We start from the raw sequence: 71,092 nt of genomic DNA, 5'->3' as shown, positions 1-71,092 counted from the left end.
TTAAATTGCAGTAATAATACATTAGACCTTGCTCTTCAGAGACTAGCAGAGCGGCAGAAGCATCAAAATCAGGTCCAAAGAATTATGCCCACATTACAGGCTTCCTGAGCTGCTCAGCCCTCTTTAAAGCTTAGTTGACTCTCCAAATACCTTTAAAAAGACATACAATTTAACACGGACTGAGTGGGTATTTTTGTTTAGTGGTAGCATAAAATTTGGTCCTTAATGGCAGCAGCTGTCTTCATCCATTTCAAACTCAGGTAACATTAAGTGTATCAAGACAATATATAAAGAATACAATGAAGGAGAAAAAAGCCAAAACTGACAAACACCTTAAGGAGTCTTCAAGTTCACTTGCACCCTTTCACGTGGGTCTCCCTCTCAGTCCCTTCTTTGTGGAGAGAAGGGTACGACATAACTGTTTTCTCAAAAGATGATAAACATTAGCATCAAATGGACAAAATGGTTATAAAGTAACTTTAAAAATCTGACCCCAAGGAATCCAGGACACATACAGATAATTCAGAGGTATACTTCTGATTTGGGGCAAATTCTCGACTAAAGAAATGATCATCTCAGGTAAATGTTATAAAAGATGAAACTTGGCTGGGCGCAGTGGCTCATGCCTGTAATCCCAGCACTTTGGGAGGCTGAGGCAGGCGGATCACCAGGTCAGGAGTTCAAGACCAGCCTGGCCAATATGGTGAAACCCCGTCTCTACTAAAAATACAAAAATTAGCCGGGCATGGTGGCACACACATGTGGTCCCAGCTAGTTGGGAAGCTGAGGCAGGAGAATCACTTGAACCTGGGAGGCGGAGGTTGCAGTGAGCCAAGATTGTGCCATTGCACTCCAGCCTGGGAGACAGAGGGAGACTCTGTCTCAAATTTAAAAAAAAAAAAAAAAAAAAAGATGAAATTCAAGTCCAGTTTTTTGGTGAGTTTTTTTTTTAAGTCTCCTCACTACCACCTTCAGCTATCAATCATTTCTGATAGCTCAAGCAGAAAGTCATCTTCATCCTTCCAGAATCCAGGTCAATCTCAGCTTCCAATTTGCCTCCTGAAATTTACCGTATTAGTTTCTCAAAATCATCCTCAACAGAGAATGGGGGCTTTCCTGTTGAGGCAGAGCTGAGTCGGCAAGTTTTCGTGCTCATTTGGGATGAGGAAGGGCCAGACCTCTCCGGGGTGAGGGATCTGAGAGGACTTGGTTGGAGGCAGCACAAGACCGTCTCTGATTTTCTGCATCAGGCAGAGTGATGCATTTGTCGTCAGACATGAGTGGGACAACAGCCACAGCTGCTTTTTTGGCTGAGATTTCCTGTAGGACACTGCTAGAGCTGAGTGGCTTCACAGTGGCAGTGACAGCAGGGTACATCTCCACTGTCTTACATTTTGGGCCGATTTAGGGGATAACACAACTCGAACCACAGATGACTTCACATTCACTTTGGGGTTAGCTTTACCTCCTTTTTCCAAGGTCTGTGCTGCACATTTCACATTCAATACTGAGTCTTCAATCCCTGAGGTTTCTACCTCCACCTTCTGGGGTGACTTTGTGGGAAGCCACTTGGTCAGGTGCTGTGCAGTTCCTGGTACAGCAGTGAGCACTAGTTTCTCTGCCACTTGTAGCAAGAGGCTATATCTCCCCAAAGAGGTGTCAAGACTGATTTTTCCCTCTCCTGCTGTTTCTGCATCTGCTTCTCTCTCATCTTTCTGACTTGAATTTAGTGATGTCAACTCCTGTGGTCTCACCTGAAGCCTCTTTAGCTTCTGTTCTAATACTGCTCTGAGAATCAACTTCATTTCCTTCCTGAAGTTTCTTCTCTTCTTTCATCCCTGTCATTTTGGTGACTGGCAGCAGCAGCCTTGCCCCTGGAGTGGCCACATGTAGAGATGGGGAGCTGGTGCTGCTCTCAGAGCTCTGCTGCACCCTCAGTGCCTCTCCAGTTTAATTTCCTGCAGCATCTTGATGTGAACCTCCTGCCTAGACTTTGTTTCACCTGCAGGCTCCCCTGATTGTCCTTTGCTGACAACAATGGGCTGCAAAACTACTATTCTTTAATTTCACTATCGGTCTTTAGCTTGATGCAAGTTGCATCCTTTTTGCTCTTTTGTCTCTCTGCTTCCTGCTGCCGATGGGTTTTTTTTTTTCAGCCAGGACCTCAGAGAAGGTTTTGATATGGATAGTGGAGGAGCTTCTTGTTCCTGAAGTAGAATCATCAGTTTTTAAAGGTCCTTCTGACTTGAGTTTAGTTTGCAATTCTCCACGTTTCTGACTGGCTTTTTCAAGAATTTCTTCTAATGTCTTCACTTGGATTTCACCAACTTTATTAACTTTCTCTGTTGCTTACTTATTATTTGGACCAGTTGACACACCTAATCGCTCCTTCAGAGACTTGGAAACTTGAGCTCTCTTTGGTGTTTTTTCAATGTTAGTTTCTGGAGCTTCAACTTTCTTCCCCCCAGCCTCTGTGCCAGGCTACACTTTAATGGAGGATCACTGTCACTGCCTGCTGAAAATTTTCATTTCCCCAGTCTCTCAGTAAGAATCAGTCTAACTAAAGGTTCTTTTCCTTGTTTCCTGGAGAGAGTTACTGTCCTCACCACAGTCCTGACACTTTCTTTTCCAGAACCTGGAATGGGCTCAGGGTAGAGTAAAAGACTGGAAACTCCTGAAGAACCCTCACCTGCCTTCTTAGATTTTTCCTTCATTTTCTTTGACTTAATTTCCTCCAGAGTTTATATTCCAAAATTTAAATATTCACTTTGCTTTAAACTGACCACAGGTTTATGGGCAGAAGTCACTTGTAATCCATTGTGAACTTCAGAAGATGGCTGCAGGGTAGGTGTTTTGGTTTCATCACCTTCCTCAGAAAACTGATCATCATCATCTTCATCATCATATCTGCAGTTTTAATTACAACTGGTGGATGTGTGGGGCTAGGAACATTTTTGGAACTTTCTACTGTTATACGTAAAATTTTTTGGGCCACAAAAGAAGTAGCACTCAAATATAAATTTCCTCAGCAAGGCAATTTACTTCTAGAGAAGGGTGCAGCTCAGATGGAACAATGGCGAGCGCACACCTGGACAAGGGAGGGAAAGAGGTACTTATTCCTGACAGAGGTCATCCCTACTGCTATGACATTCCCTTATTGGCTAGATTAGACCGCACAGTCTCGACTAATCCCAATTGGCTGTTTCAAAGAGAGCATGGGTACGAGCTAGAGTGGTAGGGTCGGTAGTTTGGCAGGAAGGACAGTTACAGGCAGGTGAGAGCAGGTAGCCAGGGGTGACCTAGATCAAAGCAGGTGACCAGAGCAGGTGACCAGGACAGGTGACCAGGATGAGTCAGGACGGAGCAGGGGGCCAGGGGAACAGATCTGAACTACTGATTAGAGCAGATGGAAAAGCTTGTTTACTGAAACTACAAGGAAGTTAAACTTTAAAATGGAGGACAAAGAACTGAACATACTGACATACTGATTCTTTGAAGAGAAACTTGGAGTTTACTATGTCTAACACTGCTTTCATAACACTCTGCAGCTGAGGGGAAGGGTTGCACTGGACAGACAATTTGTTCTGCTGAACTGAAAGTTGGCTAGCCTCCACTTCCTCTTCTGGTGACTCAGCCACAGTGGGCAACACAGTTTTGCTTGGAGGTAGGAAAAGACCATCAACATATTGTCCTCTATTGTGATGAAAAGTGCAGTTTAATTTTCGACATCCTGTTGGCTGATTTTCTCAATAACAAGGAATTTCACTGCCTTTTTTTAAAATCAATCTCCATGTGCCGAAACCTGCACATCTGTCATAAACAGCGCCATTCTTGCCACAATGTGCAGTTTCATTTCCTAGTGCAGCTTCACAGTGACGGAATGGGCAGCTGTCACCTTTGGTACATGTAGAAGAGAAAAAAGAAATAGCAGGCTTCTCATTGATTAGGCGTGCTGGGTAGATTCTTAGATCAGAAGTGGCTTCTTGAAACAAGCCACTGTTTCAAAGCAAGGACCAGGCTCCAGGTCCTCGTGAAATGGGTTTAATCTTCCAAATGACAACTCAGTCACAGAAATTGTCTTTAAACTATCATCATTAGCTGGTTGCTCTCGACAGAAATGCCTGCGTCTTCATTGAGTTCCAATCTATTACATACTTAATACTAGTCAATTTTACGGGAATTTTTTGGGCAGGGAATATGCCCAAATCAGAGAACAAAAACTTTACCGAACCGATGACACTATCCCCGACGCCCACTTGCTGCCACGTCTTTCTTCTCACTTGGCCACTGCTGTCCATCATCCTCCCAGCAGCAGCAGCAGCACCAACAGGAAACCAAGACTGCCACCGTCAAAGATCCGTGTTTGCATTTTCTGAGTGTCCATGAGCACATCTTCCAGTTCTTAGCTCTAAATCTTCTCTCCCTTTTCCTCCCTTTCAGGATCTTAAACAAAACAGTGTGGGCTGTGGTTTGGGGAAGATGCTGGCAGCAAGGCCTCATTATGACTTTCGCAGGTCACAGGTATGATGGCCTTCATAGGCCACTTCTCCATAAAAACATAATAAACTTTATTTGGCAACTGCATTGGTAAGATAGTTTATATATTCCTGGCTAGATTCATTGCCATGTACTCACTTTAAGAAAGGATTTTTTTAATTATAACATTATCATGGACTCCTATTGTGGCCCTGAATCCCTGCACCTGCCTTGCCTCAGGGAATAAGCACTTCTGGTGGAGCTGAGTTGTCCTGAGATATAGACAGGGTCTTCCTGGGTGAGGAAATGACACCAGAAAAGAGGGACAAGCTGAGGTGAGAGCAGAACAGGTGGCAATAACCTTACCCTGATGAGAGGAATGATGGGGACAGGACATGAATGATACCCCAGGTTCTATTTAAAACTCCTCTGCTGTGCTGGGTCCCTGCACAGCACACTCACTCCCCTCAACCCTCATTGCCTGAAAAGGGGAAGGGGAGGATGGACCCCATTTCCACTGCAGGGACAGGACTAGGGGAAACTGAACAATTTAAGGAGTTGCTGCTAAACTCAGTCATCATATTTTTATGATTCAAATAATAACATAATGCCATTATGTATGATATTTTCATGCAACATCTTTCAAAATAAAAACTGAGGCCAACATTCATGATGAGCAAAAATCAAAGTTTAAAACCCAGACAGGAGGAACCACCCTGTTTTGCAGGCCTACCCTGTTTAGCTGGCTCTGGTCTCAGCCCTGCTGCACACCTGAGGGAGACCCAGAGACAGTGTCGAGGAGCCTGGCATGGCCAGCAGGGCTAACCATGTACAGAAGGACTGGAGTGAAAGCAGGACCCCAGCTCAGAACCCAGAGCCTGAGGACCACAGATAGAGTCATGTAAGGTGGATGGGGGCAGAGAAACAGTCTTCAGAGAGAGGACCAAGGCTTGGAGGACAGACAAACGAAACAACTTTTTTGCAGTCTTCAACCCATGACAATGAGTTCTTTCACGAACAGGTGAGTGCGTTTGTGTACGTGTGTCCATAAGGGGGTGACATGTGATGAGACCCTCTAAAGCCCCATTTTTATGGAAGAAAAATTGAAACTTTAGTTTTTAAATTAATTTATTGAAATGAAAATTAAAAGCAAGTTTCAACAATTGTCTTGCAGTTTGTAGTTAAAGAACTTAAGAAAGAAAACTTGTGGCTTATAGAAATTAGCAATTGGTTTCTCACCATACTCTGTGACATGGTTTCTCACCACATCTATGTCTGTGTGCTTGTCTCTATGTTTGTGTGTGTCTGGATGTGTGTGTGTGTTTCTGTATTTGTCCTTTGAGCCAAAGGCCTTGTGGAAAGTTAAAATAAAACACAGAAACTGCTGCCATGTATTGATTCCTAGAAAGCAAAAACAGAGATGTCACTTAGATTTCAGCACTCTCTAACAAAATAAAATCTTTTTTTTTTTTTTTTAAGACAGGGTTTCACCATGTTGGTCAGCCTGACTCCCGACCTCAGGTGATCACAGAAACTTCTCACTGGTTTTCTGGGTTTGCCCACAAACATGAAGCATCCACAAAAGCTAGTGCTGGGAATGAAATGAAAATGACCTCCTTATTAACGCTGTCATTCAAGACATTTAGTGATGCAAAAAAGTGCTGCTGATTCTGGATCATTTCCCCACCACACAGGATTGTTAAAATCTTAGCTCAAATGCAAGGAAATGTGAAGGTCTGACTTTGTGAATGGCCTTCCGTTGTGGAAGTATGGGCAGCAGCCTGACACCCTCCACCACTACCTTTGTCTCCTACAAATTATTGGCACTGTAGACTCTGACTAGTCTAAGCAAGCTTTAGAAGAAACAAATCACATCACACTTCATTGCAATTGATATTGAATTTTTAATGAATTGTTAGTTATGGTAAAATGTACATCTCATAAAAATGTGCCATTTTAAGTGTATGGTTCAGGAGTGTTCTGAATATTCACATGGTTTTGCAACCCACTCTAGAATATAATTGTCCTGCACATCTGAAACTCTGGACCCATTCAACACAACAGCCCTTTCTCCTCTGCACCCAAGCACCAACAACCACTATGTTCCTTTCAGTGTCTCTGACTTTGTTGTTTTTTTTTTAGTGTGTGTGTGTGTGTGTGTGCTTTTTTTTTTTTTTTTTTTTTTTGGGACTACAGGCGTGCACCACCACACCAGGCTAATTTTTTGTAGCTTTAGTAGAGACGGGGTTTCACTATATTGGCAAGGATGGTCTCGATCTCCTGACCTCGTGATTTTCGCCCGCCTCGGCATCCCAAAGTGCTGGGATTACAAGCATGAGCCACCACACCCGGTGTGTCTCTGACTTTGACTCCATCAATGTCCGTGTGCGTGGGTCATGCAGCATTTGTTTTTCTGTGACTCCTTGGTTTATTCAGCGTCATGTCCTCAAGTTTCATCCATGTTGCAGGGGGTGTCAGAATTTCCCGAGGTGATGTTCACTTTCAGCTTTGTGGGTTTTTTTTTTTCTTTTGGTATATTTCTAATTTTTCTACCATGGAAGGATTAAAGCAGAGTTTTAGAATAGTGAATAAATACTAGAGAAAGCTCTAAACAGTATCTACGTATAACTTGAAAGAAATACAATGTAACTATTGGGTTTTGTTTTAGAAAATTCCTTCCTCCATGGTGGCTTCATACTCATGATCCACACTTGTCTATAGTCCAAGGTTTCTCATCAGTTCTGCTAACAAATTTGGATTGCTTGGAAGTGCATTTTAACTTCTTTTCATTTAAGCTGAATAGAATCTTGCTCAAATGATATTTTCTGAACTCTACCCAACTATAATGCTTTTTAATGAACACTTTTACAATTTTTTTATTTTGAAGAAGAAGAAAAACAAGAGGACTTTTCTCTGCAGATTGCCTCTATAGGTGGGTGTCTTCTGGATAACTATTTTTTCTCTAGAAAGAAAATGTGTGTTTGTGTGTGCCTATTTGAGTGTGTTTGTGTGTGTCTTAATATGTGTGTTTGTGTATATGTTTCTGTGTTTGTGTGATTATGTTGGTGTCTTTGTGTATTTGTGTGTGTGTCTGCATGTGTGTGTATGTGTGATTGTGTGATTGAATCTGTGTGTTTGTGTGTGTCTGTGTGTGTGTTTCCATGTTTCTGTTATTATGTCTACGTGTCATTGCCTGTCTTTCTGTGTTTGTGTTGTCTGAATGTATATTGTGTGTGTGATTGTGTCTGTGTCTGTATGCTTATCTCTGTGTTTGTGTGTGTCTGGATGTGTATGTGTTTCTGTACTTGTGTAATTGTTTGTGTTTGTGAGCGTGGACTGGGGAGCTCTGTGGATAGGTAAGGATTTCCCTAACCGTTCTTTTTCCTCCTTGCCCTATTCATTTATCATCCAGTGAGGATTTTATGAGTGGAGTGAAACACAGAGTCCCTGGATGGTTTTCTATGATGACAAGATTGTTAGACTAACCATTCAAATAAATTAACCAATGTTAGAAAAGGTTTGTTCACCAGGGGCTTTGCATTATTAGTGAGAAATAGAGTTTGCTTGATCTCAATCAATGGTTTTAAAAAGTGCATAAGAAGAAAACAAATTGCCATAAACACTTCATCATTGGCCAGAGTTTTATCTGACGGGTTAAGAAGACCTTGCTTCAATTCATCTGCAGCATTTCCAGTGGTACTGTCATCTATAAACTCTTGAAGAAATACTTTGTATGCAGTCTTAGATGCTTCTGCATCTATTGTCTTAGAAAGCATCTCCTCCAGAAGGGGGCAGCCATAGCCTAGGAGTGAAGCACCAGCAAACAGGCTCAGTATGGAAGGTGTGAAAGGTTTGGGGCAGACCTACTACCTTCCTCCTTTTCTTACATCCAAAGAGACATACACTCAGAAAGATGATGGTGCAGGATCTAGGGTTCTCAATGCTGGGAGAAAACCTCAGCCTCTGGGATTTTCTACGAACCCTTCAACTTCTACGTCTCCCCTCCCCAGTCCAGAATAGCTAAACCTCATGCAACCTCAGTTAATGAGAAGGCTTGAGAAATGAAATACCGTGATTTGGTGGAGCATATCAAATATTATTTGGTCTTTCTTCTTTGTTCAAAGTATTCAAAGTCATGCACTGCTTCACTATTATCATTCGCAACATCATATAAGATTCCCAAGTACTTTAGGTGAAAGGGTCTAGAACATTGTCCATTAGCTCTGTTGAGGCTAACTGCAATAACAAAGAGTAAAACAGAACCTATTGTTCACGAAGAGATCTGACGTGGCAGCCCCTGTAGGTTATGGATACATTGTTAGAAACACATTCCTGGTCTGTAGGACTGGGAGATAGATGGAGATAGCAGATCCCAACTCTTTTTTTTTTTTTCCCCTTGCTCTGTCACCCAGGCTAGAGTGCAGTGGCACAATCTCAGCTCACTGTAACCTCTGCTTTCTAGGTTCAGGTGATTCTCAGGCCCTACCCTCCCAAGTAGTTGGGATCACAGGCATGTGCCACCACACCCGGCTAATTTTTGTATTTTTAATAGAGACGGAGTTTTGCCATGTTGGCCAGGCTGGTCTCGAACTCCTGACCTCAGGTGATCTGCTCAGCTCAGCCTTCCAAAGTGCTAGGATTACAGGCATGAGCGACCAAGCCTGGCCTGAAGCCAACTCTTCTGAGGCTAAATTAACAAAACTCCTCCATCCTCACCAATTTCTTCCACTAAGGGCTATTAACAATGACATGCAGACCAGTTACACTGTCCAAACCATTTGTAACTAGATAACCAACTTTTACTCCTTCTGTCCATTCTCTGGGTGAATTTTAGATAACTTTGGGAAGCCGAGGCAGTTGGATCACCTGAGGTCAGGAGTTCGAGACCAGCCTGGACAACATGGTGAAACCCCATCTCTACTAAATATACCAAAGTTAGCCAGTCGTGGTGGCAGGTGCCTGTAATCCCAGCTACTTGGGAGACTGAGACCGGAGCATCACTTTAACCCAGGAGGCAGAGGTTGTAGTGAGCCAAGATCATGCCACTGCACTCTAGCCCCGGTGACAGAATGGGACTCCACCTCAAAATAAATAAATAAATAAATAAATAAATAAATCATTGTATAAAATTACCTTATACACATTCCTTATATGTCTAAAAGGTATATATGAAACAGAGATGAATTTCATATTTAGAGTTGGGTTCCATTGCCAAGATAGCTCATCATGTACATGCAAATGTTCCAAAATCTGAAATCAGAAACACGAAACACCTCCAGTCCCAAGCATTTGGGACAAGGGATACTCAACTTGAACCAACTGCATGGAGTTGTCACGAGGATTAAATGACAGCATTCATGGAAAGGGCTTGGGACAGTGCTGGGCACAGAGTAAGCGCCCAATAAATATTACCCATTATAACTCACAGAGGTGGGGGTGTGGATTCACTGACTTCTTTTTCTTTTTCATAGTAATGCACATAGATACCCAGAAAGGAGCAGAAGCCCTCTAGCTGAGTTGGGGTGTAGGGTGTGGTGGGGGTGTGGCTGCAATGTTGGTTTGACCCCTCCCAGGCAGAGTCACCACAGGGCATTCCAGCTCCCTGAACCAGGTGACCACCAGTCTCCATGCTGCCATAGGCACCTGGTCCTCTCCCCTGGTTTCTTCTGTGCCGCACCCCCATGTTCCCCAATGTCTCATTCATACTGGGGTGCTCCCTGGGTTTTGTACCTTCTTTGTCCTCTAGGGCAGTGGTTCTCAACCAGGGGCCATATCCCTCCAAGGGAACATTTGGCAATGTTTGGACACAGTTTTGGTTGTCACAACTAGGGGGTTTCTACTGGCATCTTTTAAGTGCCTTCTGCCCACCGGATGCCAGTAGAAGCCCCCCCAGTTGCGACAACCAAAGCCCCCTAGTTGCCTTAACATCCGGCAACATACAGGACAGCCTCCCACAGCAAGGAGTCCTCTGGCCCCAATGTCAAAGGCGCAGCTGTTGAGAAGCTCTGCTCCAGGGCCCCCGATCCTTGTTTTGTATTGGTGTAAATAAAATCTGAAGTCTTTCAGCTTGCAGGGGTTGACCCCAGGTGGACGAGGCATCTCAGCTGTCCAGCAGGGACACTCAGCTCTGGGGGACTGGAACAGGCCCAGCATCTTGTATTATTTAGTTCTTCTATTGAAGTTCAGCAGCTGGGTAAGCACTGGATTATTGTGAACCATGTGGCTGTTTAGAAGTTTTGTTTTTTTCCCTGAAACAAAAAAGAGTTGAGAGATGAAGGTTGGTGGGAGAGGACGATCTGGTGGAAACCGTCATTGAAATTGATGTAGCCCACCTGGATGACCACTGTCGGACTCCAACCAGCACACGAGCCGCGTTCTGTGGCTGCATTAATGAGCATCTGGACGATGGGTTTTAAACTTCTCAACTTTTGTGGTTTTGGTCGCTAGGGACCAGAGCTCTAGTTACGAGTTATTCTCTAAACCCTGTGAGGTTTCTCATGTGATTTTTGGTGTATGATTGAGTGTGTGCACATGGGTGAACTGTGCTTTCTGTTCTTCCTATCTTGTCCACTTTGTGCATCAGTTTCACAGGTCACCTTCTCTGTTTCTGACACCTCTCCCTCTGGTGGAATTACCTGTTGCTATATCTGGTCAAAAGACAAAAATTACATGTAGGCCTGGTGCGGTGGCTCATGTCTGTAATTCTAGCACTTTGGGAGGTCAAGGTGGACAGATCACCTGAGGCCAGGAGTTCGAGACCAGCCTGGCCAACATAGTGAAATCCCATCTCTACTAAAAATACAAAAAAGTTATCCTGGTGTGGTGGCAAATGCCTGTAATTCCAGCTACTAGGGAGGCTAAGGCACAACAACTGCTTGAACCTGGAAGGCAGAGGTTACAGTGAGCCAGGATTGCACCACTGCACTCCAGCCTGGGCGATGGAGTGAGACTCTGTCTCGAACAAACAAACAAAAATTACAACATGTTTAGTTAGTTAAAGATCCCAACTGGGGCTGAGCGCAGTGGTTCACGCCTGTAATTCCAGCACTTTGGGAGACTGAGACAGGTGGATCACTTGAGGACAGGATTTCAAGACCAGCCTCTCTACTAAAAATACAAAAATTAGCTGGGTGTGGTGGTATGCACCTGTAGTCCCAGGTACTCTGGAGGCTGGGGCGGTAGGATCTTTTGAACCCAGGAGGCAGAGTTTGCAGTGAGCCAAGATCGTGCCACTGCACTCCAGCCTGAGCAACAGATCCAGACTCCAACTCAAAAAAAAAAAAAAGATCCCAATTGGACCACACAAGGTGGCTCACACCAAGCTAGGAGGCAGAGGTGGAAGGATCACTCGAGACCTGCCTGGACAATATAGTGAGACCTTTTTCTCCACAAAAGAAAAGAAAAAAAAAAGAGAGGAAATACCTAATGGCTTTTATTTGCAGATCTAGAATCATGCAATGCCTTATTCTACAAAATAGAATGAATGTTCCAAGGAGCTGAGCAGAGGAGTTTAACTTTAAAGAACAGAAAGAGCTGAGGAAAGCAGAAACAGAGAACAAAATCCAGATGGGTTGTCTCGGAGTACTTTCCCTGTAAAGCGTTTAAAAAAAATTTTTTTTTAACTAGAGGTGGGGTCTCACTATGTTTCCCAGGCTGGTGTGTGGTGACTCTTCACAGGCGTACACCCACTACTGATGAGCACGGGAAGTTTGACCTCCTTGTAAAGGCTAAAGCAGAGGACGCTTCCTTATTATGCCGGCTCAAACTGGCCTTTTTGATGATTCAGTTGTTATGGCTCTTTCTCCTGATTTCTCGGAAGGTCAGATAAGCAGTTTGGCTTGGTGGTGTGGAACCTGAGCATGAATAACTCCATTTTGGTTTGGTCTGTTGGGCCTGGGGCAGGAGCTCAGTGTAAACCAGTGGCCTCCTATGATTTTATTTAGCAACCTGTACACACACGCCCACACATTGTGCACCCCACCCTTAGCTCTTACTGAAGTCTGTCTCTGAATAAAATCCCCATATATATTTTTTAATATAAAATATGTATTGAGGGCACATTGGGGGAACACAGAGTCTCACTCTGTCACCCAGGCTGGAGTGCAATGGCATGATCTCAGCTCACTGCAACCTCTGCCTCCCGGGTTCAAGCAATTCTTCTGCCTCAGCCTTCCACGCAGCTGGGACTACAGGCACATGTCACCACACCTGGCTAATTTTTTGATTTTAGTAGAGATGGGGTCTCACCATGTTGCCTAGATGGTCTCAACCACCTGACTTCAGGTGACTAGCCCACCTCGGCCTCCCAAAGTGCTAGGATTACAGGCATGAGCCACTGCATCCGGCCAAATCGCCATGTAATTAATATAACTAACATCATCATCCCTCAGTGGAATAAGATTCCAAAGGACAGGGACCGCATGTTGTTTACTTATCCTTGAGCCCTTGACCCCTTGACCCCAGCAGTGGGTCTGACCTGAGATAAGGCTTCAGGAAGTGCTTTGTGGGCTGAACTGAAATTCAAAGAACAGAACAACATGCAGCAATTTGTCAGGGAAAATGGCATTTGGGGCCCCTGAATATACGCTGAAGAAACGTGTTGCTGCAAGCTTTAGTAGGGTGTTGGGAACTGCCTGAGAGTGTCCCTCTCTCTTTTCCAAACCAATCACAGCTAAGATTATTTCCTCAATGTCAAAAGGCTTGACTATTTCAAGAGGCGTTTGTTGTGGTTGCTGTTGTTGTTGTTGAGATGAAGTCTCTCTCTGTTGCCCAGGCTGGAGTGTGGTGGTGCGATCTTGGCTCACTCCAACCTCCACCCTCCACCTCCCGGGTTCAAACAATTCTGCTTCAGCCTCCTGACTAGCTGTGATTACAGGTGCTCACCACCATGCTCAGCTAATTTTTGTATTTTTAGTAGAGATGGGGTTTTGCCATGTTGGCCACGCTGGTCAAGTAATCTGCTCACCTCGGCCTCCCAAAGTGCTAGGATTACAGGTGTGAGCCACCACACCCGGCCCAGGCTAGAGATATAATAAATTGGGGGTTGTATTAGTTTCCTATGGTTGCTGTAACTAATTATCACACACTGAGTGGCTTGTAACAACAGCCACTTGTTGTTCTGGAGGCTGTCGTCTTGCAGTTCTGGAGGCTAGAAGCCCAAAGCTGGCAGGGCTATGTTCCCTCTGAAGGTCCTAGGGAAGAATCCTCCTTTGCCTCTTTCTAGCTCCTGGTGCTCAGGATCCTTGGTGTTTCTTGGCTTAGAGCAGCGTAACTCCAATGTCTGCCCCATCTCCACGTGGCCATCTTTGTCTGTGTCTCTGTGTTTTCTCTTAAAAGGACACCAGTCATTGGAGCAGGGCTCACTCTAATCCCATCTGACCTCGTGGTAAAATCTGATCACATCTGAAAGACCCTGTTCCAAATAAGATTCCACTCGCAGGTACTGGGGGTGAGGACTTGACTATATCTTCTGGGCGGGGGGTGGGGACAGAACTCTGTACACATGGCCGTCCATGTGTAGGTGATATTGACAGCCAAGAGACTGCTTGGCACCAGCCGGAAGAGCATGGATTAAGAACAGAGGGAACCAAGGGTTGAGCCGTGGGGCTCTCCAACATCTGGGAGCTGGGAAGAGGATGCAGCAAAGGAAACGGGAGGAACAGCAAGTGTGAGAGGAGGAAAGCCAGGAGGATGTGGGATCTAGAGGTTCTAGAGGAATGCTCTTCATTTTTTTTTTTTTTTTTTTTTTTGAGACGGAGTCTCTCACTGTCACCTCGGCTGGAGTGCAGTGGCATGATCTCGGCTCACTGCAACCTCCACCTCCTGGATTTAAATGATTCCCCTGCATCAGCCTCCCAAGTAGCTGGGATTACCATTACGCCCAGCTAATTTTTTGTATTTTTAATAGAGACAGGGTTTCACCATGTGGACCAGGCTAGTCTCAGACTCCTGACCCGGTGATTCAGCCACCTTGGCCTCCCAAACTGCTGGGATTACAGGCGTGAGCCACTGCACCTGGCCGGAATGCTCTTCAAAAGGAGTTCCTGACAGTGCCTGTCCAGGAGCTGTTTGTTACTGCCCCACAGGAAACACCTGACAGAATCCGAGAGCAGGCGGACGCTGCCAGGCCACCCAAGCAGGTGCTTTGTTTTCTTTTTCTTTTTTTGAGTCAAGGTCTCCCTGTGTCTCCCAGGCTGGAGTGCAGTGGTGCAATCACAGCTCACTGCAGCCCTGATCTCCTGGGCTCAAGCCATCCACCCACCTCAGCCTCTTGAATAGCTGGGACTACAGGTACACACCACCATGCCCGGCTAATTTTTGTATTTTTTTTTTTTGTAGAGATGGGGTTTCACCATGTTTCCCAGGCTGGTCTTGAACTCCTGAGCTCAAGCCATCTGCCTGCCTTGGCCTCTCTAAGTGCTGGGATTACAGGCGTGCGCCACCACTCCTGGCAAATATGCCTATCTTTCTAGCCATTCGTTTTTATTTTCTTTTGCAAAAGTATTGGTTTGTAACCAGTGGGAAATGATCTGCTGGCCTCTGTCTCCCAAAGTGCTGGGATTACAGGTGTAAGTAACTGCTCCCAGTCTGAAAATCCAATTTTATAATAGCAAGTTCAGGCTGGGCACAGTGGCTTCTGCCTGTAACCCCAGCACTTTGGGAGGCTGAGGCAGGAGGATCACTCGAGCCCAGGAGTTTGAGACCAGCCTGGTCAACATGGTAAGAGTCTGTCTCTACCAAAAAAAAAAGATTTGTCTTGGGAGGCTGAGGTGAGAGGATCACTTGGGCCAGGGAGGTTGAGCCTGCAATGATGACAAAGGAAGACCCTGAAAACAAACAAACCAAAAAAAAAAAAAAACCCTGGGCGTGGTGGCTCCCGCCTGTAATCCGGAGACTTTAGGAGGTTGAGGCAGATGGATCACCTGAACTAAGGAGTTCGATCCTTAAGAGCAGGTGATTCAAGAAGTAGCAACATGGCCAGGCGAGGTGGCTCACGCCTGTAATCCCAGCACTTTGGGAGGCCAAGGCAAGTGGATCACTTAAGGCCAGGAGTTTGAGACCAGCCTGACCAACATGGTGAAACCCCATCTCTACTAAAAATACAAAAAAATTAGCCAGGTGTGGTGGTGGTTCCCTGTAATTTCAGCTACTCGGGAGGCTGAGACAGGAGAATTGCTTGAACCTGGGAGGCAGAAGTTGCAGTGAGCTGCTCCAGGCTCCTGTCAAGTCACCCCTACTGAGCCTGGTGTCCACACCGCCTCTCCGAGAGCTCCCCCAGGCTGAAGGCTTCCGATTTGGTCTGAGAAGCAGGGTCTCCAGTCTCATCTCCTGGTGCTCTAGTCCTGCCTTTCTCTGGACATGATCGTGAAAGTCTCTCATTTCAGATGCAGCATGTCTCCAGATCTGGTTGGTTGGTTTGTTGGTTTGTTTGTTGTTTCACTCTGTCTTCCAGGCTGAAGTGCAGTGGCGCGATCTTGGCTCACTGCAGCCTCCCCTCCCAGGTTCAAGCTATTCCCCTGCCTCAGCCTCCTGAGTAGCTGGGATTACAGGCTTGTGCCACAATGCCCAGCTAATTTTTGTATTATTAGTAGAGATGGGGTTTCACCATGTTGACCAGGCTGGCCTTGAACTCCTGACCTCGGATGATCCGACCGCCTCGGCCTCCCAAAGTGCTGGGATTAAAGGCATGAGCCACCACATCCGGCCAAAATCTGTTGGTGGTATACACATCTAAAACCACTGTGAACAGGCCCCAAATGACCTGTAAGAGGGGTTTCCTGTATGTAGTCTTGGGAAAGATATTTGACCTCTGTGTCTCGGTTTCCTTATCTGTAACTTGCAGGAGATTAGGGCACCATGATCCCCTGTCTCTTTTGTTTTGACCATTCTATGCATCTAGCCTCCTTCTCAATGAATATTTCTGGGCTTTTTCCTGCTCTTGTCATTTTCTGCCCAGCAGAAGGGCTTGTGTGGGGGTGTGGAGGTCAGGGCAGGTGCATTCATCTCTGGGCTGGCTGACTGGTGCCTCTCCATCACTGGGCCCTTCTGAACTTTAGTTTTCTCTTCTGAGAAATGAGGCACCAGGACGGTGTGAGCTCCAGGGGAGTTTCTGGTGCTGACATTCCATGATTTTCATGACTTCCTCCTCCCCAGGGGTGACCCCTGATGCTGAAGGAACGGTGAGCCCAGAGTAGGTGAGGGCTGCTTTCCGTGTAGACTGAAACTTTTGGGCAGGGGACAGGCTGGAGGAGCTGGACCCATTTCCAGTGCTCCCGAGTCAGTTCCCTGTGGTCTGACTTTATTTTTTAATGTGAAGTGTTGTGAAATCTCAAAATATCACCCACGCCCACATTCAACTGTGAGTATATTTGTGCTGCATTCCAGCACCAAGTGTGAGTGCTCTGGGGACGCTCTCTTGCCTGGGAACTTGAGAACCCCTGCTCCTTACCCTTGTGTGGGGAGTTTGGAGAGGTGGAGGGGTGACCCAGTTTGCCCTGCACTGTCCTGCTTTTAGCACCCCGAGAGGCTTATCCCAGGAAACTCCTCAGTCCAAACCGGGACAGGTGGCAATCCTGCCTAGTTCCACATCAGGACATGGCCCGCTTCCTTAGTGGGACAGGTGACAGTTAAACAGCCAGCAGGGCAGTGGACTTTGGAATCAGCTGGAGTACTTCGGGCAAATTCTTAGGTCGCACCCTAGAGCGTCTTATCTGGAGCAGGGACCAGGAATTCACATTTGTTTTTTTTTTATTATTTTTATTTTTTCAGATGGAATCCTGCTCTTTTGCCCAGGCTGGAGTGCAGTAGCACAATCCTTGCTCACTACAACTTACACCTCCCAAGTTCAAGCTATTCCCCTGCCTCAGCCTCCTGAGTAGCTAAGATTACAGGCTTGTGCTACATGCCCAGCTAATTTTTGTATTTTTAGTAGAGGTTTTTGTTTGTTGTTTTGGTTTAGTTTTTCTGTATGTTTAGTAGAAGGTTTCACCATGTTGGCCAGGCTGGTCTTGAACTCCTGACCTCAGGTGATCCGCCCACCTCGGCCTCCCAAAGTGCTAGGATTACAGGCGTGAGCCACTGTGCCCAGCCTGAACTAAGCCTTTTCTAAGGTGAATTGATGAGCTAAAGTTCTTAGGGCACTTCATTACTGGGATGATTTGAAGAGTTCCTGAGGTCAAGTGACTCCAGGTAAAGGGCTTGCTTATTCCCTAGGCTCATTCCTGCTGACAAACGACAAAGAGCTGGAGGTATCCCTAGGTGGGGAGAGGAAAAAAATGATGACTCTCTGAACCATCTGCTCCAGACTCAACCAGAGGCAGTGGCAGGAGAGGAGCTTATAAGTGTGAATCCATGACCTTCACCTTTCCTGCATCTTTGCGTTAATGGTCCAATATAACAGACTCTTTAGAAAACCCCAGATCACATCTGTGTGGTTGTACCCTGAGAAGTCCCAGGACAAAACCCACTCTTTGGGTTTTCTTGTTTGGCTGAATGGAACAGCCTAGTTCATAGTCATGGGTGTGGCTATTATGGGATGCAATCCAGAAGGCGCAGGTCACTTAACAAACAGCACAGAGCCACCAGATCCTGCAGAGTCAGGTGGGCAGCCAGGTGGAGGGGGAGAGCCCTGAGCTGGGGAGAGAGGGCTTGAGTTTCAGGTTGCAGGTTCAGGTCCTGCTCAAGCACTTACAAGCTGGGCTTCATTGGCGTCCTCCGAGCCTGTGACCTCATCTGCAGGGGGGTGGGTTAGCAGCTCTTCTCCTCCCTTCCCTGCCTATAGTTACAAAATGTACTGGTTCCTTATAGGAAATTAATCAAATGCCTTCCTGCCCCTCTTCCATTCCTCACTGGGGAGCCTGCCCCTGTTCAGTACCACCCAGAATAGAATTGAAGTAGAAAATAAGAGCAGAAAAACAAATTTTCCTTCTTTCCTGAAGTGTAAGTAAGACTTCCCTGAATCACCCTCCTCAAGGAATTGTATCCTGCTTTGCAAGTTTTGTAAGTTTATAGATTCATGTATTCTTGTTCTCTGTAGCTGATAACTGAACTTGTTTTTCATCTGAGCAGCACAGCAAAAGGTCAGGAGACAGTTCTGAGCAGGCTGGATTACAGCCACCCAGATGTCATAGTGAAAGACGTGAGATAAACTGTGCTTGCAACCCAGATAGCAGTCATCTGGACCATATAGCATAAGTCATATGTAAGCTTAAGTTGTAAACCTGTCATTTTTTATAAACTGACTTTGTTCTGCTTCCATGTTTCATGTATAAAAATCAAGTTTTGTCTTTGTTCAATGTGAACAAAGACAAAAGTCTTTTAGATGTGAATCCAAGGAGGCGGTGCACACATTAACAAATTGAATTAAAAATCCTCCTGTTCCACCCATTAGTCTCTCCGATCTCCTGATTACCACAACATATGTTGGTGATCCAGCCAGGAGAGGCGACGACAGGTTTACTGTCTCCTTTGCCTGTGGGCTTGGAGCCTAGGCCAGGGGAGACCTGTGACCCTAGGTGCACCATCAGGAGAACTTTAACCTGGAGAGGAGATTGGCTTTCCCATGCCCCAGTGCTCCTCCCTGACAGCGCAACAGAACCTAAAAGGTGACAGGATGATTCCAGGTCACCTATAATGACAACGCACTATAAGACCACAGTAAGGTTTAGGGCCCGAGGCAGGACCTGTCCCATAAGGACAGAAGGGGAGCCTGATAATGCCCAAAGTGTACCTAGTAATCTGACCTAGGACGTGAGAGCGGCTCGCAAAGTCAGAAGAAACCTACATCCCAACCAGGGGAATTGGAGTGGGGAAGTGTGTGAAAGTGAGTGAAAGAGGCAGTTCCACAAAGGACCAACATAGGGGAGAGATGTGTGGAGGCCGCAGGTCCCTTAGCATAGACTATATGCTCTGAGAGGAGTGTGGGACTGACTGGGACTGGGGTGAATCACACACAGCTTAGGGAGACCCCCCACAATTTAGTGATTGTGGGTGCCAGTTTCAATCAAACCCTCGAATGCTAAACGGCATCTGAAAACTCCCAAAAGGGAGCCAGTCTAGTTAGCTCGAAGCAGAAGGACAGGTGCGTGTGTGTGTGAGTGTGTGTGTGTGTTCTGCGGTAAATAGGAGGAAATTCGTCGAAATCCACCCCACTGGGATGTATGTTAAAGAACTTTAAGAAAGGCTATTCAGAGGATTATAAGGTCAAGCTGAGTCCCCAGAAGTTAAGAACTCTGTGAAACAGAATGGTCCTCTTTTAGTGTCAGATGGCCGGCCGAGGGAACTATAGATAGGGAAACAATTGACTGCATATTTAGTGTGGTGACCAGGGTCAGAGAACAGCCAGGGCATCCAGACCAGTTTCCTTATAGTGACTCATGGCTGAATACAGTTCAAACTCGACCTGCTTTGCTGCAGCCCTGGCTGGCAACTTCTTGCAAACACTTGTAACTCGAGCTGAGTTGAAAGTGAAAGAGAATTCAGCTCCCTTGTCAGCTGCAGGGAAAAACATGAAGTTACAGGAAAAATCAGTTTTGCTGTAACCACCAGAGGAGACAGGACTCCCTCCTCCCTATGCACCAATCTACCCGCTTTTACCAAGACAGGCCCAGCCAGCCCCTGAGGAGCCAGGCTCAGATAGTGACGCACCCCAGGCTACACCCCAAAGAGTGGAATCTGAACCCCTGCCCCAGGAAGTCAGAGAAGAAAGTCAGGATGATCAAGTAGGCAACCTTCTATCTGGCCACATCAGACCTATGCAGATGCCCCTCTGAGAAACGTGAGGACCTATCTGTTGTGATGATCAGGGCCAGATCCAAGGGGGACAACTAACTTTTGTTTACCAACCTTTTTCAACCACTGATCTCCTAAACTGGAAACACCACACTCCTTGCTACAGGGAGAAGCCCCAGGCACTCACAGATCTGATGCAGTCCATTTTCAAACACAATCCAAACTATCCAGATTGCAAACATCTCCTCCTGACACTGCTTAACACTGAGGAGCCCTGAAAAGTAAGTAGCTCAGCCAGCCCTGCACTGGCTAGAGAGCAATGCACCAGAGGACACAGAGAATGTCCAGGCACACACCCAAAACCAGTTTCCAGAGGCAGACCCACACTGGAATTCAAATGATGCAACCCAGTTGCCCCTCCTGGATATAATTATGCTGTTCTTTACTTTGTTTCTGCTCCTCTTATCTGTGTCAGGTGAAAGGCCCATAGAAGAATGCTCTTGTAACTGGGTTTGCAGGACGTGGGGGAGGGTCGGCTCCCTCCCCCAATGGGATGTGCCCGAGGTTTTTGGGCTTTCACTCACCCAAGAATGGGGAGAGGGCCCTGGTGGTGCAGTGAGCTCATTCAAGTTAATATCGGACCCAAAGAGTTTTGCAGAAAATGAGTTATTAGGCAGGAGAGAGAAAGAGAAATAGAGAGAGAATGAGCTCCCACACTGTCGTGGGAGGGGATCCAGAGATGGAGTCCCCATAGGTAAGGGAGTAGAGAGGTTTTAACTTTGAAGTTATTCCCACTCCATTCATGTTCTTGTCCAATGAGAGGAGTTCTTTCAAACTTTCACTGATCCCAGATTGGTTGCTTGGGGCCCACAAGAGAGCCTCTCCTTCCAGGGCTTTTGGCAGTCTTTTTAAACAAAGGAGCACACCTGAAATTTTACCTAGCCTGCGTGCAGGAAAGTTAGACAAAGAACTCTAGGTTCCCAGATGGGGAGGTGGATGGAGGCATGGCTCTGGGAAGCCTTTGAAACCACGCCCCTTGTGGACCCAGGAAGAGAAGTTAACATATAACTCCTACTGCACTCACACTATGCGGTCAGGAGGCACCGTAACCCAGACTCTGCTACACCACACTTACTATGAGTGCATAAGACCAGCTTAAGAACTTACACCTGCAATCTCACAACCTACTCAGTTTGTGACCCAGGAAATAACCAACCTTATATATGCTATGATCCTAAGACCTCACCCCATGAGACCTGGTTTAAGATATGTGTAGAATCAAAGGAAGGAAAAGAAGGGAAACTTCTAACTCAAACTAAAAAAGGCTTTTCCTTCTACAAAAGGCCTGTTTCCTTGTAGTTGGATGTTTGCCAGGCTGCATACCTCGATAGCCTAAGTAGTCTGAAAGTCTCCTGTGGAAGCTTAACACAAGACAGACTCAGCAGTAACAGTCCCAAGCATCTAACAGAGGACTCAAAGCCCAGGTGTCCAAACTGCATCCTACGGTCTACTGGGTTTCAACCCCATTTTCCAGGAATGGCAGCCATGCTTACCAGCATGTCAACGAAACCCAATTGTAAAACAAAAACATGCAGTCCTTTACATTTCACCATCTTAAGGCCAGATCTACCCTTTTAGACCACAGGACACCCCGTGACATTAGATAGTGACGGAACAGGAACAAGCTTTGCAGTTCCACTGTATATTATCAAAAAGACTCGAACCCATCCGGCCCAACAAGTTCGAGTTTTATGTTTTTTGGTTTTTGGGTTTTGTTTTTTTTTTTTGGTCAAATGCTCCTTTATTGAAATATTTTCCTTTGTGCTTCTTAACTAGCTGGGCAATCCACAGCACCACTGTTGATGTCATCTATGATGTCATGAGGGTGCGGCCGTCAACATTACAGCCCACAGACTGGGGAGTCCCCAGGATCTCTTTAATGGTTCTAAAGAGTTCTCTGGCTAAAGATCAGTGCTGCATCTGTTGAGCAATGTTGACAATCTCATCAAAAGTGATATTCCCACTGTGTTTGTTTTTCTGTTTCTTTCTGTCTCTTGGTGATTCATTGAGGGCTTTGATGATCAGGGCAGAGGCAGAAGGCACCACCTCAATCTGGGCCTGTCTGTTCTGAATGGTCAGTTTCACTGTAATCCTCAGGCCCTTCCAGTCACCTGTTGCCTTGGCAATGTCATCACCAACCTTTTTTGGAGACAGACCCAGGGGGCCAATCTTGGGGCCAGAGAAGTGACACCAACTTCACCCCTGATGCACCTCAGAATATGACTTTGATATCATTGGGGTCGAACTTCGGCAGCATGGTGGAGGGGGCTGGTGTCGGATGAACCCGGATTCAGGACAACCCAAGAAAGCTGCACCTTGGCCTCCCCTGAGCTGAAAGCCAATTTCAAGTTTTCAAGTCATTTTATAAGCATACTGAACAGGAGCTGCCTGAGCCCTCCCCTGAGTAGGAAGCTATTTGCTCAATTAGCTGAAAACGTTGCCAGTAGCCTAAGTGTCTCCTCAGGCTACGGTTGCAGAGGAAACAACATAGGAAGCCAGTGGCCATAGGAAGCAAGACAATTAGTGCTGGAAGATAATTTCACTCTAATTGTCTCATCCCCCAAACCTGAGCTTGCAAATCTGAGCATCTGGCTCTTAAAAACCTCTATAATCAGGAGGTTCTGCATTGCTCGCTAAGGAAACACCTTCACAAACCCAGTAGGAGAATTAACTTGCCTAGGACAACAATACTACAATGAGACAGTAAAGAAAACTTTATGGTGAGGCAGGAAAAACAATTCTGCGGGCTGGGCGCAGTGGCGCACACCTGTAATCCCACCACTTTGGGAGGCTGAGGTAGGCGGATCAAAAGGTCAAGAGATCAAGACCATCCTGGCCAACATGGTAAAACCCTATCTCTACTAAAAATACAAAAATTAGCTGGGCGTGGTGGCACACACCTGTAGTCCCAGCTACTCAGGAGGCTGAGGCAGGAAAATTGCTTGAACCCAGGAAGCAGAGGTTGCAGTGAGCCGAGATCACGCCACTGCACTCCAGCCTGGTGACAGAGCAAGACTCTGTCTCAAAAAGAAGAAAGAAAGAAAGAAAAATAATGCAACTGGAAGTGCCAAATACCTGGCAGGCACCCTCTAGCCTTTGTTAGATCTGTGAACTACAGGTATATCAACAACTGCCAGCCAAATGGACAAGAACCTGTGTACTAAGCACAATTAAGCCGTCTTTCTTTCTAATTCCTCTAAAGCAAGGAGAGGCCTTAAAGTGCCCCATCTATGATGAAACTAAGCAAAGAACTAAAAAAGGTGAAACCATAAAGGACTGGAAAGACAGTGAATGGCCCCCAGAATAATTCAATATTATGGCCCAGCCACCCAGACAGAAGATAGACTATGAGGATACCGCACCCCATATATGCTCAATAGCATCACAAAATCACAGGCAGCACTTGAAATCACTACTAATGACACAACAAGAGCCTTAAATCCGCTTTCCTGGCAAGCTACAAAAACGCGAAATGCCATCTATCAAAATAGACTGGACTTAGATTAACTCCTAGCCCAGGAAGAAGAGATACGTCAAAAATTTAACCTAACCAGTTGTTGCCTAGAGATCGATGACAATAGAAAGGTCATCGAAGATATAACTGCAGAAATCCAAAAATTAGCCTATGTCCATGGAAGCTCTAGTAACCAAACAGACTACTGCTCAGTCAATGGCTTTAACTAAGTTTCCACCCCTGCCAACTAAGGAACAAACCCTCTGTGAAGAATTAAATAACAGTGATGCTTTCTATTAAACCTCATTTATAGAAAAGCATCAAAAGGAGGAAATGAAGTAGAAAATGAGAGCAGAAAAACAAATTTTCCTTCTTTCCTGTAGTATAAGTAAGACTTCCCTGAATCCCCCTCCGCAAGGAATTGTATCCTGCTTTGCAAGTTTTCTAAGTTTATAGATTCATGTATTCTTGTTCTCTGTAGCTGATAACTGAATGTTCTTGTTTTTCATCTGGGCAGCACAGCAAAAGTTCAGGAGACAGGTCTGAGCAGCCTGGATTACAGCCATCCCAATATCATAGTGAAAGACATGAGATAAGCTCTGCTTGCAACCCAGATAGTGGTCATCTGGACCACCTAGCAAAGTCATATGTAGTCTTAAGTAGTAAACCTGTCATCCACCCATTAGTCTCTCTGACCTCCTGATTCCCGAAACAGGATGATATTTTTGTTTTGGTTTATGTGTTTATTGGTTTGTTTGTTTGTCTTGCTCTGTCACCCAAACCGGAGTGCAATGACCCGATCTTGGCTCACTGCAACCCCCACCTCCTGAGTTCAAGCGATTCTCCTGCCTCAGCGTCCCAAGTAGGTGGGACCACAGACACACACCCCCACACCCAGCTAACTTCGTATTTTCGGTAGAAACTGGGTTTCACTACATTGGTCAGGCTGGTCTGGAACTCCTAACCTTAGGTGATCTGCCTGCCTCGGCCTGTTTGTTTTTTGAGACAGGATCTTGCTCTGTCACTCAGGCTGGAGTGCAGTGGTGCAATCATGGCTCACTATAGCCTCGACCTTCTGTGCTCAAGTGATCCTCCCCATTCAGCCTCCCAAAGTGCTGGGATTACAGGCCTGAGCCACAGTGCCCAGCCGGGATGTGGTTTTTCTTCACCGTTACCCCTGGTCACTCAATTCTGGCATCTTTCCTCCTTTGTTTTGGGAATGATGGCATGGGGCCCAGGGAGTAGGGTTGGGAGCCAAACCTTTCTCCTCTGTTTATTCAGATCATAGCTATGGATGCAGCAAAAAGCAAACAGAAGTTTGACAAGATATATGAGCTCAGTATTCCACAACATGTAAAGCTTGTGTGCACTTACGTAGGAGGCATAAAACGACATCATGGGCCAGGTGCAGTGGCTCACGCCTATAATCCCAGCACTTTGGGAGGCCAAGGCAGGCAGATCACCAGAGGTTGGGAGTTTGAGACCAGCCTGACCAACATGGAGAAACCCCATCTTCTACTAAAAATACAAAATTAGCCGGGTGTGGTGGCGCATACCTGTAATCCCAGCTACTCGGGAGGCTGAGGCAGGAGAATCGCTTGAACCTGAAAGACAGAGGTTGTGGTGCACTGAGATTGCCCCATTGCACTCCAACCTGGGCAACAAGAGTGAAACTTCATCTCAGAAACAACAACAGTGAAAGAAAAAAATAATAGTAACATTGTTAAAATGAATAGTAGCCCCAACCAAAAAAAATAATAATAATGCCTTCGAAAGCAAAAGTTCTTAGTGGGAATGTTCAGAAGCCTGGTTGCTTTGATTGACACTAGCTCTGTGTGTCTCCTTCTTGGAAGCTCCGTCATGTCCCTGTCATTGCCGTCTCCCAGGGAGAGTTTGGAGGGAGCCATGTTTCCTTTTAGGCCACCTCTTTATTCATCTAGCACATGGGGTATGACCGTGACCGAAGGAGGGCTCCGTGCACGTCTCCCACGTTGTTGGAGGAGGTAGTATTGGTAACAGGCGAGGAGCAGAGTCATCTGGTCCCAGCAAAGCTGCTTCCATCAGATCGCTCCCGCCCCTTTGCTAGGCAGCCTGGACTTGCCTTCATCATCTCCAAAATGAGATTAAAGATTGTTTCTCCCTCACGGGAAGGCTCCAGAATTTGGTGAGCTTATACCTGTTTAGGAAAGTATCTGGCACAGGGTCACCACCCTTGTCCCATCACATCTGCCCAGATGAAATCAGCCAATCAACCGACACACCCGGAGTGCCCATGGCGCATGCGGGCTGTTCCCCATGGGAAAGGGGCGTCAGAGGTGACTCTGCCCTCAAGGAATCAGCATCTAGCAGGAGAAAGAAAGCTGACACTGTGGAAATAAGTAGAGAGCTAGCAAGGTCAGCGGAACCCACGCTTCCCCATGGCAAGGACATCCTGGAGGCCGAGCAGCTGCCAGGCGAGTCACGCTGTCAGCCAGCCCTGCCTAATCTCCTGGCAGCCAGAGCAGAGAAAGCAGAATCTGGCATTCATTGTGCAGTTGTTTCTAATTTCCTTCTGCTTTCGAGATCCTCTTCTAAGGGAGAACAGCGCCTTGAATGATGGGGCGCAGACTTCCTTGGCTGGGCACCCACCCAGCTGTGGCAGAGGCCAGGCACTCGCAGGGCCAGTGGCATTTGATTCCAGCCTCTGAGGAGCTCCTCTGACAGTGGGGTATGGTGGCTGGTTTGAGTCCTAGTGCAGAGAACAACTCCCCCCATCTCACTTATGAGTATTGTCTTTAAATTTCCCCTATCTGCCAGCGAAGAATAGTCTTTTGTGTTATCACCAGGGTTCTCATGAGGCTGGGTGGGTGAAGGGGGCCGTAGAACTCCAGAACTCTCTGTAGGACCCACATCTGGAGCCAAGAGGCCACTCTGTGCCACCACGCCCCCAACAGGAGGGGGACGGTGTCGGCCTCTTGAAAGTGCTGCCTGGCAGGTCCCACTCAGACCACGCCTGAGAGGACCCTCAGCAGAGGACCCAGGCTGACATTTCTATAGCCGGTGCCTCGGAAGGCTGGCCAGGGGCAGGAGGCCCAGGACTGAGTCCAAGGAACGGGGTGGGGTTTCCTCATTCCTTGCTGTCTTCATACTTGGCCTTCTATTTGTAGATTTCAGTAATTTATCAGCCTTTCTGGGTTCCCCTTTCATCACCAGAAGCAGAGTGAACCCAGGGTGAGAAACCCACATGCATAAAGGGCCGAGTGAGGTTAAGGGGCATTAGACGATGACCTTCAAGTCTCTGGGGTTGTATCGAGGAAGATGCTCTGGGCGTGGCAGCTGGGAGGGTGGGCGAGGGGCTGCACAGCCCCAAGAGGCCCCAGCAGGGTCAGCTGTCTTCAAGATGTGCAAAGCCCAAGCCAGGTCTCCCAGGCTTAGGTCACCCAGGTGCATCCTCACCCACATGCCATCCTCACTACTATTTGTTTAATATTTTCCTGGGTGTTTTGTTTTGTTTTGTTTTGTTTTGTTTTGTTTTGTTTTGTTTTCTGAGATGGAGTCTCACTCTGTCTCACCCAGGCTGGAGTGCAGTGACACCATCTCTGCTTGCTACAGCCTCTGCCTCCCAGGTCAAGCAATTCTCCTGTCTCGGCCTCCCAATTAGCTGGGGACTACAGGTGTACGCCACCATACCCGGTTAATTTTGTATTTTTAGCAGAGACATGGTTTCACCATGTTGGCCAGGCTGGTCTCAAACTCCCAACGTCAGGTGATCTGCCTGCCTCAGTCTCCCAAAGTGCCGGGATTACAGGCATCTGCCAGTGCACCTGGTCAAATATTTTTCTTTAAAGAGATTTATTTGTTTGTTTGTTTATTTATTTATTTATTTATTTATTTATTTATTTATTTTTGAGATAGGGTCTCACTCTGTCTCCCAGGCTGGAGTGCAGTGACACAATCACAGCTCACCACAGCCTCGACCTCCTGGTTTCAGGTGATCCTATCTCAGCCTCCCAAGTAGCTGGGACTACAGGCACACACCACCATGCCTGGCTAATTTTTGTATTTTTCATAGAGATGGGGTTTTGTCATATTGCCTAAGCTGGTCTTGAATTCCTGGGCTCAGGCAATCTGCCTGCTTCAGCCTCCCACGAAGTGCTGGGATTACAGGTTTGAGCTACCGTGGCCGGCCCTAAAGAGATTTATTTTGAAAACCTTAATCATTTAATGAAAAAGAAACCTTTATGCCACTGGTGTAAATGAAACCCAGCATTTTGCTGACAGACATTGAAATAAGTACAGACGGAACTGTTAAAAGCAGGCATTCTGTCCCTTGGATATAATCTCGAGCACCACCCAGTGCTCTGTCTAAGATCCTGGTGTATAAATCTTTCTCTACGATAGGGGCTCCATGCGTGCCTGATGGAGATGTTGAGGGTGAGCTTGATGTTGTTGAGGAGTAGGGTGATTTGCACTGACTTGTGACCCCATCAAAGTTGCTGGGGAGACCCCCCCTGCTGCCTGACCAAGGGCTTGCTGGCTCTATAACAGCATCTCTAACAGGGGAGGACGATAGTGGCTCCTTCAGAGGGCGAGGTGAGGGTGAAAACTGAGCTCCTTGAGGATTGATTTACTCATATATTTATTTATTTTTGAGGCCAGGCTCAGTGGCTCACACCTGTAATCCCAGCACTTTGGGAGGCCAAGGTGGGTGGATCACTTGAGATCTGCCTTTGTGGAGACGGGGCTGGGACGGACACTGCTGGGCTCCCTCTGGCTCTCTGCAGGTCTCCGTTGCTCCCTGACTTCTCCATTGGGTCAGGTGTGACCAGGTAGCATGAGCCTCGCTTCCCTCATGATTATAGGGTTAAACTAAGATGTGATTATGACATGCGTCATCGTGAAATATCCCCACCGCAATCGGTGGCCATCTCTGTCCACTAAAGGCTCAGAAATGGGCTCCCAGGAACGGACCCTGGTGTGCACTGCTGGGAGATCGTGGGATCTGTGTCTGCCATTCCCTCTGGCCAGCCATGGGTTGTTTTTGGAATGGGGCTCGTGGGAGGGAGGGAGGAAGGAAGGAGCTGTGGGAAGCAATCCCAGGTTCCTTGGTGGGACTGGAAACTCTGCCTCAGGCCTTGGAATTTGGACTTCCTGTTTGGCCTGGCACTTCTTCCCCCACATTTTCGGCTCTGACACCTCCTCTCCCTCCCTCTCTCAGCATCGTTTCCTCATCGTAAAATGAGGGGGTTGCACTAATATCTAAGGCCCCTGTGAGCTGGAGAAAGCTCCAATTCTACCTCCCGGCCATCCCCTCACTTTTCCCTTGGGCCTCTTGACGGGCAGTGAGTGGAGAGGTGGAAAGGAGGAGAGAAATCACAGTAGCTGTGCATCAGGCCACACACAGGACAGCTCCGTGGCAAGGAGCTGTCCAGTCCAAAATGTGAATAGGGTCAAGGTGGAGAAATCCTGTTTTCGGGAAGGAAAGACAGAAGAGAGGAGAGGCTTAAAAGACAAATGCGGTCGGGCACAGTGGCTCACGCCTGTAAGCCTAGCATTTTGGGAGGCTGAGGTGGGTGGATCACTTGACATCAGGAGTTTGAGACCAGCCTGACTAACATGGCAAAACCTTGTCTTTACTAAAAATGCAAGAATTAGTCAGGCATGATGGTGCATGCCTGTCGTCCCAGCTACTCTGGAGGCTGAGGCAGGAGAATCACTTGAACCCGGGAGGTGGAGGTTGCAGTGTCCAGATCATGCCAGTGCACTCCAACCTGGGTACCAGAGTGAGACTCCATCTCAAAAAAAAAAAAAAAAAGAATCCAAAACAAACCAAAAAGAAAGACAAACGCACAAATGCCCTACAAATAATCAATGGTTACACAAATGACAATGAAAAGGAACATTTAGGGAGAAACAAAATGCGCAGGAAAAGGGTTGATGAAGGAGACTGGGAAAAGTTGCCTGGATAGGGAAGGATGGGTTTGCAAAGTGATCACAGCTGGGCTGGTTGAGTTTAAGCTGCTGACCTTAGAGTACAAACCAGCACTCACTTTACAGATGAGGAAACTGGGGAAATTGAGAGGGACGGGTATCCTCCCCTCTCCTTCCTGGTTCACTTTGGAAGATGCCGCCTCTCTTAAGGACCCCTCCTATGGGATTTCAGCAATGCAGCCAGGTCTGCAGTGGTACCTGTTGATGCCACACAACAGCCTCAGGATGGCAGGCTGCGTAGTCCAAAGGCCCAGGAAGTCATTATCATACGAGCATTAGCATGTGAGCCGGTCATGATTAGTTTCTCTATGAGATCTTTGCTCCTCACTGGAATCACAGCAAATCAGTTGTCTCCACTCTAGAGGAAGATGCCACATAAAGCAAGACTAAATAAATGAATAGAGAACCCAGAGAATGTCTCCATGGCCTTAGGGATGGGCAAACATTTCTAAAACAGAATGCAAACAGCACTAACCACAGAAGAAAAATTGATGAATTGGACTTTATCAAAATTAAATCCTCTCTTCATCCAAGGGCACCATTAAAAAAATGAAAAGGCAAGCTTCGGACTTGGAGAAGATATATATCTGCAATACATGTATCTGATAAAGTATTGGTTTCCAGAATATTTGCAGTACTGCAGATCAATAAGAAAAATAAAAGTGACCCAATAAAAAAATGAGAAAAAGAGGCCAGGTGTGGTGGCTCATGTGTGTAACCCCAGCACTTTGGGAGGCCAAGGCAGGAGTATCACCTGAGGTCAAGAGTTCAAGACCAGCCTGACAAACACGGTAAAACCCTGTCTCTACTAAAAATGCAAAAATTAGCCAGGTATGGTGGCAGGTGCCTGTAATCCCAGCTACTCAGGAGGCTTAGGCAGGAGAATTGCTTGAACCCAGGAGGAGGAGGTTGCGGTGAGCCAAGATCCCGCCACTGCACTCCAGCCTGGGCGACAGGGCAAGACTCCGTCTCAAAACAATACAAAGCAGGAAAAACCTAAGGGATCTGAGTGCCTGTGCTGATGATAACATATATACAAGAATGTTCAAAGGAGTTTCTCCAAACCTAAAACACTCCAAATTCCCATCAACAGAAGATTGGAGAAATAAATTGGTGGTCTATTCATATAAGAGTACTAGGCGATGATGAAAAGATTACAGGCTCTGATTCCATTAATATAAAGTTCAAAAAGAGGCAAAGCTGATCTATGATGAGTCAAATCATGGTTCTGTCTGGTGGGGATATGGATTGGGAAGGTGCATGAGGGAACCTTTTGCAGCGCTGGAAATATTCCTTATGTGGCCTGGGGTGGTGGTTATAGAAATCCCTATATATGTAAATGATTATCAAGCTGTCCATTTAAAATTACTGCACCTTATGTACTCTGATGAATGTATGTTGCACTTCTATTTTTAAAACATGAAGAGAAATGCAGATTCGCATTTCCAAGAGAAGAAATAACAATAATAATTTATGGAACAACCAATATACACCCAGTTGCTTTATAGAGATTATTTGCCTTAATCCGTCTAAACCACCTGTCAAACAAAAGACATTGTTTTTTTGTTACAGAGGAGGAAACTGAGGCTTAGAGAGGGAAAATAGCTTGTCTGAGTATCACAGCTGGTAAGTGTAGGAATCAGGACTTGAACACCATATTCTGCGCTGTTGCCACTTGGCTTGGGATCTGGAGCGTGAATCGTGGTGCAGCATCAAAGCTCTCTGTGGTGCCTGCTACTCCCCCAGGGCATCAGCTGTTGTCGACACCATTCTTTAAAGAGAACTTCTTTGTGTGAGCCCCAAGTTCCCCTACCTTCTTCCAAACAAAAACATGGACTGGGAAACCCAGCCCCTTTATGAACCCTTTCCATGAATTTGTTCCAATCAGGAAAAGAGCCCGCAGCTTCCTCCCCACCCCACTGTTCTGTGTTGTGAATTCTCTGAGAATGAAAGGGGATGGGCTAGAGCTGTCAATATTGTGAGCCAGGCTTGAGCTCCAGCTCTGATCCTTTTAAACAGTGAAGCTCTTGGGTAATTATTTAACTCTCAAAGCCTTTGTTTCCTGGTCTGTGAAAAGTGACAGTGGTACTTCCCTTCTAATCTCACAGTGAGAGTTAAGTGCAGTCATATATAAGAAGTGCCCAGCTCAGCGACAGGTTCATAGCAAGTGTGCAATAAAGGGTAGCGTAGAACCATCAAAGCCAGCTGGGTGCAGCCAGCCTGTAATCCCAGCACTTTGGGAGGCCGAGGCAGGAGGATTGCTTGAGTCCAGGAGTTCAAGACCAGCCTGAGCAACATAGTAAGACCCCATCTCTTAAAAATATAAATATATAAATAAATAAATAAAGCTTTCACTTTCTTTCACTTTGGCCTGATTCCTTCTAAGCCTGTTAAAGAGGCTTAGCACCTTTCCTCTCTAAATGATTCAACACACATTTGGAAGTTATGTGAATGGTTTCTTCACAAAGTGTAACATATAGTGAATAAATGGGTCTGCATTTCAGCGCTTCAGCAAGAAAAGGAGGGCGTTTTGAACTAGGGTGGTCAGATGGAGGGTATGATTTGGGTGAGTCTTCAAAACCGGGTAAGATTTAGTCACAGATAGAGAACCAGGAAGGTCATTCTCAATTAGAGGGAGGGCGGGAGGTAGTTCCTGGGAGCCAAGCTGAAGTCTGGGAAGGGTGAGCAGGTGATTTTGGTTGGTGCTTGAGACTTGTGTAGGGACTAGTGGAAGATAAAGCAGGAAAGGAGGCCTGGTTCCAGGTGAGGTCCCATTAGGAAAGCTGGATTTTTTTTTTTTTTTGGGGGACAATCTTGCTCTGTTGTCCAGGCTGTAGTGCAGTGGCAGGACCGTGGATCACTGTGCAAATTTTGCCTCCCGGGTTCAAGTGATTCTCCTGCCTCAGCCCCCTGGGTAGCTGGGATTACAGGTGTGTGCCACCATGCCTGGCTAATTTTTGTATTTTTTTTTTTTTTTTTTTAGTAGAGGCAGGGTTTCACCATGTTGGCCAGCCTACTCTTGAACTCCTGACCTTAGGTGATCTGCCTGCCTCGGCCTCCCACAGTGCTGGGATTACAGGCGTGAGCCATTGCGCCCTGCCCGAAAACTAGATTTGTTTCTGTTGGAAAAGGAGCTGCTGAGCTTTCTTGAGCGCAGGAGGTATAAGATGAAGCCAGGGGCATGCAGACCCACATGGGAGGTGAGAGAGGCCAGGCCAGGAGGCCCATGAGAGGACAACCTGCGTGTTCACGGAAGTCAGATGGGGATGAGTTGGGTGTGACTCAGAGAGGAGCACTGGGCCGGGACAGAAGGTGTAGGTAGGCTCTGGGAGCCGGGGAGGGAAGGTGAAGGGCTATGAAGTCTCAAAGCCAATTCATGCTCAGGTTCATGAATCAGAAAGAGGAAAGGGAAGAGAGAAAGTCAGCTTGGCCGTGATAATGAAAGGATTTCTTAATGGCTGAGGCTGGAGGCGGCAGGTGCTTTGGTGGTTCCTACCTTCCTCTGTTACTTAAATGTTCCCGGGAACACACTGTCCTCTTCTGGTCTCAGGTTTGTATGGGGAGCACCAAAAGGACAGACACAGGCTTTCTGCAAGCTTCCTTTCCACGCCTGCCGCATAGAAACCACACAGAGGGAGGCATGGCAAGACCAAAAGACACCCAACAGCAGGACCGTTTAAATCGATCCCTTCCACAGGCCAGCATTTGTTTAGATGCTCGAGAAGGGAGTGCGGGACCTTCTTTCAGTGTGTACAAAGTTAACGAACCGTCTTCTGATTTTACAGTGAGATGCAAACAGTGTTTTGAATAAAAATCTCTTTGTTGTTTTTTCACAGGGCTGTAGCAGTGGCCAGGAAGAAAACCACCCCCTCTTAAGGTTGTTTTTGTGACCGTTCTTTGGAGCATTGTTCTAAAAATGGGAAATGACATCTTGCTGTGCCAAGGGAAACAAGCACCTGCAGTTGAAGGCATACCTTCCACGAGGCGGCTTGCAGAGCATGCGCGGTGATAGCTCCGGCCGTGCCGGGCCGAGGGCTGCGCAGAAGCTCTGCTTGGTGCATTTCTTTACTTGCAAGGGGACAGAGGGTGGGCTTAGGTTTGGGACTAGAGGGGCTTTGGCAACTATGGGGCTCAGGTGATTATCCTTCACTCATTCATCCAATAAACATTTATCAAGCATCTATTCTTGTGTCAGAGAAAACAGGGTTTTCTGTTCCCTTCCCAGGCGTTGTGAAAATCCCTGGGAGAGGTGATCACAGGCAGCAGCTTGCTGTCACTATTTTTTTTTTTTTTTTCAGTTTTCAGAGTCAACGCATGGCTGCTGCCTCCACATGACTGAGAACCTACCTGCACGTTTTCTCTCCTTCCTCTCCTATTTCTCCCTCTTTCTTACATCCCTTGCTCTCCTTTCCCTTTCTCTTTCCTCTTTATCTAAAATAGGAGAAATGTTAATTTTTTTGAGATAGTGTCTCACTCTGTCACCCAGTCTGGAGTGCAGTTGTGTGATCCCAGCTCACTGCAACTCCGCCTCCTGGGTTCAAGCGATTCTCATGCCTCAGCCTCAGTAGCTGGGATTACAGGCACCCACCACCACACCCGGCTAATTTTTGTATTTTTTTTAGTAGAGACGGGGTTTCACCATGTTGGCCAGGCTAGTCTCAAGCTCCTGCCCTCAACTGATCCACCTGCTTCAGCCTCCCAAAGTGCTGGGATTACAGGCCTGAGCCATCACGCCCCACCAAGAAATGTAATTTGTAACATACCAATCAATATATTTCTTCAGGCACACGCCTTTTCAAAGTTTCCTGTCACTGGGGGTCAGTTTAATTCTTATGCTATGGTGGTAGATGTTAAAGGATAATTTTCAATTATTGAAGCAGAGTTTCGCTCTTGTTGCCCAGGCTGGAGTGCAATAGTGCCATCTTGGCTCACTGCAACCTCTGCCTCCCGGGTTCAAGCAATTCTCCCACCTCAGCCTCCTGAGTAGCTGGGACTACAGGCACACACCACATCCAGCTAATTTTAATGTTTTAGTAGAGACAGGGTTTCACTATGTTGGTCAGGCTGGTCTCAAACTCCTGATCTCAGGTAATCTGCCTGCTTCACCCTCCCAAGGTGCTGGAATTACAGGTGTGAGCCACTGTGCCTGGCCTCCTTCCTTTTTTCTATCTATTTAGCCATTGTTGTCTTCTCCAAAAGGCCCCCCCCTTTCCAAACACCAACACGATTCTGTTTACCTCCTGTTATGGGCTGAATTCTGTCCCCTCCCAAATTCACAAGCTGAAGCCCTAACCCCCAGGACCTCAGCATGTGAGTGTATTTGGAGACAGGGCCTTTGAAGAAGAGGTGATTAAAGTTAAATGAGGCCGGGCGTGGTGGCTCATGCCTGTAATCCCAGCACTTTGGGAGGCCGAGGCGGGTGGATCACAAGGTCAAGAGATCAAGACCATCCTGGTCAACATGGTGAAACCCCGTCTCTACTAAAAATACAAAAAATTAGCTGGGCATGGTGGCGCATGCCTGTAGTCCCAGCTACTCAGGAGGCTGAGGCAGAATTGCCTGAACCCAGGAGGCGGAGGTTGCAGTGAGCTGAGATCACGCCATTGCACTCTAGCCTGGGTAACAAGAGCGAAACTCCGTCTCAAAAAAAAAAAAAGTTAAATGAGGTCATTGGGGTCCACTCTAGTCCAATATGACAGGTGTCCTCATAAGAGGAGGAGGTTTGGACATATAGAGACAGACGGTAGGGCTGTGCATGTACAGAGGAAAGACCACGTGAGGACCCAGCAGGAAGACGGCCAGCTATTACACAAGCCACGGAGAGAGGCCTCAGGAGAAACCAACGCGGCTGCACCTTGATCTTGGACTTTCAGCCTCCAGAACAGAGAAAATATTAATACATTTCTGTTGGTTAAGCCACTTCGTCTGTGGACTCATGTTGTGGCAATCCTCAACTAATACACCTGCTAACAAAATCCTTGCTCCTAAAGGGGCAGTTGTTGCATGTCGAGGTTTTTAAGGACACAAACTCTATCCTGGGTCTAGCCAGTTTCTCTATTTGTCCATAAGATCCTTAAAGTAAAACACTGAGAACTGCAGTTTTTCTTTACCTTTCTTTCATCATCATAGTAATCTACTTTATAGACGAAACATTCTTAAAAGTTAATTTGCCCAGGGTCACCCAGGTAGTGAGAAGCAGGATTCAAACTCACTTCTGCCTCTAAGTGCCCTCTCTTTCTCTCTGGTTTGGAGCAGCTGACACAGCCCCAAGGAGGGTCTGGGGACAGGAGCCAGAACTGTGCACCTCTGTCTGGGGTGAATATTGGCAAACTGCAGGAGGACTGAGCCATAAACCCTATCATGGTTTGGCTTCTTCCTTAACCCACTCAGAAGTTCAGTTCTTGGGAAAAACTCACATGTCCTCCACAAGGGGGCAGGTACCGCCCCCCACACCACCCCCATCTCAAGGTCTCTTTGGTACTTCGGAATTGAGACCAGGGGGAGAGCTCGTGTGCATTCTGGTCTTTGTCAACAGTGACTCCCAACCACACTCTTACTCTTTCAAAATACATTTTATTAGCAGCACATGGAATGTGAAGTTAGGCAATTTCTTTCCAGAGAGAAGGTGAACCCTGAGAGACTAAAAAACTGACCATGGATATTACAGCAGAATCGCATTTCCAGTGTAACAAGAGAGAGAGGGGAATACTGTCCCTGAGGAAATGAGTTTCTTCACGATGCTGACCACACTGCACAGCGCCCAATCCAGCTGGTGGGGATGGGGAGGTGGGAAGAATCTCAGAGCACAAAACAGGATGAGGACGCAGGAAGTCATGGGGTCAGCCCTATAACGGCGGCTCCTCTCTGTTGTTGGAGAGGCTGTGAGTCCTGTCACCCACTATATGAGGACCAGAGGCTCTTTGGCAGGTGGAGTCTGGCTCAGGGGAGAACACTAATTGAGGGAGGCTCATCTCTGAACTCAAGAAACTTCATGGAATCCCACAGCATCTCCATTATGACCTTCCATCACCAGGTTAGGGAGCTATGAGTTCCCAGAGGGTCCTTTGGAAGTATCTGGAAACATCCAGATAAGTCAGAGAAGATCTGAACTTTCTTAGGAAAATTGGTTTAGTCTCTCATACATGGAGAACATTTCCCTTAAAGGATTTTGGTTCTTTTCCCCGATGTTCTTGTGCACCCAGGCTGGCATACAGTGGAGTACCCATGGCTCGCCTCAGCTTTGACCTCCCAGGCTCAAGCAATCCTCCTAATACAGGCAGGTCTCTCATGACTTCAGAACCCGCCCCTCAATCAAACGTTCAGATGATTATTAAGGCAACAAAGCAAGTGACAGACTGCACAATTTGTTTCCATTTCTAGACATAATTGATTAGGCTGTGTCTCATGAGGAGACTGTACCCCTCCTCTAAGCTAGCATCTGGAACACAATCTTCCAGGGCCTTAGGCCAGGTCTTTGATAGTAGTTTCGCCAGGATCAATCCCAAAGTGCAGCTTGCCATCTTTGGCGGCTGCCCAGGGCATGGAGGTGGTGGTCCACTTTGCCACCCAGTCTCCTGTCTTGCTAACCAAGATGAGGCCACCTAAACCTTTGACCCTTGACTTCATATAACCCAACGATAGGTCCGCAGCCTCTTCTACCGTCTTTCCTGAAAACAAGGAAAGGTTGAAAAACGACACGTTACTAAACGGAATCTCATGGGAAAATCACTTGCAGTTTGAAATGCCAAAGTGAACTAGGAAGGATTTGTGGTAAATGAACACCTGAACGCTTAAAAGGAGGGTCCTCCCCTCCTTGCCCTGAGATAGCGCCCTAGCATCAGCCCAAGCAGAGGGGTCTTCCCTCCCTCACTCAGACTCAGTGTCTCTCCACTGCCCGCTTCTCCTGAGATGCGGAAGGTAACAGTACTCAATGCTCTCCCATTCCAGACCTAAGGGAAGGTGGAGAGTCAAAACACAGTGTTAACCACCTGAAAGCAACATCTGTAGCCAACAGGAAAGGGTTTCCTACACGTCTCCATGCGTTTACTTATCAAATACCTTCTAAGCATTTGTCTTCACAAATTATGTGACTTGTCCTGTGGTCTGTGTACCTTGTTCCATGTGGAACAGAGTGAGTCTGGCCAGGTTCACCTTCAGGATGCTTTCCCCGTGCCCTGTGGTTGAGATGGCTCCGATGTTACTGTCAGCATAACCTCCGGATCCTGCTCAAAAAGGGTGATTGTTCTGAGCATTAACAGTTGAGAAATTCAAATCCATATTAGAAGTTGGACACTATGTGAAAGTTAAATCACGAAGGGCGCTCGAGTATAGACGAAGGTCAGGTTAGCAGCCATGATCTACAGATGCTAAGGTGGACTAGAAAGCGCCATGTAGATGCCCAGAATGGAGGAGGATAAAGGGAGCCTCAGGAGGGCAGGCCTGACCTTCACACAGCAGCTACAGCAGGACAGCGTCTCCTTGGCCCCAAAGCATAGCCATTCCTTTCTGCTCAATGATGCCCGCCCCCCCGCCTCCTCCTCATGCCCCACACACTATGGAGGAGAAACAGCATGACTGCATTATATGGATCTCTAACAAGGCCATCACGTTCCAGTGATTTCGAGAAAACGGATACCCACAACCTAATATACGTGCACACTATCTAATGGAGGGCAGCTCTATTTGTTGAGGGTGGGCATGACTGGCCCTGAGGGAACTATTCTGGGCTATCCACTTAAGCAGGGGTCTGCAGCAAAAGCTACTTTGGTAAGATTCTTCCTTATTTTGTTCTGGGATCAAGCAACCTTACAGCCTTCTCTAAGTCATTCCTCTATCTGTTCACACACAACTACCAGCCTGACAGTCCTTTAGCCTTGGAAGGATTCACCTTTACTCTCCCACAGTTGATACAGAAGCAGAGATGACTGACATTTGCCTTACTTATGGATGCTGGACATGGGGCAAGGACTTAAGAGTTGAGATGTTGCACTCAATTGTCACAAGGCCCCAGAGGTTCTCAAAGGCAGATCATCCCTGGCTCTGGTTCTGGAGGGAGATGACACTGGGCAGTGAATGAACTGCTGCAGTGGGAGGAGGCGTCTTTCCTTTTTCTCATAAGCTTCTGCTGGAGAATAAACTGGCCAGGTCCCATGGTGTCAATCTGCCCTAATATTTGGAAGCAGCCAAGTCTTTGCTTGCTTTTCAGTTACTCTAGGACCACAGAAGGCCAGGTGTCTCCAAGGGTGGTCCTGGCACAGGTGTCGGGTCTGTGAAGCTGTCCTCCCCACCACATGCACTTCTCAGGACAAGTGGATTGCCTGAGTGACCATTGCTGTGCCTAGCACCTTCCCTCCCGACTGTCCAGCCAAGGGCCTAAGGCTGCTCAGAAGGCCAGGCAAAGCACACCTGGTGCTCACAGCTGGACAAGGACTTCTGATAATTTAGCTTACGCCTCTTCTTGTCTAGATTTACCACTGTAACTGAAGTTTAAAATTAATTTCTAGGATCCAACCTGGAGTGGCCCCATGGTCTGGTCTGAACCCAGCTGAAGCAAGCTGCACTACTGACCAGGGATGGTTTGGAAGGATTTTTGCTAAGGAGAAAGAAAGGTAGACTACTTCCTATCGTTTGGGTGATTTATCAAGGAGGAGAGGCGTTACCAAGCCTCTACTCTTTAAGGAAGCTTCCAGTGTCTCTGATGACAGAAAAAGGGTATCAAGAATTGTCAAGAGTGTAGATTATTACTAAAGACTAGAGGAACACATTAAAAAGGGAGGGGAGGGCTAGTTTTCCTCTAAAAGAGTAAGTTGCTCTTTGGGGCAGATGGAATAATTTAGCTGTTTCTCAAAACTCCAGTCACCTGCAGGGGTTCACGAGGACTCCTGCATGAAAAGTGTGAAAGTTTGCACAAAGTGAAACATACAACCCCGGCCCTGTCTCTCACTCCCAGGAATGAGAGGATGCGCTTCCCTGTTGATGTAAAAAACATCTCAATCTGTAATATGTCTGTAGAAGTCTGTCCCTTTCATGCTGCTCAAATCTAATAACCACAGTCTTAAACTCTCAGATTTCTCAGATTGCTAATTAGAGCCCATGTCTGGGGAGTAAGTCTCACTCAAGTAAGTCTGCAGATCCTGAAACTGCAGCTAAGGAGAAGGCAGAATCACTATCGGGTAGACTGGGGGCAACTTTAGCATCCCTGTCTCCACTTCTCTCCCCAAGTTGTTCCAAAAAAGCAAGCGTTCTAGAAAAACAGTGCCGCCAATACAAACACCCTCTCAGAGCAGGGCCTCAAACAGCCACTTCCAACCCCATTTCACTCCCAGACATCCTGAAGCTGCACCAAGAGCAGAAAGGGAACACAGCAAGAAAGGGAGAGGGGGCAGGGAATAGGGAATGAGGAGAGCCTGAGGATGCAGGAAAGGAGAAGGGGCAGGAGCCATCCCTTGGTCCTACCTACACACGGTGAGTCCCCAACGCGGCCGACCATTTTATTAACGATACCCCCAGTAGAGGTTGCGTAGGCCACATTCCCTTTGCAGTCCAAGGCAACGGCACCCACGGTTGCCAAGTTTCTGCCAAAAATAAACAGCAAGAAGCAACAGGCTGAAAATGAGAATGAACCCCATGACCAACAATGTAGCTTCGAACCACTTAAGTCTCATGTTATATGTTAATGGCAAATGGGGCACCCTTTAACTCCAACATTCTAGAGAGAACCTGCCTGCTTCTCATTCTACATGTAAGTTACAGGTGGATTGCTGGACACTCCTCTACACCTCAGCTTTAAGAGCACATCCAATCCCAACACCGCCGTTTGCTAACTGTGACCTTAAGTTTTGTTTTGTGTCTCATTATCCTCATCATAAAATGAGGATAAAAAGAAGAGTGCATCTCTAATGTTAGTGTGTATAAGAATCCCTTGGATCCTTGACCCACAGAGATTCTGAAGCTGACACCAAGAGGAGAAAGGAAAGGAAAAAGTGAGTTGGTAGATACGGGGTGGGGTCCAATATCCTGTGGGGTTTTTTTGCTTTTTGGTTTCTTTTTTTTTATTTTGAAATGGAGTCTCACTCTGTTGCCCAGGCTGGAGTGCAGTGGCACAATCTTGGCTCACTGCAACCTCCACCTCCTGGGTTCAAGAGATTCTCCTGCCTCAGCCTCCTGAGTAGAGAAATGTATTTTCATCAAAAAATAAAGAGCTAATCTAAAAAATTAAAAAAAAAAAAAAAAAGTCAGCCAGACATGGTGGCTCATGCCTGTAATCCCAGCACTTTGGGAGGCCAAGGTGGGCGGATCACCTGAGGTCAGGAGTTTAAGACCAGTCTGGCCAACATGGTGAAACCCTGTCTCTTCTAAAAATTCAAAAATTAGCCAGGTGTGGTGGCACACACCTGTAATCCCAGCTACTCAGGAGGCTGAGGCAGAAGAATTGCTAGAACCCAGGAGGCACAGGTTGCAGTGAGCCGAGATCGCACCACTGCACTCCCACCTGGGAGACAGAGTGCAATTCTGTCTCAAAAAAAAAGAAAAACTGATCTGCAGGGATAATTTCCAAAAAGTTACAAAAGTAATTGTAAAATATACAAAATTTTTGTTAATATTAAAACATGAATTGCAATTAATAAATATAATACATCAAACTAAAATTACAAAAAAGCTAAAAATTTTAACACTATAGTTTTGAAATTAACTAAATCTTTTAAATATTTTTATCAAAATAAAACCATTAGTAGTTATAATATTCAATATTCATGTAGTAGCTAACACGGAGAGTTGGCTCTTCACACAGGTTCTGTCTAGACCTGTGCTGTCCATTTACAGAAGCTGCAGCTACCTGTGGCGAGTGAGTGGCTGCTCGCTAACTGTGGCCGTCCTCAGTGAGACCTACTCTAAGTGTAAAACATGCATCAGATTGTGAAGATTTAGCATAAAAAAAGAGTAAGACATCTCATAATTTCTTATATTCATTACATGTTGAAATGATATTTTGGACATATTTGGTTAAATAAAATATATTATTAATTTCACCTTTTTAGGGGGTTTTTTTGTTTGTTTGTTTTTTTGAGACAGTTTTGCTCTTGTTCCCCAGGCTGGAGCACAATAGTGTCATCTCAGCTCACTGCAACCTCCGCCTCCCAGGTTCAAGTGATTCTCCTGCCTCAGCCCCCCAAGTAGCTGGGATTACAGGTGTGCGCCACCACGTATGGCTGGCCTCTCCACCTCAGATCTATTTAAATCTGATTCTTCTGGTGGGGTGACCTAAACATGCATATTTTGAAAAAGCTCCCAAGGTGATACAAGGTGCACCTCAGGTTAAATATTATTATCCTAAAAAGTATGCAGAGTCAATAGATTTAATTCCATTATAAACTCCCAGGCCATATTCACATTTTTCTTTCAAATTCTGCTTCAAATAAGTGGTCTTTTATTTGGGATTTCAAAATCTGTAACAGAAAACTGTAAATCAGAACATGACTAATTTGAATTTTTAAGAGTTGTACTGATTTCTCTACACTATGACCGAATACTTAAGTTTATAAGGTATACTAGATCACAGAGAACCTGTTTAGTCTATTTAAGATACACTGATCAAGAAGAATCCGGACAACTGATGCATTAATACATAAAATTCTTCTATTAAATCATGTCGGAGGCCAGGTACAGTGACTCGTGCCTGCAATCCCAGCACTTTGAAAGGTTGAGGCAGGTGAATCACCTGAGATCAGGAGTTTGAGACCAACCTGGCCAACATGGCAAAATCCCATCTCTACTAAAAACACAAAAAAAAATCAGCCGGGCATGGTGGTCCACCTGTAGTCCCAGCTACTCAGAAGGCTGAGGCAGGAGAATCACTTGAACCCAGGAGGTGGAGGTTGCAATGAGCCGAGATCGCACCACTGCACTCCATCCTGGGCAACAGAGGGAGACTCCATCTCAAAAAAAAAAAAAAAGAAAGAAAGAAAGAAAAAGAGAAAGAGAAAGAGGAAGAGAAGAGAAGAATGTAGATAATCGGGTATTTGCCTAACTTTCATATTTTAATAACTCCCAAATAATGTGAGCTACAGGTAAGACTTACGGTTCACTATCTGTTTCCTGAGCCTCTTTTTCTCGCTTCTCTTTTTCCAGGAGCTTTTTGTTTTCCTCTGTTATCAGATTTTCTGCAGGAATCTCTGGAACTCCCATAGCTGCTGCAAATTGTGCTGCACCATGGTGAGTCAGAAAGCAATGAGGTGTCTGAGCCAGAAAGAAAAGAGAAAATGACTGGTTTTTGGAAAATTTTAAATCTTTTTAACTGTTCCAACTTCATTGAAATAATTACATCTCTCTGGGTGCAAAGGCTTAAAAATACAAATTCCAGTTCTTGCTTTTCTATATGCTGAACAAAGCCTGACTCTCCTTCTGAGTTTTTGCACACACAAAAAAAAGACCCCAGCCAAGCATGGTGGCTCACACCTGTAATTCCATTACTGTGGGAGGCCGAGGCAGATGGTGGATCACCTGAGGTCAGGAGTTTGAGACCAGCCTGACCAACATGGCAAAACCCCATCTCTACTAAAAATACAAAATTAGCCAGGTGTGGTGGCATATGCCTGTAATCTTAGCTACTCAGGAGGCTGAGGCAGGAGAATCACTTGAACCTGGGAGGTGGAGGTTGCAGTGAGCCAAGATCGCACCATTGCACTCCAGCCTGGGCAACAAAAGTGAAACTCCATCTCAAAAAAAAAAAAAAGCCCCCAGTTGATGGAATGTTACTAGAGATGCGATTTACATTTTTATGTTAAATTTAGAGAACTCAATCCATCTTTAACACATGCTATTAAATAGCTGGTCTGGTCATTTTGTATGTGGTCTGAAGATAATACAGGAAGATAAAGTAATCACTCACTGGTCAAGTGATTACTAGTCAAGAATCTTGGCTGATTTGAGAAACTCAAATACATTGCTTCTGTTTTGTATATATTTTATGAGAACAGTGATCTCAAGCATTTCTGCACAGTTGGAGCCCTTATCACTGAAGTATAGCGATAACAATTCATTAGGAAAAGGATGTTTAGTCACATATACCTTTTCCTTGACAAGCCGAGCAAGTTTAATGGGATTTGCTATACCCCGGACTGCGGACACTGCTCCTGTAGACAGGTCTTTTCCCTCCATGATACTAGCGTCCATTTCAACCTCACCATTTGTGTTCAAGATAGACCCACAACCTAAAACCAAAAAGAAGTTGAAAAGCAAGAATTAAGAATTTAGAAATGGCTCCAGATTTTCTCTAATTTGCCCCCTTTAATCCATCCTCTATTCCATTGCCAGAGGAACTTTTCTTTAAGAAATCTTGAGTTGGAGGCTGAATGCAGTGGCTCACACCTGTAATCCTAGCTCTTTGGGAAGCTGAGGTGAGCGTATCACTTGAGGTCAGGAGTCTGAGACTAGCTTGGCCAACATGGTGAAACCCTGTCTCTGCTAAAAATATAAAAATTAGCCAGGTGTGGTGGTGTGTGCCTGTAATCCCAGCTACTCAGGAGACTTAGGCAGGAGAATCACTTGAACCCAGGAGGCAGAGGCTGCCATGAGCCAAGAGTGACAAGAGTAAGATTCCGTCTCAAAAAAACAAAAAAGAGAGAGAGAAGTCTGACTTGGCACTCCATGACCTAGAAAATAAAAAGTACAAAACCCTTCCCAACCTGACCTCTGACCTGCTTTTCCAGCTTCATTTTCTCTCCTTGGTTACATTTTACTGAAATATTAGGTTTCCCTGAATACAGTAGTCCCCTTATCTACAGCCTTGTTCTGAGGTTTCAGTTACCCTCAGTCCACCATGGCCTCAAATTATTAAATGGAAAATCCCAGAAATAAACAATTTTCAAACCATCCCACTCTGTCCCCCAGAGGGACATGATTCCTCCTTTTGTCCCACCCATACACACCCACACTGTATGGGTTCCCTGCCTGTTAGTCACTCAGCAGCCATCTCAATTATCAAGCAGATCAACTGTAGTAGCACTGCAGTGCTTGTGTCCAAGAAACCCTTATTTTACTTAATAATGGTTTCAAAGCACATGATCTTGGCTCACTGCAACATTTGCTTCTGGGGTTGAAGCGATTCTTGTGCCTCAGTCTCCTGAGTAGCTGGGATTACAGGTGCCCGCCGCCATCATGCCTGGCTAATTTTTATACTCTTAGTAGAGACCAGGTTTCACCATGTTGGTCAGGCTGGTCTCAAACTCCTGACCTCAAGTGATCCACCCACCTTGGCCTCCCAGAGTGCTGGGATTACAGGTATGAGCCACCGCGCCCAGCCTTGAGGCTTCTTCTCTTAGCTTGTAGGTGGTTACTATCTCACTGTGTGCTCACTGCTTGCTCCATGACCTCTTCTTGTGCCCATGAGAGTGGGCAAGCTCTCTGGTGTCTCCTCTTATAAGGACAGTAATCCTATTAGTTCGGGACTCCACCCTTATAGCCTTCCTTAACTTTAATTACTTCCTTGGAGGCCCTATCTCCAAACATAGCCACCCTGGGGGTTAGGACTTCAACATATGGGTTTTGCGTGGGACACAAACATTTAGTCCATAACACAGATAAGGGAAAATGGAAAGAATTTGTTGCCATCAGGTCTAACCTAAAAAAATGGCTACAGGAAGTTCTTGGCTGGGTTAGGTGGCTCATGCCTCTAATCCCAGCACTTTGGAGGCCAAGGTAAGAAAACTGCTTGAGCCCAGGAGTTTGAGACCACCATGGGCAACAGAGGGAGACCCTGTCTCTACAAAACAATAAAAAATTAGCTGGATGTAGTGGTGCTCACCTGCAGTTCCAGCTTTACTGGGAGGGTGACACGGGAGGATCACTTGAGCCTAGGAGGTCAAGGCTGCAGTGAGCTCTGATTGTGCCACTGCACTCCAGTCTGGGTGTCAGAGTAAAATTAAGACCCTGTCACCCCTCACAAAAAAAAAAAGGATGGAGGTTTTTTTTTATTTTTTTGAGATGGACTTTTACTGTCATCGCTTAGGCTGGAGTGCGACGGCACGATCTTGGCTCACTGCAACCTCCGCCTCCTGGGTTCAAGTGATTCTCCCGCCTCAGACTCCTGAGTAGCTGGGATTACAGGTGCCTGTCACCATGTACAGCTAATTTTTGTATTTTTAGTGAAGATAGCATTTCACCATGTTGGCCAGGCTGGTCTCAAACTCCTGACCTCAGGTGATCCACCTGTCTCGGGCTCCCAGAGTGCTGGGATTAAACGCGTGAGCCACCATGCTTAGCCAAAAAGGAATCTTGGAACATCAGGAAGGAAGAAAGAATAAAGGAAAAAGTGAAAAAAAAAGGATAAACATGATAGACTTTCCTTCTCCTCTTGAATTTTCCAAATTATGTCTGCCGTTTAAAGCAAAAATGGTAACATTGTCTGAAGTGGTTCTCGATGTACATAGCGGAAATATCTCAGACAACTATATGATCAGCAGGGGAGGGTAAAGGGACTATAAAGAAAGGTAAGGTTTCTACAGGCTGCTAACCTGGTAAAATGGTAACTTTTCAGAATGTAGTAAGTTACATGTGTCTATCCATCTACAGCATAATATCTAGAGCAAACACCTAAAAAAAATCTACACAAAGAGATACACTCAAAAAAAAAAATACTACAGGTAAAACAAAACAAAATTCTAAAAAATGCTTGAATAACCCATAGGGAGGCAAGAAAAAGAAAGCACAGCCAGAGAACAGAGCACTAGACACACAACAGCAGGTTTAACTCAATGCATCAGTGATTACATAAAATGCAAAGCTTCTAAATACACTAATTAAAAGACAGGTAAAGGCAGAGTGGATAATTTTATTTTTATTTTTTTGAGACAGAGTCTTGCTCTGTTGCCCAGGCTGGAGTGCAGTGGTGCAATCTTGGCTCACTGCAACCTCTGCCTCCCAGGTTCAAGCAAATTCTCCTGCCTCAGCCTCCTGAGTCGCTGAAACTACTGGCGTGTGCCACCACACTCGGCTAATTTTTGTATTTTTAGTAGAGATGGGGTTTCACCATGTTGGTGAGGATGGTCTCCAACTCCTGGCCTCAAGTGATCTGTCTGCCTTGGCCTCCCAAAGTGCTGGCATTACAGGCGTGAGCCACCGTGCCCGGCACGGGTAAAAAATTTGACCCAGCTATATGCTGTCTACCACATGACCCAGAAATCACATTCCTGGGCATTTATCCCAGAGGTATGAACATTTATGTTCATATAAAAACCTGTTCACGAATGTTCATAGCAGCTTTATTTGTAATAGTCCCAAACCAGAAACAACCAAAATATCCTTTACCAGGTGAACGTGTAAATAAACAGTGGTTCACCTATACTAGAGAATACCATTCGGCAACAAAGGAATAAATGATATGGGCAACGACTAGATGGATCTCAAGGGCAAAAATGCTGAATGAGACAAGCATCTCCAAAAGGTCACATACTGTATGATTCTGTCAGAGGCGTTTGAACCAGAGCAACTCCATCTTAAATAGGAGCTGGGTAAAATAAGGCTGAAACCTACTGGGCTGCATTCGCAGACGGTTAAGACTTTTTAAGTCACAGGATGAGACAGGAGGTCAACACGAGAGACAGGTCATAAAGACCTTGCTGATAAAACAGTAAGGAAACCAGCCAAACCCCACCAAAACCAAGATGGCCACGAGAGTGACCTCTAGTCATCCTCACTGCTACACTCCCACCAGCGCCATGACAGTTTACAGATGCCATGGCAACGTCAGGAAGTTGCCCTATATGGTCTAAAAAGGGGAGGCATGAATAATTCACCCCGTGTTTAGCATATCATCAAGAAATAACCGTAACGATGGGCAACCAGCAGCTCTCAGGGCTGCTCTGCCTGGGGAGGAGCCATGCTTCATTCCTTTACTTTCCTAATCAACCTGCTTTCACTTTACAGATTCGCCCTGAATTCTTTCTTGCGCGAGATCCAAGAAAACCTCTCTTGAGGTCTGGATCGGTACCCCTGCCTGGTAACAATTAAATTTATAGAACATTCCCAAAACAATAAAACGGTAGTGACAAGAAACAGGTAAGTGATTGCCAGCTGTTAGGGAGGATGTCATACTGTGATTTCTACTGAGAAACACATACAGCTGTCCCTCGGTATCCGTGGGGAACTGGATGTAGGACCCCTGGAAATATTGAAACTGCCTTTGCAAAAATTACTTCAGTGAGAAAATTATGACAGTGAAAGAGATCCGAGTTAACATACCATCCTATCTTGCCTTTCCCTTAATTATTCCTAGGCTATTGGGCGGAGCTAACTTTGAGAAACATTTAGGCTATAGTTCAAAGGATAACAGGCCTTGCCCAAAACACAACTGCTTTGTAAAGTGAATGAAAGTTCATCTAGGCTGGGCGAGGTGGCTCATGCCCATAATCCCAGCACTTTGGGAGGCTGGGGTGGGTGGAACATAAGGTCAGGAGTTGGAGACCAGCCTGGCCAACATGGTGAAACCTCATCTCTACTAAAAATACAAAAATTAGCAGGGCATGGTGGCACATGCCTGTAATACCAGCTATTCAGAAGGATGAGGCAGGAGAATCGCTTGAACCTGGGAGACGGAGGTTGCAGTGAGCCGAGATTGTACCATTGCACTCCAGCCTGAGCAACAGAGCAAGACTCCATATCAAAAAAAAAAAAAAAAAAAAAACAAAGAAAGAAAGTTCATCAAGCTGGGGGAGGAGAAGAAAGCCTGATTATAAAGAGGTGTAGAGACACATACCTGAAGGAATGCCTGCCATTCCACCACTATTGTAGATTGACCTTTTGAGATATCTTTTCAGGATTTTATGCATGTCTGACATGCACGGCTCCACCTGGACCTGCCAGCCCCCTCGCCTGTAGCCTCACCCAGAAGCAACTCAGTGCACAGGAGGAAAGTTTTGACCCCCTTTCATTTTATTTTATTTTTTTTTTGAAATGGAGTCTCGTTTTGTCACCCAAGCTGGAGGGCAGTGGTGCAATCTCAGCTCACTGCAACCTCTGTCTCAAAACCTTGAGTTCCTCGAAAAACTAAAAATAGAGCTACCATATGATACAGCAATCCCACTGCTGGGTATACGCCCAAGAGAAAGGAAATCAGTATATGGAAGAGTTATTTGCACTCCTTGCTTGCTGCAGCATTGTTCACAATAGCCAAGATTTGGAAGCTACCTAGGTGTCCATCAACAGATGAATGAAGAAATGATACATAAACACAATGGAGTACTACTCAGTCACAAAAAAGAATGGGATTCAGCCATTTACAACAACCTGGATGGAACTGGAGACCATTATGGTAAGTGAAGTAAGTCAGGCACAAAAAGACAAACTTTGCATGTTCTCACTTATCTGTGGGAGCTAAAAAGCAAAACAACTGAACTTATCAAGATAGAGAGTAGAAAGATGGTTAGCAGAGGCTGGGAAGGATAGCAGAGGTGGGGCAGAAGGGGGGATAGGTAATGAGCACAAAAATAGAATGAGTAAGATTTAGTATTTGATAGCACAACAGTGACTATCGTCAATAATTTATACATGTTTAAATAACTAAAATAATATAATTGTTTATAACACAAAGGATAAACGCTTGAAGGGATGGATATCCCATTACCCTATTTTGCACTGCATGTCTGTATCACAACATCTCACATACCCCCGTAAGTAAATATACCTACTTGTATCTCAGAATCACCTGGGAATCTTCAAAACAAAGAAACAAATTACAGTTCCTAAACCCTACCACAGATGTTTACCTTACTGATTCTACACTGTAAGTCCAGAAAGAGAGTAGATAAATGAAAAAAAAAAATCCTGTTCTCTCAAAGATTCTCTAACAGCTTATCGAATTGAATTGTAGAGAGAATAAATATCTAAAGTGCTGTGTAAATATTGTTGAGCTCCAATGAAAACAAATGGTCGTTATTTGGTTGCCAATCTAAGAAAGTTTTTAAAGAATATTTCTAGCATTCAAATTTACAAGTTCAATCTTTACAGTGTTGGCATCTAAAAATCAACCACTTTTTAATAAACTTATGAAACAAGCTTTAGACATAAAGTAAAATCCAAATTGAAACAGGAATAGAATGTAAACAATGCTTTTACAACTGTTCAGGCAAGTTGTGTCATGAATGCTAATTATTGCCACTGAACTCAATGCCTACAAGGATCAGCTTTTTGTATGAAGTTCCCAAACAGTTATTTATTCTAGAGGATTATGGCAGAGACTGCTGGGAATATTGTTTGCCTGTACTGAAAGGTTCACAGTATGCTGTTAAAAGTCCCACCTTTCCCCCCAGAATCTTCGCTTTCCTTCTTTTCAGCTCTACTCTTTTCTTCCTCAATCTGCTGAATAGTCACATTTGAAAGATGAGAGGGGAGACATTGAGAAGGAAGGCCTCTGGATACAGAGCAAAAAAAATAAGAACTAGCTGCTTCAATTCCCTAATCTGTACTTCCCAATTAATGCAAATGACAAATTGTTAGAATAAGAGACGGTTGGAAACCAGAATGAAGGTCCTGTGTAAATAAGTGCAGGTTTGTCAGCCCAGGGGGTTCTGAGTGCTAAGAGGCAATAGTTTAACGAGTCACTCACAGAAAGAGCTGGCTGCTCCCTCTGCTGGCAAAGTCAGTCCCTATCTGGTAAATTATGGCTTGGTAACTCATAAGTGAGTTAATCATTTAATGTTCATTATGAGTTAACTTGAGTTAGTTTAACTCAAGTCAGCCAACTCAAGTGAGTTAAATGATCAACTCATTTAATGTTCAGATTAGATATTATCAAGTAAATTTCTTAGACTACTGCCTGACACATGGTAGATAATCATGTTAACTATAATGATTAGTATTCTAACAAAGGGTGGACTGGCCAGGCACGGTGGCTCATGCCTGTAATCCCAGCACTTTGGGAGACTGAGAAGGGTGGATCACCTGAAGTCAGCTGTTCAAGACCAACCTGGCCAACATGGTAAAACCTTGTCTCTTAAAAAAAAAAGGAGTCGGGGGTGGACTGAGTGAAAGGAGCAAAGCACAAAAGAATACACCCTACATCCCAAAGTTAACCTGAAAACTTTGGAACCTTGTGGGGGGTGGTAAGACATACCTCATTATTCCCTCCTTCCGCTTGGAATTCATGCCCAGCTGACCAGCATTAACATTAAAACAGATATTAAGACTGACAAAGCAGACTTTGATTGTAGCAGTAAGATATCAAATTCCAGCAGGACTCTAGTATGACATCACATGACACATAGTAAGCCCTGAAAGTGAACTATTTTATCCCAAACTATGTTTCTTGGCCGTATCTTGAAATAGTCCTGCAAAGCTACCTCTTGTAGGGAAAATCTACATTCTGAAGAGAATCCCCTTCCTTTTCTAGGCCTTTTTCCTGATTCAGGAGAGAATCAACTCTGATAAGAAACATCTGCAATTTATTCTCTCAATAACCAGGAGGCTTTCTCTGCATAAGGGTAGTCTTGGTCTCCCAACCCCTTATCCTAAGGCAGACATTCCCTTTTTTTTTTTTTTTTTTTTTTTTGAGATGGAGTCTAGCTCTGATGCCCAGGCTGGAGCACAGTGGCATGATCTCAGCTCACTGCAACCTCTGCCTCACAGGTTTAAGTGACTTTCCTGCCTCAGCCTCCCAAGTAGCTGGGATTACAGACTCCCACCTCGATACTTGGCTAATTTTTATTTTATTTTTAGTAGAGATGGGGTTTTGCCTATTGGCCAGGCTGGTCTCGAAATGCTGACCTCAGGTGGTCTGCCCACCTTAACCTCCCAAAGTCCTGGGATTACAGGCGTGAGTCACTGTGCTCAACCACCTTCTATCAATTCCATCTGCAGCCACAAGTCCTTATATAATCCAGACATTCCCTTCTATGGATTCTAGGTCTTTAGACAAACCGTCATCAGAAAATCTTTGAATCTGCCTATGACCTGGAAGCCACCCTCCCACCCAGTAGTCCCACCTTTCCAGATGGAACCAATGTACATCTTATATGTACTGATAGACGTCTTTTGTCTCCCTAAAATGTATAAAACAAGCTGTAGCCCAACCACCTTGGACACATGTTCTCAGGATTTCCCAAGAGCTGTATCACAGGCAATTGGTCACTCATATTTGGCTCAGAATAAATCTCTCCAAATATTTTAGCATTTGACTCTTTTCATCACAGGTGAAAAATAAAAGTTTCTTTTTTACATATGTAGTTTCACACCAAAGCTCATTAGATTCCCCGACACTTTACATAGGTTCTATTTATTCTGAGGGAGGAGCTTGACCGGACTGACATTATTTACTACCTGAAAGGCACATTTACCTGCGTTGAACTCGGGATTGTCTTCCAGGGTGACCACAGCTCCCTCCACGGCGTCCACGGCGCTCCCGCCCTCCCGGAGGATGCAGTAGCCCACGGTGGCGGCTCTGATGATGCCCTGGCGCACTCGCTCCCTCACATCCTCGGAGACGGGGCCAGCTCCGCCGTGGACCACCAAGACGGGATTCATGTCGGCGGATCCTAGGCAGCAGGAAAACGAAAGCGTCGTCCAAAGCCAGCCCAAGGAAGCCTCGGGGACACAAAGTCCTCAGGAGATCTCGTTGGGACAGCGCTCAGTCTCTATTTAGGGAGGTCGGGTCGACAGCGGGGGGTGGGAAGGGGCGACGGGGTCGAGCTTGGTACGAAGAGCCTAAGGGGCCTCGCGCTCTCCCGCGTTCCTCTCCGCCCCGGCCCGGACCTGCTGGGGCCTCAGTTTCCCCGGGGACGTTGACCCGCGCCCACCGCCGCCCGCTCCAAGCCCCGACACCGAGGGAAGATGTATATTTCGCCTTCCGGAAAATGTCTATTTTCGTTCGCCCTCCCCAGTCTCGGCAGGCTGCTCCGGGAGGACCGCGGACTTACTGCGGGCACTGCGGGAGGCGGACGCCGAAGCCTCAGGCTGGGTCTAGCGCTCCCCGCAGCCGCCCGGTCCCGCCGCTCAGCGGAGCCGGCTAGAAACTGCTCAGCCGGCATCTGCTCCCGCCGCCACGGCTCTGCGCCGGCGCACGAGGGCGGGGCCGCCGCACCGCCTAATTCCCGGAAAGCCCCGACGCCCGGTCAGGGCGAACCAGTCTCACCGCTCTCAGGAGTCTCGGCTTCTGGCCCGTGTGAGCTTCCTAGTGGCATGATGGGACCTTCTTCCTCCTGACGAGGCTGGGAGCTGGGTGGTTGGGTTGGTGGTGAGGAGCGTGAAGTGGCGTCCAACGGTTTTGTAATTGCAAATTGAAAAGCAAAGCTGGGCCCACGCAGTGGCTCACACCTGTAATCCCAGCACTTTGGGAGGCCGAGGCAGGCGGATCACCTGAGGTCGGGAGTTCGAGACCAGCCTGACCAACACGGAGAAGACCGTCTCTTCTGTTGGAAATAAGAGTTCGGAGTCACAAAGGAAATGAGCACTCGAACAAAAGATCTCTCAGCAAAGCAAATTTACCTCTGCCGAAGGGTGCTGCTGCTCACACCTGGGGTGGTCACAAGAGCACAAGAGAAAAAGGAAGAACAGGGGTTTTTATTCTTAACTGCAGTTTGTCCCTGTTACTGTGTCCTTTCTCCATTGGCTGGAGTTGGACTGCGCAATCTAAGCTAAACCTGATTGGCTAATTTGAAGAATGCAGGGGCGTGGGCTACAATGGTAGGAAGGGTAGTTTCAGACAGGAAGAGTCCTTACAGCGGGAGGGGTCGTTTACAGAGCGGTAACAGATGTGGGTTGCAGATTTGGGCCATAGTGAAAGTTGCTTACTGGAACCAGGGGCAGGGAGGCACAAAGAAGGAGGAAGTTTGGCCTTGAAAGTAGAGAACAAAGAATAAAGAAACTAAGCAAGCCAAACCTTTGAAGACGAACTTCTTTTTGTATCTGTCAATTAAATCCTTTTAATTTTTATAATTCCTCTTCTTTAAACCTTTTTAACATGTCTTGACTTTGTTGTTCTGTCTTCTAAAGGAAAAAACTCATTAATAGGGAGGGGGGCAATTGAGGGAGTTTTGGGTGAGAGCTGTTTCCATAAGTCTTTGTATTAATCCTTGTGCACAGGGTATGATACAGCATCCTATGAGAATAAGTACACCTATGACAATTGTGAGAAAGTTAACATTGAGGACATGAGCCCTTTCCATTTACTGAATCATCTTTCTGTAAAATTTTTGAAGGGATCATTTATTCTGGAATTTTTGGCTAGTTCATTTGATAAGGAGGTGAGGTTTGTAAAGCTTTGGTAATTGTTCCATCAGGGACTGTGTTGTTAGGGACAAATATACGGCATTGGATTCCAATCATGACACAGACTGCAGCTTTTTCTGCTAACATCATGTCAAGGGCTATTCTATTTTTCTAGGTTATTTGGCTGGTGGGGCCTAATTGTTCAGCTATCCCCTTCATAGCATCTCTAGTGTAATTGACAAATGGCTGTTTATAGTTTATACAATCTACATTTTTACTTATAATTGACCACCAGAATCATGCAGATTTGAATCCTGTAGCTATTTGATTTTGAGTCTTAAATGTATCTGGTACTCCTAGTGGGACTCCAATATCATCTATATAAATGTGAGGGTCAAAAGATCCGGGTGGAGCACTTCTGTTCACCCAGTTTTGACTTTCTTGCCTGCTGTGTTAGCGGAATGCCAGGGTGAAAGGGATGGCCAGTTGGACTAGAGCGAAAGTTCCGCTCCAGTTACTTGGCAGGTAACTCAATGGTAGCTTTCTGCAATATCACCATACCTCCGCTCGAGTGTGAACAACAGCAGCTTGACTGGTAAGCTCTTGAAAGGCTTGGTTTCACTGTACCTTTTTAGATCTCTGAGACGTTAACCTCTCCCCCTGTCATGAGAGACACAGATAAAATTAACATCCAAGGCTGGTGGCCGGATGACTCTCAGGGGCTGACCCGAAGAGCCTTTAACTTCAGGGAATAGCAGTGAGAGTCTTGCACGCCTTACTGCCTCAGGCTGTGGGGTTTTGAAAGAGGCTTACCATGCAGCTCATGCCCAGTCAGCCAGAAGACCAAGCGGGAAAGGGACTATTTGAGCCTCTGGCCTTCCTGCCGCACACGTGTAACCGTCACTTTTGGTTATCGTGGGAACAGAATATTTAATCCATTCCAACCAGGCATTTGCATCTTGGTATCTTGTCTCAACTACTAAAGTTTGTTTTAAGTCTTTAACTTCTACAATGTCTACTATGGCTTTGTCACTGGAGAGAATAACAGTTTGATTGAAAGAAGATTCTGAAGGAGAAGGGAGGGAAGTGGGTGGAGGAGCAATGACGTGCATCTCAAAAGATCCTATTGGGTCTACCCCTCCCACGTCAGCTCCTAAGCTGTAGAGGCCACCTGGAGTGGGGTTACTGTCAGTAGGGGTGGAGACAATGATAGAGATTTCCAAAGGATTACCATTGTTGAAGTTGGCAACAGGAGGAAGTTATTCCTTTGCAAAGTGGATGTAAGGTTTTGGGTCAATGCAGCTTCCTCCTGGGGAGGTCTAGCCTTGTTACTTGGTGGTCCAGATTACATCTCCCCAACCATAACAGAATTTCCACTGACTGCTTTGTGCTTTCCTGGTACAAGTGTCACTATTACAGGCAGTCTTGTTTATCTTAGAGGGGCAGAGGTACTTTTTGGAAGGGGCTAGCTTTCTTTAGTTTTGGAGATCTCCACAGGGCATAAGAAGACAAGCATCAAAAGTGATAATTTGAGGTAGGCTTGAACTAGTTACGTTACATGAATGACAAGCTGGCTAGCCACAGTGAAGAAAGGCTATAAAATAATATAGTAAGTATAGGAGGGTTAGGTGTTTTTTGTTGTTGTTGTTGTTGTCTTTGTTTTTTTAGTTTTAATCTGGTAGGACTTTCCTCTGGAATGATGGTCCATGACTCTGGAGGTAGTGATGTCTTCTTGGCCCAGGTCTGATGAGTCTATCCTTTTTTTGCTGTTTGGACTGCAGCTCAGTGGTTAGGAGCACTAGGTAGGTCCTTCCCAAGTTGGTTTGAGTTTTCCTCTTTCCAGCCTTTGACGAGAATGTGATCTCCGGCTGATGCTGATGTGCTGGGAGCTCCAGGGGTGGCGCCTGTGCTAGGAGGCCTTTACTTTTAAAAGAAAGTGGAAGATAGAGCAAGTATACTGTTTTTGAGGAACTGGTCTTTTGTTTCAAATGTGGGAATGTCAGCAGTGGAATGTAAATAAGGCAATCCATATAGCATTTCGTGAGGGGATAAATCAGCATCTTTCCAAGGGGCAGTTCTAATTCTCAACACAGCAATAGGAAGGCATTTAGTCCATGGCAACCAAGTCTCTAAGACTAATTTGATAAAGTGACTTTGTAGGGTTTGATCCATTCTTTTTACTCTTCCCAATGAGGGTGGGTGTCAGGGAGTATGGTATTCACGTGTTATGTCTAGTACTTGGGATAGTTTTTTAATGATATGCGCAGTGAAATGGATTCCATTATCTGAACCAATATTTTTTATTAGTGCAAACCTTGGTACAATATTTTCAATAAGTGCCTTCACTACATTATTAGCAGTCGCATTTGAAAAGGAAATAGCTTCTACCCAGTGAGTGAGATGATCTACGATCACTAATAGGTATTTTAGACAACTGATTAAAGGTATCTCCATGTAATAAATTTGGACACTTTGGAACAGTCTTAGTCCTGGACTTTTTCCCCCAAAGAGTGATTTTTTTAGGGTTTGCTTATTAGAGCCCCAAGGAGGTGATTCTAACCACAGTGGCACTGGATGATCTAGGAGGAGGAGGCTTGGGGTGGGGAATGCCAGAGATGGGGAGAGGAGGTGGGACCAGAAAAGGAAGGACTGGGCAGGGAGGGTCTGAGTCAGGAATAAAGGAAGCGTGTTAGAAAGACTGAGGAAGAAGGAATGGGGGTGGAAGGGAGGAAGAGAAGAAGAAAAGAAAGAAGCAACTAACATTTTCTTTCTTTCTCTCTTTTTTCAAGACAGCGTCTCACTCTGTTGCCCAGGCTGGAGTACAGTGGCGTGATCTTGGCTCACTGCAACTTCACCTCTGGAGGCTCAGGCATGATTCTCCTGCCTCAGCCACCCAAGTATCTGGGATTACAGGCATACACTACCACACCCAGATAATTTTTAGTAGAGATGGGGTTTCCACATCTTGGTCAGGCTGGTCTCAAACTCCTGACCTCAAATGGTTTGCCCACCTTGGCCTCCCAAAGTGCTGGGATTACAGGTGTGAGTCACTACACCTGGCCGCAACTAACATTGTGTGAAGGTCCACTGGGGAATCAGCAGGCTGCCTTGACTACATTCTCACTCCCTAGCAACTTCCCATCCCCGCCAGTCTCAGCTACATGAGGAAAAGGCTTTTGGCCGACCCCACTGCAGGCAGGATGGGAATCTGTGAGGCTCCCTCCGAATTCTAGAATGTGTAAAAGGGTCTTGAGCTTGCTGCCTTCCAGGGCTTTCAAACAAGAAGCGGGACACATACCTTTCAACTCTGAGATCCCTGAACTTATTTAGGAGATCTAGGACCCTCAAATTTGTTCAGGAATAGGGCACAAGGCTGTTTTTAGGAGGCCTACGTACACATTTTGTGCACTAGCCCTTCTTTCTAACTTTCTTCTCCTCCCCTCTGACCAGAGAGTTGTAATTTACTTAGTGATACGGGATGAGGGCAGGGAAGTGCTGGGTAGAGAAAGGCATGGTCCCTGGCTAGGGCTCCACCCCTGGGCCTGTGCCCATGGACCTAGGTGAGGACAGGCACTCCTGCCTTCAGGCCCAAATGTTGCATTTTCCAAGACCACCCTGGCCCACCACGACTCCATCCTGTGCTTATAAAAACCTGAAGACCCTGGGGGGCAGGAACACCAGTGGCTGGATGTTGAAAGAAGCACAGTGGTAGAAGAGCGCATGACAGGCACCAGCAGATGCTGGTAGGCCATCGACCAGTGGAGCAACGCGGAGTTTGGCTGGGGCAGTCGCAAGAGAGCCTGGCCGTGGGCAGCCCGGCTCTTGGGGAGAAACCACCCTCCCACTCCATCCCCCTTCTGGCCTCCCCATCCACCTCGCTGAGACCTACTACTCAATAAAAAACCTTGCACTCATTCTCCAAGCCCACGTGTGATCCGATTCTTCTGGTACTCCAAGGCAAGAACCCCAGGATACATAAAGCCCCCTGTCCTTGTGATAAGGCAGAAGGTCTAATAGAGCTGATTCACACAAGCTGCCGCGGAAGGCAAGACTGAGAAAGCACCCTATAACTCACGCCCACTGGGGCTTCAGGAGCTGGAAGCATTCACCCCTAGAAGCTGCCGAGGGGTGGGAGCCCCACAACCTGCCCATCTGCATGCTCCCCCTGGAGGTTTGAGCAGCAGTCACCGAAGAAGCGAGCCCCTCCCCCTGTTGCTCACCCTTCTACAGAACTAGGTCCTATTGGCGTTTTAGGAGTTTTTTCCTGTTTTTTGAAATGGATTCTTGTCCTTTTGATCTTGGTGTTGAAGATGGTTTTGAGTCTTTTCCATTCTGGTTTGACTTTTGTGCATTTTTGGCTGGAGTCTCTCATATAGATTTCTTCACTGGTGCTTTTCTTCAGTTTCCTCATCATCAAAATCATCATGATCGTCATCATCTTCATCATCATCTTCAGCTGCCCCAAGTTTTACTTTTTTCTGTGGAAACTTGCTGCCACCTTCAGGGCAGGCAGACCGCTTTCCAGATATACTTAAGAGTTTCACATCCTCCTCCTCTTCATCTGACTCTGCATCTTCCTTCACAGCTACTAAGTGCTGTAATATCACCGGCCCCGAACCACACTTCAACCATAGGACCACGTTTCAAAGCCCCCAAGGAAACCGTTGTCTGTACCATTTTCAAAGTTGCCAGTGTTACTTTAATGGGACTGCCTTCGTAATTCATTGCCTCTGCTTCAACAATGTGCAATTCATCCTGTGCACCAGCCCCTAAGCTGACCGTTCTTAGAGAAAACTGGTGCTCATTTTCATGGTTATCCACCTTAAAGACATCATCTTTGTCGGCCTTTAGTTCACGACCGAAAAGAGAGTTCTGGGGCCTCGGGGGGCTCATGTCCATGTCCATTGAATCTTCCATCGGGTGGCAGCAGGCACACAGGTGGGAGAGAAGGCGGACGGAGATAAATGACCACTGCTCAAGAGAACAGCCACTCAGGACGGAATCACACCAGGGAAAAGCCGCACCACGTCTCTTACTAATAAATGTAAACACCACAACTCCCTGACTTAACAGTAATTACTGCTAGCTTGGCTTGATACTGATTTAGATTATTTATAGGTTCTCCTTTTCTCCTATATATATACACAGATATATATATATATCAGACAGAATCTTGCTCTGTCACCCAAGCTGGAATGCAGTGGCATGATCTTGGCTCACTGCAACCTCCACCTCCTGGGTTCAAGCAATTCTCCTGCCTTGGCCTCCCAAGTAGCTTCGATTACAGGCACACAACACCATGCACAGCTGATTTTTGTACTTTTTAGTAGAGACAGAGTTTTGCCATGTTGGCCAGGCTGGTCTTGGACTCCTGACCTCAGGTGATCCACCCAATTCAGCCTCCCAAAGTGCTGGGAATACAGGCATGAGCCACCCCACCCAGCCCAAATTTTTTTTCTAATGATGTTCCTCTTCTAGAGAACTGTCACTTTTCATTCACCTATTTTGTTATGATGTTTTCTGTACTATTTTCTTCAGAAAAGTGTGTTTGGATTAAGTAAGCAACTTCTAAGTAAAATTCTCAAAGTACTTACTATATCTAAAAAATCATACTCAGATTTTAAAGGGCTCTGTTCTCATTTACCTTCTTTTTTTTAACTTTTAGTTTCAGGGGTACAAGTGCAGGTTTGTCACACAAGTAAACCTGTGTCATAGGGGTTTGCTGTACAGATTATCTCATCGCCCAGGTCTTAAATCTTTTCTAGTCATTCTTGTTTTAGAGATAATTCCATAAACATCTGGCTTCCTGACTTACCCCACTTGGTTGTGGGTTCCTGGAGGATGGTTAATGTCAGTTTTAATATTAATCTTGAGTATCATACCAAGAGGTTTCACTTGATATTATAGAAAGGTTTTCACCTAGAGTTTGGTGCCCCCAAAACTCCAGGTAAAAGGGCGGTAAAGAGTCACACCACGTGTGAAGTGAGAGGGCCAGAGCTGGAATTCTGGCCTTCCTTCTGCAATCCTCCTGCTCTCGCTGTCCCTAAAGGATCTGGCATCCTCTGCATTTTCATATTGTAACTCACTTACGATCGCTTTTGGAAAGAACTAAGATGTGAGTAACAAATCAGTTCTATTGGTTCTAGTAATTTATTACTAACCCTACGCTTATGGATGCCTAAATACTTATATCTTTTTCTCCATCTACTCTCTGTCATTGTTTTCCCATCCTACACTGCAGATTCTCCTTGGGCAGAGATTGTGTCTGAAACGCACAGGACATGATCCTCTTGGGGTCAGGATTTTGGGCCAAGCGGCTTCTCAATAGCTTGTGCTGTGGCTAATCCCGGTGAAGAGGCAACATGGTGATAGCAGGATTTGAACTTCTGTTCTTTTCTGATGGGATAAACGAAACAGCCGAAGAGGCTTCTTTCAGAGCACCACCATTTCTTAGCGTCCTCACCAGGGGTAGGTGAGATGAAGCAGCCGCCCTCCAAGGCGGCCTCAGCCCTCCAGCCACCTGCGATCCGGAGGTGCGGGGTGCAGTCACAGCGCTCTGACCACAAGGGGGCGCTGTTCCCCCAGAGATCGGCGGGCGGAGACTTCGCGATGACCAAGTTGGCCTCTGCTGGGGGCCTCCTCTGTCTGTGGCCACCCTTCTTTGATACAAATGGGATTGCGCCCTGCAGAACGTCCTGAGGGACCTGTAATTTCCTCTTCTCACTCAGTAGTATCTCTTGGACACCACTCTGTCTCCGCGCTATCGGTGGTTGTTTAGACTGTTTGCCATCTTAGCCAGTGTAAACACATCTGTGATGGTGGTGATGGTCCCACATTGCCCGGAGCCAGGGCTGTTTGTAGAAACCACTCTTCATCTCGCCGTAGAAGGGAGGGGGTCCTCGCCTTCTCAGAAGGAGGACGGACTTCCTTGGCTCTGGAAGCGGGCAGTGGGCTATTGGGCACGTGGAGCTGCGCCTCTCCTTGGCTCTCCCAGGGGCTGGCCTAAGGCTTTTCCTCCGCTGACCTCTGGGGATAATCGTCTGCGATTGTGGGAGCACTGCTGGCCGTAGGTGAGAGAGTTACTCGCATTCTCCACCAGCATGCATCCTCTGCTCTGCTCCTGCCCTCTGCACGTTGTGAAGCTCACTGGGGCAGGCCTGGAGATGGAGCCGCGGTGGTTCGCAGAGTTCATTTTGGCCTAAACCTAACTTGATGCAGAGAGCTTTTGACTGCTATTAGTTTAGTGCAAAAGTAATTGCGGTTTTTGCCATGAAAAGTCCTATTTTACTCCCAGGCATATATTTCACTTGATTTACCACTCAGAAGAGATGTGATGACTTCATACCCTGAAAGCCACAGCGTGGGCCCTGAGGCAGAGGACCCAGGTTCAAATCCTGATCCTTTCATTCATTTACTAGCTTTGTGACCTTTGGCAAATCACCCTTTCTGAGCCTCAGTTTGGTATTCTGGAACGTGGACTATTTAAATAGTGGGTAGAATGAACTTGACACATTGCATGACACATAGGAAATGCAGAAGAAATGTTAGCTCTTGCCGTTTTGACCTGTGCTCTGAAACTGTCAAAATGTCATAGAAATTATCTGATTCTTGAAGGTTTGTGAAAATTAGTAACTCTTATCTGGGCTGGCAACCTTTTAGAGTTAGATCAGAGGTTCCCAAACACAGCCTGTGGGACAAATCCAGCCCTATGCTTTTTTTTTTTTTTTTAAATACAGTCTGAAAGCTAAGAATGGATTTTTTATTTTTTAATGGTTAAAAAATCGAAAGAAGGCTAGGCACAGTGGCTCATGCCTGTAATCCCAACTCTTTGGGAGGCTGAGGCGGGTCGATCACCTGAGGTCAGGAGTTCAAGACCAGCCTGGTCAACATGGTGAAACCCTGTCTCTACTAAAAAAATACAAAATTACCTGGGCATGGTGATGGGCACCTGTAATTCCAGCTACTTGGGAGGCTGAGGCAAGAAAATCACTTGAACACGGGAGGCAAAGGTTACAGTGAGTGGAGATTGTGCCATTGTACTCCAGCCTGGGTAAAAAGAGCAAAACTCCATCTACAAAGAAAAAAAATCAAAAGATTTTTTGTCAGTGTTTTGTGACATATGTAAATTATGTGAACTCACATTTCAGGGTTCAGAAATAAAGTCTTATTGGGAAACAAACACGTTCACGTGAAAAGAAACCCAGGGTGGGAATGGCTATGTCAGAGGCATCTGAAACGTTGCTGGGTGGGCAGGAAGAGTTGGTCCCGGGCCTGGACACACCCAGATGGAATGCCACCTGTGGAACTGGGTCAAACTCTAAACCACCTCGAGAATCAGGTACATTTAATGTAGCCTATTTATATTGGGCCTGATCACAAATCTCCTGGGGAGATAGCTGTGCCAACATAAGCTGATCACCAGCTAGAGACATTCTAAGCTGTCAATCAACCACCATTAATCATGGACGGTGCTACATTGTCCCACTTGTGTAAATTGACAGTCAACCTCTATAAGCTCCTCTTCAGCCTCACTTGGATTTAGCTGCTTGTTAGATTTGAGTCCCCTGCATTGCAGTTCCTCTTATGTTTGCTGCCCTGCAGGAGTTTTATTTCTTATCAGTTGACAGTCATTTGTTCGTTACATATTGTCTCTGGCTGCTTTCACCCTAGAGGGGCAGGATTGAGTAGCTGCAACAGGCCATGGTGGCCCACACACCCTCACATGTTTACTACCTGGCCCGCTGCAGAAAGTTTGCTGATCCTGAGTTAGACGACTGATGCTTTTCTTTCTTCTACACTTGTTAGCCTTTCCAGAAATATGTGTAACGAGAGGAGGGCTCTATCCTTTGCATGTTGGTCTAGCTAGTTGATTGACTATTTGATCTAGCTAATGGTGTAGCTAATTAGAGATGGCAGGTAGTTAGCAAGCACTTTACCTAGATTATCATTTAGACCTCCATTACTGTAGAGCTGTGTAGAGCGGGGTGTTAGTTGAAGTCTCTAGAGAGACAGAACCAACAGGAGATTATTTATAACTATATATCTATAGAAATATATGGGGGGATTTGTTAGGGGAATTGGCTCGTGTGATGACGGAGGCTGGGAAGTCACAGGGCAGGCCGTCTGCAAGCTGGAGAACCAGGGAAGCCTGAAACATGACTCGGTCCAAGTCCAAAGGCCTCAGAACCACAGGAGCTGATATTGTGAAATGAAATCTGAGGCCGAAGGCCTGAGAAACTGGGAGGCAGCTGATGTGTGTTCCAGAGTCCAGAGTCCAGAGAACCTGAAGTTCCGACGCCCTAGGGCAGGAGAAGAAGGGTGACCCAGCTCCTGAAGAGAGACAGCAAGAGCACATTCACCCTTCTTCTGCCTTTCTGTTGTAGGTGGGCCCTCAGCTGACTAGATGGTGCCAGCCCACACTGGGTGAGGGTGGATCTTCCCAGGGATTCAAATGCAAACCTCTTCTGAATACACCCTCACGGACACACCCAGAAAGAGTGGTTTACCAGCTATCCGGGTATCCCTTGATCCAGCCAAGCTGACACCTGAAATTAACCCTCACAAGCAGGGAAAGCTGAAAATGAAGCCTGAGCGTTCCATTCGTGTGCGTCTTAGGGCCAAGGGCCCACACTGAAGTCCCGTGCTGTGTGTCTGCCTGGGGCCATCCTGGCAGCCTCACTTGTTTCTTCTGAGCTGGACCGACACTGTTTTCCTGCCTATGCTCAAATGAACCTAGACCATTCTCTTCCCGGAGCCACTCTAGAATATGTTCCTTCCCATTGATGAATGAGAAGAAATAATGTATGTGAAAGTGCTTGATGAGATGTAGAGTAGAATCATATACTGGACACGATTGAGCTTTTATACAATAGGCTGGCTGAGTTCATGTAGTTTGCCTGACCAGCCTGGAGCAGCCTTTCCAGCTGCCAGCTGAAGTCTCCTCTGGGTGATCCTGGGCTCCTTCTCTGCTGCTGGTGTTGGCTCTGCCTTTTGGACAAAGAAGGGTGTGCTTGCTGATCCAGAGCTGCCTTTCCTGGTTGGCATTCCTGTTGTTTTACTTTTGAGTTTGTGTGTGTGTGTATGTGTGTGTGTGTGTGTGTGTGTTTGAGATGGAATTTCACTATTGTTGCCCAGGCTGGAGTGCAATGGCTCACTGCAACCTCTGTTTCATGTGTTCAAGCCATTCTCCTGCCTCAGCCTCCTGAGTAGCTGGGATTACAGGCATGTGCCATCATGCCCATCAGTTTTGTATTTTTAGTAGAGATGAGGTTTCACCATGTTGGTCAGGCTGTTGTCAAACTCCTGAACTCAGGTGTTCTACCCACCTTGGCCTCCCAAATGTTTTATTTTTGTTAACTGAGGTCATCCTCTTTGTCTGATGGCAACCCAGCTTCCTCCTGCCAATATACAACGACCCAAGGAGTTGCTGTGCCTTTGGGAAAAGCAGGGAGGGGGCGCAGCAGAAGCTGGAGTGTCAGTGACAGAATCCCAGGTTCCTTCCCTCCTATATGTAGGTTAACTGCAGAGCCTCCAGGCGCATATCCAGGTATCCCAGAAGAGTCATCCTATACATCTCCTGTGGTTTTGGATTCTCTCATCACTGCTCAGGCAACTCTGTCCATCACTCCTTTTGTCAAGTTTATCCAGGGCTGATAACCACAGGTCCCTGACTCAAAAGCCAGAACATCAGCTTTCAGTGTGAGCTATAAAGGTCAGTGTTGCCTTAGCCTCAGATGAACAAACCCTCCTCAGAAGCAAGGACAAGTGGGAGTATAATACTGGCCTGTTTTACACGTGGGCAACTGAGTGTTCGTGCCTAAATTTAGGATTTTGCATGATCCCTCTGTCCATTGTTTTTTTGAGACCCCAAATTTATTACGACTTAATCCCTCAAGGCAGTGCCTTGATAGGCTCTAGAGAATCTGCCAGCTGTGTTATCTTCTCTCCAACATCCTCTTTCTCTCTGTGTCCCTACCCCACCACCCACTCACTCCTCAACCCAGTCCGTTCCAGCCACCAGCACGCTTGTCCTCAAACTCTTCCCTTCAAGATCAACCTGTCTGCTCAAACTCACATTTAAAAAAAAAAAAATTTTTTTTGAGACAAAGTCTCACTCTGTTGCCCAGGCTGGAGTGCAGTGGTGCAATCTCTGCTCACTGCAACCTCCGCCTTCCGGGTTCAAGCGATTCTCCCGCCCCAGTCTCCCGAGTAGCTGGGACTAGAGGTACATATCACCACGACCAGCTAATTTTTGTATTTTTATTGAAGATGGGGCTTCACCATGTTAGCCAGGCTGGTTTTGAACTCCTCAAATGATCTACCTGCCTCAGCTTCCCAAAGTGCTGAGATTACAGGCGTGAGCTTCTGTGCCTGGTAACATTTAAACAATGTTATAGGAAACAATAATTTGATTAAAAATGGGTAAAAGATCTGAATAGACATTTCTCAAAAGAAGACATATGAATGGCAAACAGGCATACGAAAAGGCACTCTACATCACCGATCATCAGAGAAATGCAAATTAAAACTACAGTAAGATATCACCTCACTGCAGTTACAGTGGCTTTTATCCGAAAGACAGGCAATAACAAATGCTGGTGAGGATGTGCGGAAAAGAGAACCCTTGTCCACTGTTGGTGGGAATGTAAATTAGTACAACCAATATGGAGAACAGTTTGGAGGTGCCTCAAAAAACTGAAAATAGAGCCAGCATACGATCCAGCAATCCCATTGCTAGGCATATATGCAAGAGAAAGGAAATCAGTGTATTGAAGAGATATCTACCCTCCAAGGCTTACTACAGCACTATTGACAATAGCCAAGATTTGTTAGCAACCTAAGTGTCTATCAAAGATGAGCTGGGCGTGGTGGTTCACGCCTGTAATCCCAGCACTTTGGGAGGTTGAGGTAGGCGGATCACCTGAGGTCAGGAGTTCAAGACCAGCCTGGCTAACATGGGGAAACCCTATTTCTACTAAAAATAAAAAAAAATTAGCCGGACGTGGTGGCACACCCCTGTAATCCCAGCTACTTGGGAGGCTGAGGCAGGAGAATCACTCAAACCCAGGAGGCGGAGGTTGCAGTGAGCCGAGATTGCACCATTGCACTCCAGCCTGGGCAACAAGAGTAGAACTCTGTCTCAAAAATAATAATTAAAAATAAATAAAGATTAAAAAATAAAATATGCTTTGTGATTCTTGTCTTGCTTGGTCTCTTAGTAGCATTGAATCTTTTTACCACTCTGTCCTCCAGACTCGCTCTTCCTTTCTCTGTGCCCTCACACTCTCCTAGGCCTCCTCCTCCCTCCTTCTTTGGATCTTCCTTCTCGGTTTCCATTGTGAGCCCACCCGACCTACTGGGTGTTTTTCAGGACTCCAGCCTAGAGTGGCTTTTTTTGTCTTTTTACTCTAATCTTTCTCCCTCGACTCACTAGTCCATGGTTTCCGTCGTTATCTGTATACCGACAACTCCCAGATATTTACCTGTAGTCAGACCTTTGTCTCACTTGCAAATCCACATATATTACTTGTTCCTTAATATCTTATCCATTCATTCCATGGCTATTGAGCTTCCATTATGTTCCAGGCCAGGTTTTAAGTACTTATGATACATCATTGAACCAGACAGGGTTGGTCCCTACCCACATGGACCAGCTTACATTCTGGGTGAAATTAGGGTGTCGAGACAGTCAGACACAAAGTAGTGTACAGGAGAATTTCAGAGAGCAAAAGGCATTCGAAGAAAATAAAACAAGGTGATAGGATATGAATACCTCTTGTAGTTAGGAAAGCTCTTTCTGACAAGAGGACATTTAGGTTTGTTTTTTTTTTTCATTCCCTTTTTGACCATAGACATTTAGGTTTAAACGTGAAGAGTAAGAGAGAATCAGCTGCGCAAAATCCAGGGGTAGATCTGACCAGGCGAGGAGGAGCGGGCTTGGCACACTCAGGAAATAGAGAGAAGGTTGCTGTGGGTGGAGCACAGTAAGTGAGCGGGAACATGAGATGAAGGAGTGCCGGCCAGCGAGGTCCACACCCCAAAAGCCCTGGTAACAAGTATGGCTTCTATCCTAAGTGTGGCTGCCACTGGCAAACCACCGGAAGGTTCTATGGAACAATTTTTTTTTTGAAACAGAGTCTTGCTCTGTCGCCCAGGCTGGAGTGCAGTGGTGCGATCTTGGCTCACTGCAACCTCTACTCCTGGGTTCAAGCGATTCTCCTGCCTCAGCCTCCTGAGTAGCTGGGATTACAGGCGCACATCACCACACCGGGCTAATTTTCATATTTTTAGTGGAGACAAGGTTTCACCATGTTGGCCAGGCTGGTTTCGAACTCCTGACCTCAGGTGATCCACCCACCTCAGCCTCCCAAAGTGCTGGGATTGCAGGTGTGAGGCACCATGCCCGGCCTCTAAGGAGCAATTTAAATGATCACTTTGGCCACTCTTATGTCCTCTAGGCATCTCAAGCTCAGCACATCCCAAGCCAAACTTAATATCCTTCCTGCAAACCTCTTCTGTCTCGAGGATTCCCCAAATGATAAACAGCTCCACCATGTTCCCAGTTGCTAAGTCGGAATTTCTGGTTTTTCCTTACCCACCTGCATGTCCAGTTCCTCTACCACGTTTATTTTACTTCATCTTTCATGTCTAGGTTTCTTGGGGAGGATACAGCAGTCCCTTCAGGCCAGGATAGGTCCCTGTAAGACGCACTCATAGAACCCTATTCCTCCTTTATAGAGTCTTTCCCAGCTGAATTAAGTAGCCATGTAGCTGGAGTCTGTGATCGCTCTCCCCTGCTGCATCATCAGCTCTGTGGCTCTCCAGCTCCCTTGTATATCCAGGGGTCTGGCACAGGCAGAGATGAATTTTGATTCACTTCCAGAAGGTACATCCATTTTCACACTTTTTTTCTTTTATGAGATGGAGTCTCTGTCACCCAGGCTGGAGTGCAGATCGCGGCTCACTGCAACTCCCACCTCCCAGGTTCAAGCGATTCTTCTGCCTTAGCCTCCTGAGTAGCTGGGATTATAAGGCATGCCCCAGCCCACTCACCTAGTTTTTGTATTTTTTAGTAGAGACGGGGTTTCCCCATGTGGGCCAGGCTGGTCTTGAACTCGTGACCTGTCTCCTTGGAACACACAGACTTTTGTTCCGATCCCATCTTCCTTTTGGGTCTGCATATCCTCTATTCCCAGGCTGGAGGCTGCAGGGGGCGAACCCCCACGTGGCACATTCTAGGCATCAAACCATGGACCGCATGTGGGCCCTGCCTTTGGGGAGTTGCCTCTCTAAAAGTGACCACACAGAATGTTACAAAGTACTGATCCCTAGATTAATGGGCCACATCTTTGAAGGACACAATACCCACACACACAAAGGCTATGAGACTGTGAACTGCAGGAGGACAAGGCTTTATCCATCTTCTTCACTGTTATAGCCTCAGAGTTCAGTATAGGACCTGGCCCACGGCGGATACTGTTCATTGATTGGAAAAAGGCAGAAATACTTTACGTGAAAACTAAGGCGGCCATGGCTTTCACATTGTGGCAGTTACAAGCTGTTCATGTGAAAGAAAACTAAAAGCAAAGATCACACCTGTGCCTTTACCTCTGTCTTCTTTTTCTTTATGATTAACAATCTAGAGTGCTTATGATGCCTTCTAGGCTTTGCAAAACAATTTGAATAATTGTTTTAAATAATTTGAACACCTCCTTAACAGTAAGCAAAGTCAAACTGCCTGAGGCTGCAAAAGATCCATCAATCAAGGTAATTAGGAGTTCTAATTTGTAAGCAGGGAGCTATTTTTACTAAATGGATGAATGTGGTAGGCAGTGAATGATTTTCCATGATGCCAGATGCTCTCCAGTGATGATAGGCCACTGTTCATCCTAATCGCTTTCCAATATACTACTGCCAACAATTCATCAACAAGCATGTATCAAATATTAATGGCATGCCCAACCCTGGGATTTGCAGACATTGTGGAAGATACAAAAGGAATATGACATTTCCGCAAGACACTTTCAGTCTAGTGTGGGGGGCAAGTATATGTGCCCAAATGTGTGAGGTTGGGCAGAATTGGTGAGTGCAGTGGTCTAGATCTTTGTTCTGACTCCACAGGATTCACGTGGGCCACGGGTCCCCATCAGGAAGATTCTGTTATGCACAGTGGTCCTCATTAAGCATCTGGAAAGGATGGGGAGAAGAGGGTTCCCTGCAGTCATAATTATAATGATTATTCACTGTTTACTAAGGGCCAGAAACTGTGATAGGTAGTTTCCAGACACATCTCAGTTGATCCTTGCAACAACTGTATGAAGTATGTATTATTTTCTCTATTTTACAAATGAGGAAATCAAGATTGGCTAGGATGAGTAACTTGTTCGTGGTGACACAGCAAGGGCCTGGGATCAAGAGTCAATGGATGCCTGAGCCTGTGCTTTTAACCACAGCTCAATATTGCCGCCATCAACTTCTTAGCATCTCCTTAGGGGAGCAAGCTGCCTCTCCCAAAACTTTCCCAGTAAAGAGTCTCTAGACCAGAAAATTAAGAGAATTCAGAACACGGAAAGATCATGTTGAGGTGTGACAGTTTGTTGATAAGGAGGCTTCCTAGATTATTCTTGAAGGGATCTGCAATTTTTCTGGCAGAAGGAGAGGGAGATTCAAGGAGAGGGTGTGAAGAAAAGACCAAAGACCAATATGATCGAAGTCCAGCTCCTCCGTGTGCTGCCCATACTATGCCAAGAAGCCATCAGTGACCCCGGTAGTGGGATGTAAGCTGCAGAGTCTTGCCCTCCAGGTCCATGCGAGGCCCCTGCCTCTGCAGCTTTCCAACTGCAGTGCTCATGGCCGGACCAGGTACCAGCAACCAAGAGAATGGCAAGAGGATCCCAACACCCTGCTGCTGGGCCAGAGTCTGCAAGCGGACCTGGAAGGTTTCTGCCAGAGGGAAAGGGCTGGGGTTGGAGAAACTTCTACTGTGTCCTTGCCTTACTTTACAAGCCAGTCACAAAGGGCTGTGTGCTGTGCCTGGGTCAGAAACACCAAGGGAAGGGCTAAGACCTGTGGAAACAAATTCATCTGAAATATAAAATGCAGGTATAACCAAAATATTCAAATTCTGTTAAAAGAAAAATATCTATAGGTGGCCTGAGCACAGTGTCCTGTGTCTCCTTCGGCCACTGCCTTTTCCATCTGAAGCTGATGACTCTTGACCCTTCCAGATTGAATATTCCCACCTAAAGTATTAATATATGGAGATCACACCAGAAAAATCTGGGTATATACATTTGTGTGTGTGTGCATGCGTGTGTGTGTGTGTAGTGTGTATCTATGTACTATCGAGTATATACATCTAAAATGGTAATAATATATTATTGTTTATGCATAACAGGGATTTTACCTTCCTGGTCCCTGCTACTGATGTTCCTGGCAGCCCCGCTTGCCCAGATCTCACCTGATAGGTCCTACTGGGACTCACTGCAAGTAGCTCAGAGCATAGCCTTGGGGGACAGGCAGAGGAGAGCACAAAAGTCCCAGGGCCAAAGTACCCACCTTCCCCCTGGCCACTGGGAGGCAAAAAGTAGTGTTACCATGTGACCCGACACTTCCACTCCTAGGTATATACGCAAGAGAAATGAAAACATATGTCCACACAAAAACCCTTGTACATGCCTGTTTACAGCAGTGTTATTCATAACAGCCAAAAGGTGGAAACAACCCAAATGTCCACCAACCCATGAATGGATAAACAGAATTTGGTATATTCATACGGGGAGTAATATTTGGCCATAAAAGAGAAAGAAATGCTGATGCACGGATGAACCTTGAAAACATTATGCTAAGTGAAAGAAGCCAGTCACGAAAGACCACATATAATTCGACTTATATAAAATGTCCAAAATAGGCATATTTATGGTAGACAGAAAGTGGTTGCTTAGATCTGTTTGGGGGATTGGGTGATTGGGGAATGATACGTAGGGGTTACAAGGTTTCTCTTTGAGGTGATGATAATGTTCTAAAATTGACTGCAGAGATGGTTTCCCGTATCTGTTAATAGGCTCATGAGTGCATTGTATATGCAAATTACATCTCAATAAAACTCTTTATTTAAAAAAAGATGTATAGTTCGAGTGAAATTAGAGAAAAAAGAGAAATATTTTAAAATTAGATGCATTTAATAGCATAATTCAGGTTTAAACGATC

The 71,092-nt window shown here is 46.1% G+C and overlaps 1 protein-coding gene and 3 pseudogenes across 2 annotated transcripts; all 4 read right to left on the bottom strand.

The window, feature by feature from the left end:
• Positions 1–971: 971 nt before the first annotated feature.
• Positions 972–4,298, bottom strand: LOC105718546 (zinc finger CCCH domain-containing protein 11A-like; annotated as a pseudogene).
• A 17,655-nt stretch (positions 4,299–21,953) lies between these two features.
• LOC105718569 (large ribosomal subunit protein uL11-like) lies at positions 21,954–22,537 on the bottom strand (annotated as a pseudogene).
• A 13,705-nt stretch (positions 22,538–36,242) lies between these two features.
• Positions 36,243–53,248, bottom strand: LOC105718547 (isoaspartyl peptidase/L-asparaginase-like). 2 transcript variants are annotated; one of them, XM_064364812.1, is made up of 8 exons: positions 53,162–53,248; positions 52,809–53,085; positions 52,015–52,212; positions 43,757–43,899; positions 42,768–42,925; positions 40,145–40,263; positions 37,801–37,911; positions 36,243–37,356 (listed from the first exon to the last, which is right to left on the bottom strand). In XM_064364812.1, the coding sequence occupies exons 2-8, from the start codon at positions 52,855–52,857 to the stop codon at positions 37,151–37,153; spliced, it is 984 nt and encodes a 327-aa protein (XP_064220882.1). In that variant the 5' UTR covers positions 52,858–53,085; positions 53,162–53,248; the 3' UTR covers positions 36,243–37,150. The 2 variants fall into 2 exon arrangements, with proteins under 2 accessions (XP_064220882.1, XP_021532596.1); XM_021676921.2 differs by having other exon boundaries at positions 52,809–53,193.
• A 4,920-nt stretch (positions 53,249–58,168) lies between these two features.
• Positions 58,169–58,801, bottom strand: LOC110569525 (nucleophosmin-like; annotated as a pseudogene).
• Positions 58,802–71,092: the final 12,291 nt, after the last annotated feature.

This window comes from Aotus nancymaae, unplaced genomic scaffold (genome assembly GCF_030222135.1).
Source record: "Aotus nancymaae isolate 86718 unplaced genomic scaffold, 86718_ANA_hifiasm-v0.15.2.pri h1tg000059l, whole genome shotgun sequence".
Classification (NCBI taxonomy): domain Eukaryota; kingdom Metazoa; phylum Chordata; class Mammalia; order Primates; family Aotidae; genus Aotus; species Aotus nancymaae.
This window is presented reverse-complemented; position numbering and strand designations above follow the sequence as displayed.

What these genes read in the sequence shown, in the direction of transcription:
- LOC105718547 (XM_064364812.1), bottom strand. Translation starts at nt 52,857, where the DNA reads ATGCCACTAGGAAGCTCACACGGGCCAGAAGCCGAGACTCCTGAGAGC. An exon ending in AGCCGAGACTCCTGAGAGCG is followed by an intron (nt 52,213 to 52,808) that starts GTGAGACTGGTT and finishes CCTGCTGCCTAG; the next exon opens with GATCCGCCGACATGAATCCC. An exon ending in CTCGGCTTGTCAAGGAAAAG is followed by an intron (nt 42,926 to 43,756) that starts GTATATGTGACT and finishes TTTCTGGCTCAG; the next exon opens with ACACCTCATTGCTTTCTGAC.